The sequence below is a fragment of the Leptonychotes weddellii genome, chromosome 5 (genome assembly GCF_054177405.1).
Source record: "Leptonychotes weddellii isolate Sample4059 chromosome 5, ASM5417740v2, whole genome shotgun sequence".
Classification (NCBI taxonomy): Eukaryota; Metazoa; Chordata; class Mammalia; order Carnivora; family Phocidae; genus Leptonychotes; species Leptonychotes weddellii.
In genome coordinates, this window is record NC_138373.1 from 66530411 (window position 1) to 66600683 (window position 70273).

Genomic DNA, 70273 nt, shown 5'->3' on the forward strand with positions numbered 1-70273 from the left:
TCATTTACTAATTTAAAAATTGAAAATAGAATTCATCATATAAATAAGTGACACTGAAATACAGCCTTAATATGTTGGACAGTATCAGTTAAGATTTAGTTTAGCAGCCAGGGATGAAAACCCAAAATGAAAGTGTCTTTTTTTTTCCTTCAAGACTTCATTTATTTATTTGTCAGAGAGAGAGCACAAGCAGGGGGAGCAGCAGAGGGAGAAGCAGGCTCCCTGCAGAGCAAGGAGCCTGATTCGGGACTCGATCCCAGGACCCTGGGATCATGACCTGAGCCAAAGGCAGACGCTTAACCGACTGCCACCCAGGCATCCCAGCCCCTGAAAGTGTCTTAAACAAGATAGAAGTTCCTTTCTCATGTAAGAGAAGAATGAGGTAGGCAGTCCAGGGCTTGTGTGAATGTCACACCTGTCAGGGACATAGGCTCCTCCTGTCTTCCTGCTGTGTGATCCTTAGCCCTTGACAGCATGGTCCCAAATGTCTGCCTAAGCTCTAGCCGCCAGACAGCAGCAAAGAGTGGGGGAAGGTCGAAAAGAGTACCTGCTCCCCAGTTATACACTTCCTAGAGGTTTAGCCCAGCACTTCTGATCTCATGGACTCTTTGGCTGTAGCTTACTCGCATGGCTGCACACCTAGCTGCAGTGGAGGCAAGGGAATACTTTTGTACACCCAGTTGCAGTATGGTGAGCTGAAAACTGGCACTGAGAAAAGGGGAGAAGGGCAACCGGTAATCTGCCACAGATTTAAAGCCAAATTTAAACTTAGGTTCGTGGAGTCTGACTGCCTGGGTTGTAATCCTAGCTCTACCACCTTGGGCAAGTTACTTAATCTCTGTATGCCTCAGTTTCCTCACTTGTAAATGAAAATGATGACAGCTCTCATGGGGTTATTCTGAGAGTTAAATGTGATATGCCACTCTAGTGTTCAACAAATGTTAGTCGATAACAGCAGGTCATAAAGATAGGTAATAGATGTAATTCTTACTAGAAGTAATTTCACTTTATCTGTCACCGACAGGGTGTTGGAGGGAAAGGTTGGTGTATAAGGTCCTGCTTAGAGCCAGAGAAAGGAGGCCTGAGCTGCTGAGCTCTCTTCTCTGGCAGGTTTGGCCACGGCACCTTTTTGCTGTGCCTGGAAACCATTTACCGGAAAGTGACAGGCAAAGAGCTGAGATACGAGGGCTTGATGGGCAAACCCAGCGTCCTCACTTATCAGTATGCAGAGGACCTGATCCGGCAGCAGGCGGAGAGGCGGGGCTGGGCGGCCCCCATCCAGAAACTCTATGCTATCGGGTAAGTGCTATTCCATCTCCTCACCACTTCCGGACTTCCCCTGCCCTTCCTCCCTACCTACTCACCCACCTGTTTCCCGGTATCTAATACACACTAGTCCCACAATTGTCCTCTGCTCTCTTTGCTTTGTAACACTGAACTGGGGTTTTCTGTTCTTTCCTTTTCTGGTATGGCTGCCCCTGCCAGTGATAACCCTATGTCTGATGTCTACGGTGCCAACCTGTTCCACAAGTACCTGCAGATGGCGAAGCATGATGGGGCAGAGGAGCGGGGGGCCGATGGCTTGTGGAAGCGGCGGCCCTCAGCAACCCAGAGCTGTGCCTCTATCCTGGTGTGCACTGGTGTGTACAATCCCAAGGGCCCAGAGCCCACTAGGCCCGCCCAGGATGCAGTGGAGGCTCCATTCCATGGGCACCGGGACTTCAGCTTCAGTCCAGGGCTCATGGAGGCGTCCCACATTGTGAATGATGTGAACGAGGCTGTACAGCTGGTTTTCCACAAGGAGGGTTGGGCTTTGTAGTGAGGGCTGTTCGTTGGAGACAAGGGAGGGAGGGACCCTGGAGCTAGAGGGGAGTCCTGTTGACTGGCTTCTGGCCCACATCACTGGGCATCAAGTCAGGGCCGCTTCCTGTGACACTTTCTGTGGCCCCATGGTGGATATTACTCGTCACTTAGAAGAAGACACTGGCTTTTTCTCCTGCTGGGCAGTAGCCACAGAATTGTACCCGGGGTAGAACAATCAGGATTTTCTGGGCTCAGTTCCTGTCTGCTTCTCCTGGCAGTCTGACCGCGGGCCAGTCCCTTTACCTCTGTGCCTCAGTTTCTTCTCTCATTTCAGTAGGGACTTCTGGAAAAAGGGGAAGTGGTGTGAAATAATGCAGAGCCTTGCCTGCAACTGAGGGCACCACTGCATGCCAGCAAGGTGCGTCACTAACACTATGATACTGCTTTTTATTGTATTTTAGCTTATTGCCCAGAGAGTTTTAGGCTTATTTTTTTAAATTAAAATAATCGTAATAAATATTCATTATGCTGTCAATTGTGAAGCGCTTCTGGAATGTACTAAAAAGTCCTGTGGGGGAAGGATAGTGGGTGAGCAATGTGGGTGACCCTGAAGCAAAGAGATTGGTGCCATTTTGCTCCCATAATGTATTGATGTCTCCTTTCCTACCTTTTTTCTCCTTCCCACCACCAACCCACCCCTGGCCTGCAAAGCCCGAGTCTGTCTGGGAATTAGTTATGCCCAGGCTTTGGCATGTACTTGACAACTCCTCTGATGTGGAAAAGAAAGGATCGTGTTTATGGTTTCTTCTGAAGGAAGGCACTTTTCCTATAGTGATCCTGGAAAGTGTGTGTTTCTTATATTCCTCCCTCTAGGAGTGACCCATTTCTATGGTCTGTGTCATCCACGACCCCATGTTTGCCAAATGCCCTGGTCCTTGCCCTCTTGTTACTCTAGCAGTCATTTGCATGTGACACAAGCTGGTGACTCCCTCCCCTCTTCTCAAAACACTCTTTACTTGACTCTATCTCACCGACTTCTTGACCCCTTTGTTTGGATGCATGCCTAGTAGTCATTCAGAGGGGAGGAAACATAGGAGATTGGGAAGGAGTGGCCACTGAAATAGGCGGGGAATCACGAGTGGGTGGGTGTCTGGTATGCTGAGTGAACATGTTTCACAAAGGAGGGAGTGATGAGCTGTGCTCACTCTCTAAGTATCAGAGCTTGACTGTGTCCAAAGCCAAACATAGCCCAACCCTACTGCTAGCACCTGGGTGGCTTGGGTCCTGCTGCTGCACACACACACTGCCTCCCCCCCCCCCCCCCACACCGACTGTAGACAGTAGCACTGAAGACACTGGACTCATCCTTGTCTTCTCTTTAATCTCCTACAGCCAGTCCATCTGCATATCCTGCAGCTTTGCCTTCAGAATATACCGAGTGTGAGCACTTTCCAGCCTTCAGTGCTGCCCTGCTCCAGGCTGCTGGCTTCTCTGGCCTGCATTGTTGTGGCAGCCTCCGGTCTGACCTCCCTGACACATCTCCTCCTCCCTCTCTGTGGCTCTCCCCTCAGTGCCCCAGGAAGCCACATCCTAAGTTTGACCTGTTCTCTGATCAAAACCCTCCCGTGACTTCTGGTCTTACCCAGAAGAAGAGCCCACATTCCTTACTGCAGCACAGATCCCTTTCCATCCTGTTCTCCCACTTCCCCTTCATGTCGTCCCAGCCCCGCCGGCTCCCTTGCCAGTCCACCGTACCCATTCCTGTCCCAGGACCTCTGCACTTGCAGTTCCCTCTATCCTACCTCCACTATCCACATGGCTCACTCCTTCCCTTTTTTTTTTTCCCCTTATCACTTCTTAAATAGCTGGTGGATATGTCATCTCAAAGAGACTCCCTCAACTTCTTATAACAAGTAGTACTCCATCCCTCTTACTGCTTAATTTTTTCCATAGTCCTTATCACCCCATGATCTATATTTACATCTTTATTCTGTGTCTTCTACTAAAATACAAGCTCTGTGGACTTCGTCCATATTGATTCACTCTTGTGTCCCCACACCCATATGCCTGGCACTTGGTAAGTTTGCAGACCCTGTGAAGTCCTCCTGTAGTGTCTTTGAGACAAACATGATTTTCTTTTCTTCTCCCTTGGGCATCATGGCAAAAGTGAAAAGACTGAGGGTCTTGGAGTCAGTCAGACCTGCAATCAAATCCTAGCTGTCACTCACTAGCTATATGGCCTTGGGCAATTTCCTTCACTTCGCCAGGCTTCCATTTTCTCATCTGTAAAATTGGCATTGGCAATGCGTATTTCATAAATGAACTATTTTAAGTACAGTACTGTATAATTTAGGATTTTGTTCAGCTGCTTGTTACAGAAATCTGACTACAGTGGCTTGAACAAATAGGTGGTTATTTTTCTAAGCAATAGGAAATTCAGGGTAGGCATTTCAGGCTGGGGAGGCAACTCAAGGGTGTGTCATCAAGGACTCAGGTGCTTGGCCTACCATCCTCAGCATGTGTGTTTGTCCACTTGCAAGATGGCACCATTCTACCCTTTGGCCTCTCATCCACATTCCAAGGAGGAAGGAGGAAAAGGTGAAGACAAAGCAAGTGGAGCTGGATTCCTTTATTTACTTATTTATTTACTTTCATTTATTTTTAAAAAAAGATTTATTTATTTGAGAGACAAAAAGAGCACGAGCAGGGTGCCCAGAGACTTTTAGGGGTGCAGGGGAGAGGGAGAAGCAGACTCCCTGCTGAGCAGGGAGCCTGATGCCGGGCTTGATCCCAGGATCCTGAGACCATGACCTGAGCCTAAGGCAGGCGTTTAACTAACAGAGCCACTCAGGCTCCCTGAGCTGGATTCCTTTAAAAGAACTTTTCCAGACTTTGGTTCTGTCTGGTTGACTACAGGTGGATCATACAGGCACCGGTAGCTACAAAGAGGCAGGGACAGGGTGCACTCTTGCTCAGAGAAAATAAGGGTCTGTTCTTAAGGAAGACTAGTAGAATGGATGATGGGTAGGCAAGTAAGTAGTACAACACCAGTGCCTGGGACCCAGAAGGCATTTAACTGTGAGTATTTCTTCCAAGTGCTCTGAGGAAATGGGTAAGCCCTGGCCTCCAAAGCATCTTGTCTAATAGTCATCTGAGCTGTTGCGTTGAGTAACAGTCTTGCTAGCTTACATTTGTGTATCACTTAACCTTTTCCGAAGCATTTTAAGTTAGACGTCATTCATCCTGTTTTGTTAGAGCTTCCCAAAGCCCCTAATGGGGAGAGAATTCTTATCTCAGTTTTATAAATGAAGGCACTACGGCGGAGACTATTCATCCTTTCATTTCTGAAACATCTATTGAAGATCTGCTTGGTGCCAGATACCATTCTAGGTGCCATAGCAATGACCAGTCATTGGCAACAATACCTGCCCTCAAGAAGTTCACCTTTCACTGATGATGTGTCAGTTAGCAAATGGAGGGGCTGGGTTTGCAGTTCAGTCTCCTGACTGAGCCCAGTGTTTTCCCTGAGACATGCACTAGACTCTCCCCACCCTTAGCCAGCCCACTGCCCTTCTCCTCCAAACATTGCTTTATATCCTGGAGCACCTGCTGTTGTGCGTACAGCCCGTGTGAGCTCTCCTTGGGCCAAATAGGTCAAGCTTACCAAATGGAATGACAGGTGAGTGCAGAAATGATTTGGAAAATAAAACCAAGTATGACTATGTGGAGAGGAATCTTGCCAGAGTCAAGATTCCTTCGCTCCACATTGAAATGACAGAATGGCAGCATCTATCTGCCTCTTGCTCTTCCCATTGGCTGCCTGTCATTCTGGCTCTGTGGCCTCTTGTTTGGGTTTCCTAAAGATACCAAAAGCCATTCCAGACTGGGTGCCTAAGAGCAAGTGTCTGCAGTGGTACTTATGCAAATCTATATTGGAGGGCAGGGCCAGCCACTCAGCTCCAGGGCCAGTCTTGTCCCTTAGGGGCTTGGTCTAAACTGTGGAACCAAAACTCACAACCAACTGCTTCATTTGTTCAGCCCCAAGCTAAATGAAAATGTTACCTTTTTGTGTTTTGATGGAGCCAAGTGAACACAGAATAAAAAAGACTTTGTAATTCAATCTGAACAGTAAGTAGGCCCATATTTTTAATAAAATTATTAACATGGAACAAAACTATACCATGGGGTGTTCACATTGAACCTTGGGTCTCTTCAGTCATGACCTTGGAACCAGAACTTAGGGGCATTTCCTTGGTGTTCCCCTTGGTGGCAGCAGCTCCCGGCCTCTTGAGGACACCTCTAGGCTGCCAGAGGCAGGTGCATCTAGCAAGTTGGTAATCAGGACTCCCAGCAGAGCTACGGTTGCCATAGCAACCGGATGCTGCCTTGAGGGTGGAATTTTAAAATATCTCAGCTATAATAGTGTTTTTTCCCCCTAGTCACTGTCACTTCCCCAGTGCTACATGGTGCTGCTGAGGCTGGGGCCATCTTGGGACGTCTGTTTCTCTGCCTGGGGCTTTTGGCAGCTTCGGGGGTTGGAGGTGGGAGGATTGTCTCAGGGTGTGAACTGCTGGGAAGCTGACAGCTTTAGCTTTTGCTTCCAGGCTCCTCTCGCTCTTGGTTCCAAAAGCCTTCTGTCATCTTCTATTTTTTGGGAGGTTTAGAAGAGGGGTCTAGCTTGAAACTCTCTCCACCTCCTCCCACTCTGATTCGAGCATTCTGGCTTACACTCCTACCAGATCAGCCTTAGCATTTCTGGGACCTCTCTTTGGAGAGGGGAGGGGCATGTCCCTTGTCTGCTTTCTCCTTTGGTCTTTCTCACTTCCTCTTTTGGCTTCATTTATTTACTTAAAAAATGATTGTTGAGCACCTACCTGCTAAGCCCAAGGATAAGAAGTGAGAAACTGCCTTGGTCTTGAAAGAGCTCACTGTCTTGACTTGGCCCCTATCCAATTCCAGACATTTTTATAAACTTATTAAGACAGTATTCTGTTGGCAGAGGGATACGAACCAATGGGACAGAATAGCATGCAGAAACACATATGTGATAAGTGTCTATCAATGGATGAATCGATAAATTGTCTCTATCTATACACACACATAATGTATACATTTACATATATACAATGGAATATTCAGCTATAAAAAGAAGGAAATCTTGCATTTACAGTAACATGGATGGGCCTTGAGGGCATTATGCTAAGTGAAGTAAGTTATAGAAAGATAAATACTGTCTGATCTCACTTGTATGTGGAATCTAAACAACCAAAAAAAAAAAAAAAAAAACCAAAAAACCAAACACCCAGGGCTCACAGTCTAGAGAAGAGATTGGTGGTTGTCAGAGGTGGGGGTTGGGAGTAGACAAAATGGGTGAAGGGGGCCAAAAGATACAAGCTTCCAGTTAGAAAATTAGTAAGTCATAGGATATAATGTACAACATAGTGACTGTATTTAATAATACTGTATTAAACGGGGACCTAGGTGGTGCAGTCTGTTGGGCAGCCAACTCTTGGTTTTGGCTTGGGTCATGATCTCAGGGTCGTGAGATCGAACCCCACATTGGGCTCTGTGCTCGCTCCCTCCTGCTCATGCTCTCTCTATCAAAATAAATAAATCTTTAAAAAAATAATACTGTATTACATATTTGAAAGTTGCTAAGAGTACTTAAAAATTCTTTGCAAGAAATAAAATTTTGTTAACTCTGGAGATGGATGTTAACTAGACTTACTGTTCTGATCATTTTTGCAATATATACAAATATCAAATAATTATGTTGTACACCTGAAGCTATATGTTATGTGTAAATTATACCTCAATTTAAAAAAAAGATGATTTATTTTTAAGTAATTTCTATACTCAATGTGAGGCTTGAACATACAACCCTGAGATCAAGAGTTGTATGCTCCACCAACTGAGCCAGCCAGGTGCCCCAGTTATACTTCAATTTTAAAAAATATATAATGTTATATGTAAATTATACCTCTATTTTTAATTTTTATTAATTTTTATTTTTTTAAAGATTTTATTTATTTATTTACAGAGAGAGGCACAGTGAGAGAGGGAACACAAGCAGGGGGAGTGGGAGAGGGAGAAGCAGGCTTCCTGCTGAGCAGGGAGCCCGACAGGCTCGATCCCAGGACCCTAGGATCATGACCTGAGCTGAAGGCAGACGCTTAATGACTGAGCCACCCAGGCACCCCATACCTCCATTTTTTTAAGAAGTGGGATAAATTAAAACTGTACTATGTCTCCTTGCTGTATGATCATACAGCATCACAAATTACTTGCTCAGATAACTCAATAATCTCATTCAAATTACTTATTTAATGTTTGCTTTTCCCCCTAGCCTGGAAACTCTATTAAAGGTTGCAGAAAGAACTATGGCTTTCAAGGTACTTAGAATATGGGAACTAACATTCAATTAAACAATTGTAATACAGCATGGTAAAGATACACAAGAAGCATGCATTGGATATTAAGAGCTGCAGAGGTCAAAGATATATTTTTAGTCAAGCTAGAACTCTGAACATAGTAAAATCAGATTGAAATCTATGGTTGGTCCATTAAATGAAAAAGTCAGTAATTGTGAAAAGTGTTACTCACATATCCTTAAAGATTTTATTTTAGGGGCGCCTGGGTGGCTCAGTTGTTAAGCGTCTGCCTTCGGTTCAGGTCATGATCCTAGGGTCCTGGAATCGATCCCCGCAGCGGGCTCCCTGCTCAGCGGGAAGCCTGCTTCTCCCTCTCCCACTCCCCCTGCTTGTGTTCCCTCTCTCGCTGTCTCTCTCTCTGTCAAATAAATAAATAAAATATTAAAAAAAAAAAAAAAGATTTTATTTTAACTTGAACACATAAATGCACATTTATTCACAAATCTTTATAGTTAATGCCATATATTTGATATGGGTCTTCTGAGTTTGGATCTTCTTTCTTGCATAAGCCATGCCTACAATGATCCATCATTTATGATTTCCACTTAGGGTTTCTAAAAAAAAGAAAAAATAAATACATGAAATATATGAAAATATATGATAATGTGGCTTAACTAAATAAATGTTGGGGTCCCTGGCTGGCTCAGTTGGTAGCATGTGACTCTTGAGCTCAGGGTTGTGAGTTCGAGCCTCATGTTGGGTGTAGAGATTACTTAAAAATAAACTCTTAAAAAAATTGTGTATTGCTCATTTCATAGTCTGATGTGGGCTAGGTGGCTATTCTTGGCCTTTCCCCTCCAAATAGTGACTCAGGGATCCTGGCACCTTCCATTTTTGTGATGCTGTCATCCTCAACACATGATTTCCAAGGTCTCTGTGGAGGAGGGAGAGAGAATGGATGACTGTGAAGGGATTTATGACCAGACCGGGGAGTGGTACACATCACTTCTGTCCACATCCATTGGCCAGGCACATGGTTCCAATGCAACTACAAGGAGGATGGGAAATGTCTTCCTTTGTGCCTAGAAAAAAGAAATGATCAGCATCTACCCTGTCTTTGTTGCCATATTACTATTTACTAGGCTAAAGAAATTGTTTTGCTAAATTTTTGTTTAATAAATGTTGGAAGTTGTTTATACTTACTGAGTATATGTATATATTATAAATGCTTTTATCCTTTAATCTGTTAATGTGATAAGTTACAGTATAGATTTTTTTTTCCATCTCTTCATCTTCCTTGCATCCTTGTGATAAAACCTAATTGGTTATGTTGCATATTGCTGGCTGCTACTAGCTAGCATTTGTTTAGGAGCTCTTTGTCTATGTTCATACATGAGATTGGCCTATATATTTTAATTATTTTCTGCTGTCTTTGTCTGGTTTTGATATCGATTATATTAGCCTCAGAAATGGTGATCCATTTTATCTTTTTCTATTTTCTGTAGCAGCTTGTTTAAAATAGGATTATCAGGGCGCCCGGGTGGCTCAGTCATTAAGCGTCTGCCTTTGGCTCAGGTCATGATCCCAGGACCCTGGGGTCGAGCCGCATTGGGCTCCCTGCTCTGTGGGAAGCCTGCTTCTCCCTCTCCCACTCCCCCTGCTTGTGTTCCCTCTCTCACTGTGTCTCTCAAATAAATAAATAAATAAAATTAAAAAAAAGAAAAAAAAATACTTGTCTCTTTAAAAAAAATAAATAAAATAGAATTGTCAGTTTCTTGAATGTTGGTGGAACACATAATTATCTGGACCTGGTAAATTTTGTGGGGGATGCTTTTAATTACTGATTCAGTTTCTTTAAGATTTAAATATATATTCAGATTTTGCTATATATGATAGTTTTTCTAGGGCATTTTTACCATTTTTCTCTAAATCTTCAAATACATTGGTATAACATTGTTCATAATATTATAAATCTCCATTGTTTCTATACTTAGATGTCCTTTTTCATTCCTTATATTGTTTTATTTATACTTTCTCCCTTTTTCCTTAATAAATTATGCCAGATATTTGTGTATGTAAATGTCAATTTTAATTATTTCTGTTCTTTAATATTTTCTTTATGTTTTCATTGCATTTACTCTGTTCTTTCTCCCACTTATTTGGATGCTTAACCTACTAATTTTTAGTCTTCCTGCTTTTGTAACAAACATTTAAGGCTATAAATTTTGCTCTAAATCTTGCTTTGGCTGTATCACATTAATTTTGACAGTATTTTCATAATCATTTAGCTCTAAATATTTTCCAATTTTTACATGAATTATTGGAAAGTATGTTTTAAAATATTCCAAATGGGGGTACCTGGGTGGCTCAGTGAAGTGTCTGCCTTCGGCTCAAGTCATGATCTGAGGGTCCTGGGATCAAGCCCCGTGTTGGGCTCCCTGCTCAGCAGGGAGTCTGCTTTTCTCCCTCTGCCTCTCCCCACCGTTTGTGCTCTCTCACGCTCTCTCAAATAAAATCTCTAACTCTAAAAACAAAACAAAAACTCCTAAATACCTGTTTAAAAAAATTATAAAATATTCCAAATGTATGGGGAGTGGTTGGTTATCTTTCTGTTACTGTGTTACTAATCTAATTGCTTTGAGGTCAAGGAATATAGTCTGTACACGGTAGGTTTTGTAATGTTGCACATGTATTTTTTTTTTTTTAAGATTTTATTTATTTATTTGACAGAGAGAGGGAACACAAGCAGGGAGAGTGGGAGAGGGAGAAGCATGCTTCCCACGGAGCAGGGAGCCCACTGCGGGGATCGATTCCAGGACCCTAGGATCATGACCAGAGCCGAAGGCAGACGCTCAGTGACTGAGCCACCCAGGAGCCCTTGCACATGTATTTGTAGACAATGTGTAGTAATCTAATTTGGGGGATACACAGTTCTATATTCAGCCATTATATCAAGCTTGTTAATGATGCAGTTAAAACTATATTTCTTTTTTTTTTTTTAAAGATTTTATTTATTTATTTCAGAGAGAATGAGAGAGAGCACATGAGAAGGGGGAGGGGCAGAGGGAGAAGCAGACTCCCTGCCGAGCAGGGAGCCCGATGCGGGACTGGATCCCGGGACTCCAGGATCATGACCTGAGCCGAAGGCAGCCGCTTAACCAACTGAGCCACCCAGGCGCCCAAAACTATATTTCTTTACCAGTGTTTCAACTATTTGATCTATCCATTACTAAGAGATGTGTTTATATCCCCCACTATAATAAAATATTTGCAGGGTGCCTGGGTGGCTCAGTCGTTGAGCATCTGCCTTCGGCTCAGGTCATGATCCCGGGGTCCTGGGATCGAGTCCTGCATTGGGCTCCCTGCTCGGTGTGAGGCCTTCTTCTCCCTCTCCTGCTCCCCTTGCTTATGTTCCCGCTTTCACTATCTCTGTCTGTCAAATAAATAAAATCTTAAAAAAAAAATATTTGCCAATGTCTCATAATTATCCATTTTTGCTTTATACGTTTGAGGCTATGTTATTTGGTACATACAAGTTCAGAATTACGTCTCTCTGGAACTTGGTCCTTTTGTACCAGCAAGTACTTATATAGCACTATGTTCCAAGGATTTTGTAAGTGCTTTCAATATATTATACATTAATTTTTCCCCCCTCATAACAACTCTGTGAAGTAAGTACTATTATTGTCCCCATTTTACAGATGAGAAAATTGATGACAGAGATTAAGTAATTTGCCAAAGGTCACCCAGATTCTAAGTGGTGGAATTAGGATTTGAATCTAGCTTTAGAGTGTGCCCATAATTACTGTGTTTTATTGTTTTTTTTTAATCATGATATGGTGAAATCCTTTACCCCTAATAATTGAGGGGCATACATTTTATTTTTAGTAATATAGCCAAAGCTTTTTTTTAGTTAATATTTGCCTGGTTTATTTACGTAAATGTACTAAAAGTACATTATATATATATTTCAGCCTTTTTTTTTTTAAAGACTTTATTTACTTGAGAGAGAACGAGTGGGGAGGAGGGGCAGAGGGAGAGGGAGAAGCAGAGTCCCTGCTGAGCAGGGAACCCAACATGGGGCTTGATCCCAGGACCTTGAGATCATGATCTGAGCCCAAGGCAGACACATAATCAACTGAGCCATCCAGGCACCCCTTCAGCCTTTTACTTTCAATCTTTGTCTTTATGTTTTAGGGCTATTTCTTATAAAAAGTGTATAGCTAGAAGTTAAAAAAAAATCTAATCTGATAATCTGTTATTTAATGGGACATTTATTGTGATTACAGATATATTTAGCTGTATTTTTTAAGGATTTATTTATTTTAGAGACAGCAAGCGAGCACGAGTGGGGGGAGGGGCAGTGGGAGAGAATCTCAAGCATACTTCCCACCAATTGCAGAGTTCGACCCCATGACCCAGAAATCATGACCTGAGCTGAAACCAAGGGTCGGACACCCAACCAACTGAGCCATCCAGATGCCTCTAGCTGTATTTTTTTAAAGATTTTTTTTTTTTTTTTTTTTATTTGAGAGAGAGAATGAGATAGAGAGAGCATGAGAGTGGGGAGGGTCAGGGGGAGAAGCAGACTCCCTGCTGAGCAGGGAGCCCGATGTGGGACTCGATCCTGGGACTCCAGGATCATGACCTGAGCCGAAGGCAGTTGCTTAACCAACTGAGCCACCCAGGCGCCCTAGCTGTATTTTTTTAAATCGTAGTTGCATTTTGACTTCTCTTATTTCTGATGAAAAGTCTGCTGTCAATCTAACTTGTTCCTTGTAAGTAAGTTGTTTTTACTGTCTGGTTTCTCTTAAGATCTTTTCCTTGTTTAGACATTTTGTAGTTTGACTTCAAAGCATCTAGGAGTATGTTTATTTTTATTCACCCTGTTTAGGACTCATTGCAATTTCTAAATCTCTAGATTGGAGAAGTTCTTTCACCAATTTTGGAAAATTTTCAGCTAAAATTTCTTTATTGTCTTTCTCCCATTGTTTCTGTTTTCTCCTTCTGGAACTTCTTTAGGCATATTTTGGAACTTCTTTAGGCATATTTTGGATCTTCCCAACTCATCCACCGTGTCTTTTGATCTCTCTTTTATATATTCCACTCTCTAGCTCTCTGTTCTGCATTCTAGAGAATCTCCTCAGATACATTATTAAAGTTACTAACTCTCTTCAGTTGTGTAATTTTCTGCTTAATTCATCTATTAAATTATTTTCAATGACTATATATTTGAAATCTGATATTCTAATTTTTAAAGAAATATTTTTTGTATTAAGTGATTTTTTTCTTGTATAATTAACTCCTTTAATTCCAAATTAAATTTTTAGTTATTTTCTTAGTGGTTGCTTTAGAGCTTATACCATCTTAGCTTATGAGAATCTACTTCAGATTTATACTAATTTAATTCCAGTGAGATACAGGAACTGTACTTTCTTTTTTTTAAGATTTTATTTATTTGACAGAGCGAGCACAAGCAGCAGGGAGGGAGAGAGGGAGAGGGAGAAACTGGCTCCCTGCTGAGCAGAGAGCTGGACATGGGGCTCGATCCCAGGACCCTGGTGAGCCGAAGGCAGACACTTAACCGACTGAGCCACCCAGGCACCCTAGAAACTATACTTCTGTGTCTTTTTATTCCCTTCCCTTTTTAGTCCTATTACTGATAAACATGCTCTATCTATATATGTTACAAACCCAACAATACTTTGTTATAATTATTACTTTATATAATTTTGTCTTTTATTGATTGAGAGCGAGCATGAGTGGGGAGAAGGGGGAGAGGGAGAGACTCTCAAGCAGGCTCCACACTCAGCATGTAACCTGACCCAGGGCTCAATCCCAGGACCTTGGGGTCGTGAGCTGAGCTGAAATCAAGAGTCTGATATTTAACCAGTTGAGTCACCCAGGCACCCCTAATTTTATGTCTTCTAAAGAAAGAGTAGTAGGGAGAGAAACTATATATTTATAAAGTTTGTCATTTCTGGTTCTCTTCATTTCTGAGAATTCAGGTTACCATCTATGTTTGATCCTTTAATACAGCTTTGCTCCCAACCACCTCCTTTGTGTTGTTGTTGTCAAATATATTGTATTTCTATGTGTTAAAGGCCCAACAATACAATTACAATTATATGCAGTTATGTGTGTGTGTGTTTTAAAGTAATCTCTATGCCCAACTTGGTGCTTGAACTCACAACCATGAGATCAAAAGTCACATGCTCTACCAGCTGAGCCAGCCAGGTGCCCCTGCAATTGGATTTTTAAAAAGACAATTTTAATAGTTTTAGGTTCTCAAAATTGAGAGAATAGTACAGAGATATTTCATATACTCTGTGTCCCCACAAATGCATAGCCTCCCCCCATTATCAACTTCACTTACTAGAGTGGCACATCTTTTTCATAAGGATAGGATGAACCTATATTGACACATCATAATCACCCAAAGTCCATGGTTTACCTTAAGGTTCATTCTTCGTGATACATATTCTGTAGGTTTGGACAAATGTATAATGACCTGTATCCATCATTATAATATCATGCAGAGTATTTTCACTGCCCTAAAAATCCCCCTTTGTTCACCTATTCCTCCCTTTCTCCTAATGCATGGCAAACACTGATCTTTTTATATTCTCCATAGTTCTGCCTTTCCAGAATGTCATATAGTTGGAATCATATAGTATTTGGGCTTTTGAGATTGGCTATTTTTTTTTTTAACTTAGTAATATTGCATTGGAGATTCCTCCATGTCTTTTTTTTTTTTTTTTTTAAGATTTTACTTATTTGAGAGAGAGAGGTAGAGCCTGCATACCTGAGCTGGGGGAGGGGCAAAGGGAGAGGGAGAGAAAGTCTTAAGCAGTCTCTGCACTGAGTGTCCAACCCCATGCAGGGCTCAATCTCTGAATCATGACCTGAGCCACCCAGTTGCCCCCTTCCATGTCTTTTCATGGCTTGATAGCTCATTTCTTTTTAGCACTGAATAATATTTCATTGTTTGTATAGTTTATTCACATATTGAAGGACATCTTGGTTCCACGTTTTGGTAATCAGGAATAAAACTGCTATAAATATCCATGTGCAGGTTTTTGTGTGGATATAAGTTTTAAACTCCTTGGATAAATACCAAGAAGTGCAATTGCTGGATCATATGGTAAGAGTATGTTTATTTTTATAGAAATGCCGAAGTGTGTTCCAAAGTGGCTGTATCATTTTGCATTTCTTGTATTTTTAATTTTTTAAAAGATATTATTTACTTATTAGAGAGAGAGAGACAGCGAGAGAGGGAACACAAGCAGGGGGAGTGGGAGAGGGAGAAGCAGGCTTCCTGCCCAGCAGGGAGCCCGATGTCGGGCTTGATCCCAGGACTACCTGAGCCGAAGGCAGATGCTTAAAACGCCTGAGCCACCCAGGCGCCCCCTCACTGTTGTTTTAATTTGCATTTCCCTGATATGTAATGTTTAGGATCTTTCCATGTGCTTATTTGCCCTCTGTTTATCTTCTTTAGTGAGATGTCTGTTAAGGTCTTTGGCCCATTTTTTAATTGGGTTGTCTCCTTATTGTTGAATTTTAAGAGTTCTGGGTATATTTTGGATAATATTCCTTTATCAAATATGTCTTTTGCAAATATTCTAGTCTGTGGTTTTTTTCATTCTCTCAACAGTGTCTTTTGCAGAGCAGAAATTTTTAATTTTAATGAAGTCTATCTTATCATTTCTTTCTTTCAGGGATCATGATTTTGGTGTTTGTATCTAAAAAGTCATTACCAAATCCAGGTCATCTAGAGTTTCTCCTATGTTATCTTCTAGGAGTTTTATGTGTTTTACATTTAGGTCTGTGATCCATTTTGAGTTAATTTTGTGAAGGGTGTAAGATTCTTTTTTTTCTTTTTTTTTTTGCATGTAGATGTTCACCAGTTGTTCCAGTACCATTTGATAAAAAGATATAATTTTTAAAGGAGTTGGAAGAAAGAAGAAATGTGCAATTGTATTATCTTTTATAATTACCTACATGAGAACCTTTACTGCAATTGCTTTATACATAATTTAGAAGAAAGGAGTAGAAGTACTCATTATTTTTTATAATTACCTACATAATTACCTTTACTGGCACTCTGTTTTTGTTGTGTGTGGATTTGAATTATTGTTTTCAGCCTGAAGAACGTCCTTCAGTATAACATTTTAAAAATAAGGTAGCCGTGCCAGCAATAGGTTTCTCAGATTTTGCTTGTCTAGAAATGTCTATTTCATCTTCATTTTTGAAAGATAGTTTTGCTGGATATAAGAATCTTGCTTGACTTTTTTTTTTTAAGATTTATTTATTTATTTGAGAGAGAGAGCATGTTAGTAAGGAGAGGGGCAGAGGGAGAGAGAAAGAATCCCAAGCAGACTCCCTGCTGAGTGTGGAGCCCAGTGCAGGGCTTGATCCCGTGAGATCAAGACCTGAGCCAAAACCAAGAGTCTGCTGCTTAATGGACTGGGCTACCCTGGCATCCCTTGTTTCACTTTTTTTTTCAGCACTTTGCATATGTCATCCCACTGCCACTGGCCTTTACTCACTTCCTTCCTTCTTTCCTTCCTCCCTCCCTCCCTCCCTCCTTCCTTCCTTCCGTCTTTCTCTTTCCCTTTCCCCTTTCCTTTCCTTTCCTCCCTCCCTCTCCCATTTCTTTCTTTCCCTCCTTCCTTCCTTCCACCTTTCTTCCTTCCTCCCTCCCTCCCTCTTTCCTTCCTTCCTTCTTTCCTTCCTTCCGTTTCCATGCCCAATGTGGGGCTTGAACTCAGGACCCTGAGATTAAGAGTTGCATGCTCCACTGATCAAGCCAGCCAGGCACCCCTGGCCTTTACTCTTTCTGATGAAAAGTTAACTGTTAATCTTATTGGGATTTCCTTGTATATGATGTTGTTCTTGCTGTTTTCAAGATTTCTTTCTTGTCTTTTGCTTTTAACATTTTGACTATGATTTGTCTGGATCTCTGCATTTATGCTACTTGGAGTTTGTTGAATTCTTGGATGTGTGGATTAATAGTTTTCATCAAATTTGGGAAGTTTTCAAGAAAATATTTCTTTGAATTTTTTTTTCTGCTTTTTTCTTTCTCTCTTTCAAGTACTCTCATTATGTGTATGTTGATATGATTAATGGTGTCCCATTATCTCTCTGAGGTTCTGTTCATTTTTTTCTTCATTCTTTTTTCTCCCTGTTCTTCAGAGTGTTTAATCTATATCAATGTATCTTTTAGTTTGCTGAATCTTTTTTCTGCCAGCTCAGATGTACTGTTGAGTCCCTCTAATGAATTTTTCATTTTAGTTATTGAACTTTTCAACTCTAAAGTTTCCATTTGGTATTATTATTATTGTTTCTGTCTCTTCATATTCTCTATTTGATGAGACATTGTCATCATACTTTCCTATAATTCTTTAAGTGTGGTTTCCTTTAGTTCTTTGAACATATTTATAGTAGCTGCTCTGAAGTATTTGTCTCCTAAATCCAGTGTCTGGGCCCCTCAATAACAGTTTCTGTTGTCTGGCTTTCTTTCCCTATGTATGAGTTACACTTTCCTCTTTTCTTTATATGTTTCATAATGTTTTAAAACTGGACATTTAAGATAATATCTTGTAACAATTCAGGAAACTGACCATGATCTCTCACCCCCACCTCAGGACTTTTTGTCATGGATATCATGGATGTCATGGATATCCATGGCTGGACAAATTCAGTGAAGTCTATTTTCCTTGTAGTGCGAAGCCTCTGATGTCTCTTCAATAGCCTTGGACATGCACCTAGTCTCCCTTCCCTCCTGGGATGGCTGCAGTTTTAGCTGGGTTCTCATTGACTGTTTTCCCCTGATCTCCCAGTTTTGTTTCTGGCTGGTCGACCTCTATTGGTATCACACCCATCTGTTAATCTTCACTAATTGATAGCTGATTATCCTGTTATTTTTGACAATGTCCTGGGGCATCAATTGCTCCACATCTGATCCAATAGAGTTGGACCCCTTTGCAGGGGTAGTTCTTGAGACCAGTTTTTGAGGCTTACTCTGTCCCCAGGTGGGTTCTTTTTAGCTCTTTCCCTAGTTCTCTCTGTTAAACTTTTAGCTAGTTTACTGTTTCACTTGTTCCATCATGGAACTATCAGCCTCCTCTAAATTACTCACCACCAAGAGCTCCGTTGTCTTCAACAGTGCCTTTAGACTTGAACTTCCCCACACTCTGTTCCAAATAAAGTCAGTCTCCTTAGGTTGAGCTACAGAGTTCTTTGTTTCTACATCTAAGGCAGCGCTGTTGTGCCACGGCTTGGCAACATACTTCTCTTGGAGTGAATCACCTTTTCTACGAATTGGAAGGGGATGAGAGAAGGCGGTAGGTAGTAGGCCCTTGTTTTCTCCGCTTACCTCTCCTTGCCTGGGACCGCTAGGCTACCAGTGAGCTGGGACAGGGTGATTTGGCCCAGTATTTTTGGCCTGCCACACCTAGGTTAGAACTTTTACTCTGCAAGAAGGGACTAGGTGGAAGTAGGGAACCTCAGACCTCTCAGCTGTGCTTTTTTGGCACAGAATTTCTACACAGGAAGCGGGGGTGGGGGGTGGGATTAGAAATCCCTTCCTAGGGAGAAACTATTATCCTAGACTGGGAGATAGGGAGCCCCTTCTTCTTGTCTGTACTCAACCGAAGTAGAGTTTCTATCACACTCAGTGGGGGGAGGGAAGGGAGCAGGTTGTGGCTTAAATGCCACAGACTCTTGTTATTCTTAAAGAGATTTAGTATGCTTTCTTGAATAAATATTTTTCCATTTGCTGGGTGCCCTAAGACGATTTTCAGAAATTTTAAATGGTTGTTTTTTTATAGCTTCCACCAGTTTTGGTTGTTTCACTGGAGAGAAAATTCACAGAGATCCACACACTGCCATTCTTGGATGTACTTCTCCCTGCCTTATTCTTTTCTTTTTCTATACTATTCTTTTTTTTATAGCATTGTATTCTTTTTTATGTTTTTAATCGTAGTAAACCTATTGGTGGTATAGCCTTCATCATTTGAAGTTCTTGGTGGTGGGGTGGGGAGGGTCTAATCTTGCTGTATGTTTAATCTGCTGGCTTTCATTCATGATGGGTTACTTCCTTATGTGTTTTGTAATTTGGGATTGTGAGCTCACTTTTACTGGTGTTTTATCTATGGGACTTCTTTAAGGCCTGGTTTGAAGGTGTGTCTCTTCAGAACTGTTTTATATTTGCTTTTGAGAGGCATCCATGGTTATTATCAGCCTACAACCAATATTTATGTTAATTTTTCAGCATGAGATCATTCAAATTTCAAATCTATACGTGGTATAAACCCATGGTAATGAATTTCCAGGAAAGGTTTTTATTTCACTTCCAGCCTAGGCCAATGCTCATTCGTCTCCATGTAGTCTCCCTGTTTGGGTGGTAGATTTGTTTTTCTAGTCCATCCTTTCATTGAGGGTTCTGGTTTTATGTAGGAAGGTCAGCTCTGCCTTCTTGCCTCATTTGGGTTGAATGCCAGGTTTCCTGTCTCTGTTTGGCTATTAAATCCAAGTTCCCATCTGCGTGGTCCAGTAGAACTTGCCACAGTAATAGAGTTTTATATCTGCTGTCCATATGGTAGCCACTAGTCACATGGGGCTTTTGAGCAGTTGAAATGTTGCTAGAGAGATGGAGGAATTGAATTTTAAGTTTCAATTCATTTCAATTAATGTTAGGTAAATTTAAATTTGATTGCTATTTATGGCTTGTCCTTACCATCTTAGACAACATTCCCTATTGAGACAGCCTACATATGTGAAGGCACTCACAGCATCATTCACTTCACTTACCATTCTGGCTTCCAGTTCGCTCTTTCTTTATGGCCCCAAGAATTTATCTTACTCTTTTAACTGGGCATTTAAAAGGACATTCAATTTCATCTTGTGTTTTTTTTTTTTTTTTAAAGATTTTATTTATTTATTTGAGAGAGAGAGAAAGAGCACAAGAGAGGGGAGTGGGAGAGGGAGAAGCAGACTCCCTGCCGAGCAGGGAGCCCAATGCGGGACTCGATCCCGGGACTCCAGGATCATGACCTGAGCCGAAGGCAGTCGCTTAACCAACTGAGCCACCCAGGCGCCCTATCTTGTGTTTTTTTGTGAGCTGGAGAGGTTTTATATTATTTAGTTCACAGTATTGCCAGAAGTGGAACATAGTCTCTGCTTTCATTTTCTCTTCCCTCCATTCCATCATCTTTACTGCAAAGCAACTTTTCCAAAATGCAGATCTGTTCTTGTTACATTTCTGCTTTCAAGAGTTCCCTATTCTCTCAGAATGCAGCCCAAGTTCAGTGTGGCATATGAGGTCCTATGTAACCTAACTCCTGCCTCTTCCCTCAGCCTTACCTTTTATTGCATCTTCTTGCATTTCATATGCAAGCAATGTCAAATACTTGTAATTCCTTAAACGTGTCCTGCTATTTCATACCATAGGTACTTTGTTCATCTTGCTCCTTCTACCTGGAATGCTCTCCCAACTCAACCCGCCCCCCCCATCTGCTAATCACCATCTGCCCACCTTTTACAACAGCTCGCACATCCCCTCCTCTCTGAAGGCTTTACTGACTCCTGTTTTCACCTCTTCTGCACCCTGTTTGGCATTCAGTCACTTCACTGTGTCTCCTTCCCAGGGTGAACACCTAGGAAAAGACTTGCTTTGTTTTAGTCTCTGGAACCCCAACACCTAGCCTGGGGACTGACACATGGAGGTGCTGATGCTGGGACTTCTTTATCCAAGAGGGTAGTGGCATCTCTGTGAGACATCCATGGGGCAGCTCAAGGCACAGCTTTGCTCCAGGTACTAGAGGATGAGTTGGGGCAGGGATAGTGTCTATCTTCAGAGAGCTCTAAAAGTCATTTTGAGGCTTCAAGTTCCTAATAAGCCCAAGCTTCACAGACTCATCCTACTTCAGTCCCAGTTCCCTGCCAGCTTCCCTTTCATTTTCTTTTTTTTTTTTTTAAGATTTTATTTATTTATTTGACAGAGAGAGACACAGCGAGAGAGGGAACACAAGCAGGGGGAGTGGGAGAGGGAGAAGCAGGCCTCCCGCGGAGCAGGGAGCCCGATGTGGGGCTTGATCCCAGGACCCCGGGATCATGACCCGAGCTGAAGGCAGACGCCTAACGACTGAGCCACCCAGGCGCCCCCCCTTTCATTTTCTCAGCGTCAGTATGGTGACTGTGTAGTTGAGAACCAGAGGGCCCTGCTTGTGTCTTCACCGAGCACCTGTGGGGCTCCACACGCCCCTCTGACGGTTCTCTTTGGACCTGTTCTTTATTCTTGCTGTGAAGGTGACAGAGGGCAGTGATAGTGAGCAGAGAATGGATCGGGAAAGAGTGGGGCCTTGGTTCAGTATGTGGAAGGGTTGGCCTTGCCTCACTGAGCTTTCCTATGCTGCTGAGCTGGCTGGGGGTAACATTCCCTTACTCCTAGTCCATCCACTGCTGCTCCAGGAAGGCAGTGAGCCCTTAGCCTTTCTGTTCCAGGAGGACAAGAATATTAGGTCTCCAAATGAACCTTACCCAGTGCCCAGTGTTTAGCAGGTTCTTAGGGAAATATTTTTTGGATTGAAATCTGCTTAGTTTGTCCCTGTCCCCCAGGATGCCCTGAGAGAAGTCTGGATCTAACCTTAACTAGCTGTGTGACTTGGAGTAAGTTGCTTAACCTCTCTGTGTCTCAGTTTCCAGGTATTGTGTGTAAGATATCTAGCTAGACCTTCAGTGCTTATGAGGTGCTTGGTGACTGTGTCTTCCCTTTTCTACATCCTTGTGGGATATTTGCTCTCACTTTATATATGAGAAAGTCTATTGTTTTCCTTCTTCTTGTCATGTCTTTGTCAAGCCCTTTCCAGCCTGAAGCAAAGGCTGTGTGTGTGTGTGAAGATTAGGAAAAACCCAGTGCAAAGAGGAGATCCCTCCAATACCCAGGCCACCAACTTATTCTTTTGTGTACTCTGATTTCTCATCCTTATTATATGTGGTCTTTTATTCAGGGCCTCAGATCTGAAAAAATTGGGGTAAAAGATCTCATACAGAAAGTTAATCTAACTGATGGACAGTACATTTCCCAGAAATACAAAAGATAACTTCAAAGGGCTGTTACAGTTCAAGTTACGGGGGAGGATCCCTGTCCTGGAGGCACGTGTGGGAGGAGGGGCTGGGCCTGCCAGGTGAGAGCAGGGAGTGGTGAGTGGGTCAGGGGAGCCGGCAGGTGTGGGGCGTGGAGACAGAGGTGTCAGTGTTCTTGCAGGAGCCCAGTTCCTTGCCTTCATCCGCTGCTTTTGCTCCTTCAACTGCTTCATTGATTTGAGCAGAAGTCTTGGGTCAGCTTTCAGGTTAGTTGTTGGCTGATGTTTTCCCTGGGGGAGAGCTGGGAGCCTGGCTATAATCACTCCCATTAGGAGTTGGCAGCTCCCCAATCTGCTTTTTAACCTGGACTGTCTCAGCCCTGACATCTGCCGGACCTGCTGTGACACTCACACATGAGGGCGGGCTGCACCCGCTCTTTATTCCCCACCTTGCCCCATGTGGCTTGGCACGCGCTGCCAGAGCCAAATCTCACATTGTGAAGTCTGTGGAGACCAGCTCCAAGAACCACTGTCCTAATGAGAGCAGCTTTGCTCCCTGGCACTTACTGAAGTGCAAAGCTGTGGGGGACAGAACTCTGAATGTGGCCTCAGGAAGGAATCCAGCCCAGAAAACATCATTAGTGACTTGTGCCGTGAGAAAATGTTCCCCGGGAGGTTAAGACAAGAGCTAAGTGGAATTATGATAACACCAGCTGCCTTTAGCTGAGTACATACTCTGTGCCAGGCACTAGGCTAAACCCTTGGAACTCATGACCTCTCTTAATAACAGCCTGTTAAGGTAGATATTGGTCCCTTTTTACAGTTGGATAATGTGAGGCTAGAGAGGGGAAATAACCAGTTCCAAATCACACAAGCTAAGTGGCAGAGCTGAGACCACCGACCCCAGAGCATTTTCACCATCTAATATCTCTGTCTGGCATGACTGGACATCGAACTTTTTAAAGGTTATATGTGCTAGAGGCAGGTGGAAATAGTGCAGGTTAGTGGTTCTAAATCCCATATCTACCATGGATTAGTTGTAGAGATGGACCTCCAAGAGACTGGAAAAAGCAGATTTGGCCCAAACTGACCCTTATTCACAAGGCAGATTTAGGGGCAAGGGCTGGGCAAGCAGCCACCTTGGTGCTCCCTCGTCCTCCTCCCTGGCACTGCGTGGTGTGAGCCCCAACAGCACAAGTTTTAACAGCAATGAAATCAAAGCAGGGAACTTGCAGCCTTAAGTATGTGGAGGAGGAGGAAGGGGCAGACAAGCTTCCTGCCTTGCTTTGATGTGGCTGGGATGTTCGCATTATACATGAGCCTCAGATTTTTTTTAGCCCCAAATGCTCTAGTCATTGTTTTCTCCCCTAAACCTCTAATGCCATAACTCTTACCTGCTGCCTTCCTGAGTTGCTGATGGGTATCCAGCCCCAGTCATGGAATAAATCCCAGGGAGTGGGTCAGAATGAGCTCTGAGCCTGCAGGGCCTGTCCAGAGTGGCAGGTTGTAATGTTCACCAGCACTCAATTTGAGCCTTTGTTTTTATCAAGGTACCCGTAGCTCTAAAGGTCCCTTTATTTTCCTCTCTGCTAGATACATCTTTATTATTTCTAATTCCCACTTTAAAGACCTCTGAGAATACCAAAAGCCCCACTTGGCTGGGGCCACATGAATAATTCTTTAACCTCCGTTCTCTCCCCAAGCAGTTACATTCAAAGAACTGCTCCATTCACTGGAAAGTGGGACATCCCTGAGGGTCTATCACTGAACCCAGTGCAGGGCACAGCAATATGTAGAAATTCATGTCTGGGCTGCTGTTCCTGGTCCTTTTAATCCGCATGGCCTGATTCCTCCGTTATTTTTCAAGTGCCTGAAGGAGAGGCAGGCTGCCCCAGGTAAAAGGGCGCTGGACTGGGGGTAGAGGCCAAAGCTGCCCCTGCTGCCTGCAAAAGAAGTTGTGCTGACCAGGAGCAGAGGCCGGAACCTGTCGTCTGTGCCTGGTGCTCAGAGGCATGATCTACACGGAGACCAAGGCCATCGGGTTACTAACGCTTCAGCAGTTCCGGCTGGTGGGATCGCTGAACGACTTCCCTAGGAATCCTCTGCTCGGTTTAGGTCCTCCCAGCGCCAACCGCGCCCACTCCCGCTTCCCCGTTTCTCCTCCTCCCCTCTCATCGTCTAGGCCCCCCCACAGAGCTCCCCACCCCAACTCTCGCGCCTCAGCAACCCCTCCCCCCTTTTGTTCCTGCGGATCCAGCGAGCCAGGCTTTCTCCTTCTCTGGTCTCTCCTCCTCCTCTCCCCCTTGAATCCAGTCCTGGTTTCCCCACCGCCAGCCTCCCTTTCCTCTCTGACTAGGCTAGCTCCCCGCCCCCGCCTCGCCCGTCGTCACCGCGGTGGGTTCAGCTCCTCGCCTACCCTACTTCCCGGGCACCCGGGGCTTGGCTCGCCCAGTCCGGTGGCTCCAGTCCGGATCTCGCTGCTGCCCGACCCGGGTACGAGTCCCAGCCGCTGGGGAGGAGGCGGCGGCTGGCCCCGGCTCCCCTCGGCCGCCTTGCCAGCCCGGGGTTGGCGGGGAGGGAGCAGCTGGGCAGCCCCCCGGAGCTCCTCGGAGGACAATGCACCCAGCGCTCGGCAACCCCCGCTCGGTCTCGTCCTCGTCCGGCTCCTTCCCACCGCCCCCCGCCGCTGCCCGGCTGCAGCCCCTCTTCCTCCGGGGGGGTTCCTCCCGCGGCCGGAGAGGCTCGGGCGACAGCAGCACCAGCACCAGCACCAGCCGGGGGGGAGGCGGCGGCAGACGCGGCGGGGGCGGCGGCGGCTCCCCCAGCAGCAGCACCGGCGCCGAGAGAGAGGACGACGACGAGAGCATCACCATCAGCAAGCCGCTAGTGCCAGCCGCCGCCGCCGGCCTCCCGGGACCCCCGGCTCAGGGGGGCGCCCCAGCCGCCGACCCCGCGCCCGCCGCCTTCTCCTCCTCGGCCGCCACCTCCTCTTCCACCTCCACGCCCACCTCCTCCTGCAGCATGACAGCCGCGGACTTCGGCGTGGGTGCCGCGGCTGGGGCCGTCGGGGGCCCCGGGGGCCGCTCGGCCGGGGGCGCGGGCGGGACCGGGACCGGCAGCGGCACCTCCTGCTGTTCGTGTTGCTGCTGCTGCGGCCGTCCGGCCCGCTCGGGCCGCAGGGGTCGGCGCCGAGGCTGCGCCCCCAGCCCGGGGTGCCGCTGGGGCTACCAGGCGCTGTCCGTGGTGCTGCTGCTGGCACAGGGCGGTCTGCTGGACCTGTACCTCATCGCCGTCACCGACCTGTACTGGTGCTCCTGGATCGCCACCGACCTGGTGGTGGTGGTGGGCTGGGCCATTTTCTTCGCCAAGAACAGCCGGGGCCGTCGGGGCGGCGCGGCGAGCGGCGCGCACAACCACCACCAGCACCACCACCACGCCGCGCCGCCTCTGCACCTGCCCGCCGCATCGGCCGCCTCCGCCGGGGCTGCGGCGGGGGCCAAGGCACGCGGCGGCCGCGGGGGCGCAGGTGGCCCGGGGGGCGGCCCGGGCGCTGCCGGGGCAGCGGGCGAGTTCGCCTTCGCCTATCTGGCCTGGCTCATCTACTCCATCGCCTTCACGCCCAAGGTGGTGCTTATCCTGGGCACGTCCATCCTGGACCTCATCGAGCTGCGCGCGCCCTTCGGCACCACGGGCTTCCGCCTCACCATGGCGCTGTCCGTGCCCCTGCTCTACAGCCTGGTGCGGGCCATCAGCGAGGCGGGCGCCCCCCCTGGCTCGGCGGGACCCCTGCTCCTGCAGCCCCAGCAGCACCGAGCCGCGGGCTGCTTCCTGGGCACGTGTCTGGACCTGCTCGACAGCTTCACCTTGGTGGAGCTGATGCTGGAAGGCCGCGTGCCGCTACCCGCGCACCTGCGCTACCTGCTCATCGCCGTCTACTTCCTCACCCTCGCCTCGCCGGTGCTCTGGCTCTATGAACTCAACGCCGCAGCGGCAGCTTCGTCCTGGGGCCAGGCTTCAGGGCCGGGCAGCTGTAGCCGCCTTCTGCGCCTGCTGGGCGGCTGCCTGGTGGACGTGCCCTTGCTGGCGCTGCGCTGCCTCCTGGTGGTGAGCTATCAGCAGCCGCTCTCCATCTTCATGCTCAAGAACCTCTTCTTCCTCGGCTGCCGCGGCCTGGAAGCCCTAGAGGGCTGTTGGGACCGGGGGAGTCGGGCCTCCCCCAGTCGGGGGAGAGGGGGCTACGGCCCTCCGCCCTCTGCCCCGCCACCGCCACCACCACCACCACCACCTCAGGGAGGCTCCCAGCTGGGCCACTGCATCTCGGAGAACGAGGGGGGTGCCCATGGCTATGTCAATACCCTGGCCGTGGCGTCCCAGAATTGAGGAGGGATAAGGGAGAGGGGCTTGCTTTGGGGTTGAGAGACCCCAGCCCCTTGTCCTTTGACCGTCTCTCACCCAGATTTCATCAGGCTGTATTTGGAAGACGGAACTGTTAATAGGGCTAAGGGCCAGTGTGTCCTTCTGCACCCCTTGGGTCAAGACTGCTTGGAGGGAGACCAGCAACTAATGGTGAAGGAGGAAGGTCCACTTACTACTACTATAGTCTGCCTTCTCCATGCCCTACCCTAACCTAGCCTCCAGGGGCTGGATACCTCTGCTGCTTGCTTTTCCCACCACCATCCTAATTCCTGTCCATTTTGGGGGAGAATGGTGAAAAGGGGGCTGCCCAGACAGGGGTGCTGGGCCTTAAGCCATCCCCCTCGCTTGGAAGTGCCAGCTTCTTATAGGCTGTGGTTAGTGGTCATTGTCCCACACCTTGAAACTGATCCAGAATCCACTGTTCCCCTGATGTGTCTATTGGATTTTTTTCCAGATGGTAGATGCAAAGACTGTGTTTGTGTGTGTGTGTAGTATAGTTTTCTTGTGTCTGCACTGTGGCCCCTTGCAATCAGTAGGAGATCTGGGGAGGCCCTGTCCTTCCCACCACACATACAACCACCCTCATTCCTACCTGAATTTGTGGCCATGAATTAATTCCCAGAAAGAGCTGGGCTCCTGGGAGCTGCCCAGTTGCTCTCCTCCAAGGGAGACGCTCACCCAGGATCTTCCTCAATTCTACTCCTCTCTTCTCAGCTTGGGGGAGGAGAGGGTCCATACTCTAAGGACCAAACCACACCCTTTCTTGGGTGAGTGAGCATTTCTACCTCCGTGCTTTCAACTTTTGTTGCATCATACACTGATGCTGCTTGCAAAAAATAAAGGCAAAATACTCAGAAGTTGCATTCAACATGGCCACTGGATCCGGCTGGGGTTTGGTGCCTGTCTTATTACAGGGTCTGTGGAGTATCAGCCATTGGCTTGCCCTCCCGCTCTCCCTCCCACTGCACCCAGAACTCTTACCCTTTCCGAGGTTTGTTGCTGACTGGGTCAGATCTTGGCTCAGCTTTGGTGGGGTTCCTGGATAGATGTGAAGTTGGGGCTCCCATTGGCTCCAGGAAATCCAATTCCCCATCTGTCCTTCCTCTAGGAAGCCTGGTGTGGATCAGAAAGGGTGGTGATGACCTTTGTCCTCTGCTCTGGTTAAGAGAATTTCTAAGGAGAAGGCAGGCTGCATGGAGAGGCTGGGTAGATCCTCCCCCTGCCCTGCCTTCCTCCCTGGCATTCTTTTGAGATTAATAACCAGGGACACCCAGGGGTTGCCCACCTATAGTCTGGATGTGGGACATCACTCTTGGAATCTTTGAGGGTAAGTTTTTAGGGGAGGTAAGAATGCAGGAGGACAGTTGGCAGCAAGGCCAGGAAATACTCACTTCCCTCCACCCCAGAATAGGATGGGGTGGGGGCAGAACTGTGAGAATTTCTGTTGCCCTTCCCCGCTTCGTATGCTTTGTGTGGTGTAACGAACCCCGGACAAAGGACCAGAAGGTCATGGATTGTAGTTTTGACTGTCACTCACGAGCTTTGATGGCACTCACTTTTGCTTTCTGGGCCTCAGTTTTTTACTTGAGACCCTTCTCTCCCAACTTCTTGGGGGTTTGTTGATAGAAGACTTCCATGTAGATAGAGACACAGAGGGGCTGATGTCTTGACCAGAGTCCTTCTGAAACTCCCCTACTGTCACAGTGGGGAACGATGGAGGAAACATGTTTATACTCAATGTATCATCTGTGCTCCCAGCCCCTCACCCTCCTAGGTCCAATATTAGCGGGTTGGATTTTGCAACTAGTCTTTTTTCTGTCTCAGCACTCCCCCCGCCCCCATATCCTTTCCCTTTGAATTCGGTGTGCTCAAAGTCCTGGGCCCAGACCGCTCCCCAGGTCTCCATCACTCTCCAGCTTCGCTCTGTTTCTCTGCTACCTAATCTCAGTGGCTGTGAATGGACTTGTGTCTGAGCCATGGCCAGCCCCTGACTGGCCCCTGCCCCACCCCCTTTCTCCTGTTTGGATGGTGGTCTCCCCTGCTGAGTGACTGACTATAAAATCTGAGTGCTGTTGAGTTTTCTGGTGGGAGGCTGTGATAGGTTCCAATGAGCTACCACGTCCCTAGGTACGTTGAGAGACTGTCGGCACCTGGGCCAGCCCTGGCAGAGGCTGGGCCTGCTCAGGCTCTGTCTGCGGGCCCCCCACTCACCCCTGGACGTTCTCTTTCAAACATCTGGTGCAAGCACTTTGCGCTCAGGGGCCAATCCCTTCTGGTGTTTTTTTCTTGAGTGTTTTACTCTTTCTTTGCCCCACTCAAAATGAGACATGACCCCTAAAGTTTCATTTTTCTTGCTTTCTAGGGGCATCTGTAGTGGGGGGTTCAAACTGGAGATGTTTCCCCATGGGGGGTCTCATAAACAGGAGGTGCACGGTTTCCTGAGGCTCATGCCAGCCTGAGGCTCATGATTCACAGGAAAGTAGCCCCGGTTCAGAATTCAGACTGCTGGCCTCTAACGTGTGTGCCAGTAAGGCATGCCCTTGATCTGAGCCTCTGACTCTCTGGGTTGTAAAAGGGGGTTGGATCGGCCCCCCTCTAAATGCTGTTCTGAGTCCATGTGTTTTCGGGGAAGAGAGCTGGCTGGAAGTTAGAGCCTGGGAGAAGGGAAGTGGCACCTCACTAGCATTGAGCACGTTTCCCCTGCCCCTTTTTCTTTTTAAAAATAAAATCAGCCTCTGTTCTGAAAATAAAAAACTTGAGACTTGTGACAAGCTTCCTGTGTGGTTTGTTTTAAGATCTTTCCTGTCCTGGTTTCCTTACTAAATTCTTAAGTGTCACTGTGACATTTGTCATCATTTTATAGGCTTGTGTTAACATTGTGGATACACTTGGCCATTTCCTTCTAGGTGGTTGGCACTATGCAGGGAGGCGGGGTGGCTTTGGCCTTGATCTGGGGGGTGTCTAGGCAGGCCTCCCATAGGCAGAGCTAACAGGTGGGCTCTTGGCCTGAGAGACATTTCCCCAGACACTTGGGGCTTTCACTCCCATTTCCTTCTAAGAATAACTTCCCAAAGGAAAGACTGAGGAATTTGTATTCAAATACTTTGCCCTCCTCTCTGACTTATGCCCCAGCCAGAGGCATGAATTACGTATGAATGAGAACGCCTTTTTTAAAACAACAACAACAACAACACAACACAAAGGGGACTGTGAAGTCTGACAGAACATTGAGTCTGCACAAAAATAATTGTTTTTGTTGTAGCACAGACACAGCCGGTACCATTCAAACCACTCTGTGCTGTTGCCCTGTGGCGCTTGTGGCCATTGCAAAGGCCACACGGCGGGCGGACCCAGATGGCAAAAGAGGCAAACTCAGAGCGTGGGAATGCCGGTCCTGGGCTTGCTCTGCCTCCTACCAGCGGCGGCCGTGGGCACTGACCTCCCCTCCTGGGGTGTCTTCCTCACTTATCACCCAGGAGCACTATTACCTCACAAGGCTATGGTAATAATTAAGTGAGGTGGCATATGCAAAAACGGTCCTTTTCCTCAAGACATTGATAATCACAACGGGGGACAACATTCACATGTAAAACAATGACAGAGAAACATAAGACCATGTCTTCCTTTCTTCCTAAATCGAGATATAAAATAAGATGATGAGTTTGACTAAGCATGTTATATTGACACGTTTCTGACAGGTAAGCAAGCTAGCTCCCACCGCTGTGGTCGGCGGGACCATACAACGAAAGCCCTCTGTGAAAGATAAAGAAATGGCATGTGAGCGGACGGTGTATTCAGAGTGGGCCACGCTGAGGCCTTGCCGAGGGCTTGAGTCTGACCCTGCAGTCCTGGCCCTCCGGAGGAGCCCGGAGACACATCCTGTGCTTGCCTGTGGCAGGCCCTTGATGCACAGCAGCTCATTTCCTCCTCACAGTCATCTGCAAGGGGGCTTTAGCTCCATTTTCCTGAGGTCCAGAAAGATAGAGTAGCTTGCTGAATACCACACTAGAGTCAGGAAGGGAATCTAGATTTGAACCCAGGTCTGTCTCCAAACTCTGCACGACCACAGGCAGCCTTCAGACCGAGCTGTTAATAGAGTTCCACTTCTCCTTATTAAAGCTGAATGGTCTGGCTAAAAAGCAGGGGCTGGTTTTCCTATTCTGTGTGAGTCCCAAGGAAGCGGCAGTGAGCAAAAGTCAGGGGCCAGCGAATCGTGCGTCATTCTTTTCTGCTCTCTCTCCTCTCAGGTCACTGTTGTATCTTCTTCCTCTCTGATCAGAAGGGAAGGATCCAGCAAACTAACAGCCTAGGGAACTCCTCCTCCTAGGAAGGGAATCCAGGAACTGGGGTCTGGGAAGGCATGTTGGACAAGACCTCTTGTTATCCTTGAAATCATGAGAGAGGGGACTCCATTTTCCTCTAACGGACAAAGGCTGGTTCTCCAGGGCACTTCACCTGCCTCAACCAACCCAAACGGACAGGATGCGAATGTGCACCCAGCGCCAAGATCTGGGAGAGGCGGCAGGGCATGGAGGGCTGGGGTGAGGCCAAAAGCAAGAAGATGGACCGTGAAGCCATTTAGGAGTGATGTGGGAGGCTGTGAGTGGGCACCCCAACTTCACAGCCTGTACCCATGGGCTGGGGGCTGTTGCTTTATTTTATATTCTCCCATAATATAGACTATTGGATTGTATATTGCTTTTGTAATCTGAAAAAACAAACACTAGAATAAGAAAGCCCGAACAGCAGGAAGAAGGCTAAACTGCCCCACATTCCTCAACTGCTCTGACCGAGAACCCGGTCAGAGTGCTCCTTACTGAGAGGCAATGAGACCCAAGGGAGCCTCTGGACTCCTCCCAAGGGCAGCAGTGTGTATGGGTGGCAACACCTGGACGGAACAAGGGCCACCGTGTGCTGAGTGCTCCCGTCTGTGGGACACCACTCAAGCACCTCACATGGATGTTCCATCCACTCCTCATGAGACCTCTATGAGGGAGAAGCCTCTGCTGCACCTCCAGCAACCTGAGACCTCAGGAAGATCCCCTGATCAATCACAGGGCTGGCAAGCAGCAGAGCCAGGGCCCCAGCCTTGGGTTAACTGTTGCCAGCCTCTTTTTAAAGAACCTCTCTCTGGGTGCCTGGGTGGCTCAATTGGTTAAGCGTCTGTCTTCGGCTCAGGTCATGATCCCGGGGTCCTGGGATTGAGTCCCGCATCGGGCTCCTTGTTTGGTGGGGAGCCTGTTTCTCCCTCTGCCTGCAGTTCCCCCTGCTTGTGCTTGCTCTCTCAAATGAATAAATACAATCCTAAAATTAAAAAAATAAAGAAACTCTCTCTCCAGCCCCTGACCAGAGACCCAAGGCCAGGGCTGGAATACCAGCTCAAGCATACTTGGGCCCTTACTTTATTGCATAGCCTGGAGCAGCCGCGGTCTCGTGGCCCTGAACTGGCAGGTCTTTTCTGGAAGCGTTGGAGCAGAAGTGGGCCTGGCACTGCCCTTATTTATTTGGGAAGGGAGGACATCAACTGCAGAGTCTAAAGGCCATCGGATTAAAACTTCCCATTGCATTTTAAGTACATCTTCCACTCCTTTATGTCTTATTTAATCTTCAAAGACAAGCAGAGATGAAGTAAAATCCATCATACCCTGGCATTTGGAGATTCCAACTCAAAGTGCTGGATGTTCAAGTGACTGACCAACCCCCTCAGAGCCTGAACACCTCTGAGGCCCTTCCTAAGCAGAAAAGAGAAACTGGGGTAGAAGTGAAGTTGGAAAGCATGTCTACACCACCATCTAATCATTCCCGCCCCCCTCCTCCCTTCTTGACTAAGATCCAGACAGCAGGCAGGGATGCATGCAAATCCACTCAGGAGTCGGAAACTGGATGCCGGGCACGGGTCATTGCTCCACTCTAGGTTTGGGTCGCATGTTGACTGCGGGTCCTTCCATCCCCTTGAGCCACTTCGGCTGTACTCTGTTTAGGAGAGGGGCTTGAGTGGTAGGAAAACCACAGCTTGGAGGACATCTATTCTTGGAATGGCGTTTCTGGGTGAAGCAGGATTTTATTAGCCATGTTTCAGAATAATACAAAAAGCAAGGCAAGGCTTTATTTACACATGCTCTTGACGCTCTTGACATTGAGCTGACAGCAGACACCATAGGCTGACAGAACTTCCAGCATTTGTGGTGAGCAAAGGCCAGTCTGAGACTGGGGGCTCCCTGGAAGCGGAAGGAACATGGGAGGAACCAGGGAATGACATTCAAGAAAGGGTCCAGAAGCCCTGGAGAACTTTACGATTCCATTTATATATGTTATGTCCACAACAGGCAAATCCACAGAGGGATGGGGGGGTAGTTTAGGGACGTTGGGGTAAGGATTAAAGGGTGCTGGATTTCGGGGCACCTGGGTGGCTCAGTTGGTTAAGCATCTGCCTTTGGCTCAGGTCATGATCCCAGGGTCCTGGGATCGAGCCCCACATCGGGCTCCCTGCTCAGCGGGAAGCCTGCTTCTCCCTCTGCCCCTCACCCTGCTTGTGCACTCTCTCTCTCAAATAAACGAATAAAATCTTTAAAAAAAAAAAAAAAGGTGCCGGATTTCTTTTTGGGGTAAGAACAATTTCTAAAATTGAGTATGCTGATGGTTGCTGAGCTCTGAACTCTTAAAAGCCATTGAACTGCATCATAGGGTCAGCTGTGAATGACACGGTATGTGCACTGTATCTCAATAAAGTTGTCAGGAAAACAGGCAGCAGCCCCGAGAGAAGGGGAACACAGCGAGCAATACTGAGGACATGTGGCCTCAAAGGCCAGCAGAACTAGAATTCAAGGCTTGTGGGGAACACAATCCAAATGGAAAGTATGCTTCTGGGCGCCAGGGCTACACTGGCTGGGGCCATGCTGCTGGCGCGTCGAGCCTGGCCCCAGCCAGGAAGAGTCCACCATGGTGTTCCACACTCTGGACATTGAGTAAGTGCTTCCTGGAAGCTGGGTCACAGAAAGCTTGGTGGGCATCTGGCCCCGGGGACGCCCACTGCCAGCCAACTGGAGGGGAGACGGAGCCTGAGAGGCTGGTGGCCGGGAGGGCGCAGCTCCCTTTCTTGCTGTCCCCGCCTGGGAGGGCTGAGGGCACAGACCACCCCAGACCGGGCGGCTTATACACACACTGCTCACAGCTCCAGCGGCCGGCAAGTCCAAGACTAGGGAGCTGGCGGACTGGGTGTGTGCTGGGAGCTTGCGGCCCGGCTCACAGATGACCATCTCGCCGCACCTCACGAGGCAGGGGGTGCACGGAGCTCTCTGGGGCTGCTTCCTCACGACCTGATCACCTGTACCTCCGCTACTGCCACACTGAGGATGAGGTGTCAAGTATTTGCGGGGGGGAGACACAGACACCCCGTGTGCGGCTCTGTCTCCCCGGTCCTTCGCTGCTGTGGGGCTGTGTCCGGGCCTTCGACCCGTTGCCCCTGCGGCTGCTCGGGGAAATCGCACGACTGAAAGGACTCACAGCCAGGCACTCGACCTGTAGCAACACGTGACTCAACAGAACTACCGGGCGTTCTTACCAGAGTGGACAAATCTTTTCTTTTATTGACCATCTCCCTTCTGTGCACATGACGCATGTGTGTGTCACACACACAACCACACACACACACAAAACCTGTGACGGTTTCCCATTACCTGCCTGAGTCCTCACCCCTTCACTGGAGCTCGGCGCCAGCTGAGGGCTCGAGTCCAGGCAATGAGCTCACCCGAGTCCAGGGGCAGACGGCATCCCAGTGCGCTCGCCGGGACCCCGGACAGCCAGAAGCCTTCAGTTCCTCCCAAGAAGGCACTTCAGGCACAATGTCTTCGGGCCCTGAACCTAAGCATCTCTCCTCGAATACTGTCTTTGAACCTCAGACTTTTAGGTACAGAGTGGCCCGTTTTCCCCTCCCCCCCAGAGAGGCCTGCTGGGCCCTGCGTGCCTCCCACTTCCGCCCTGCGCCCCTCTGCCTACCCTGCCGGGCGCCCTCCGTATCTCACACTCAGGCTTGGGCCCCCAGCTCCAGGGCCTCCTGAGCTCGGCGGGGTGCTGCTGCCCAGGGGCCTGGCCATGCGGCCCCAGAAGACTCCTCTGCGGTGGCTCTCCCACTGACTGAGGGCCAAAATGGGAGCTCAGGACTCCAGGCTTTTCTCCCTGCTGAATGCTCTTAAGGTTCTCATCACACATTTCTATCCTGTCTCTTTCCAAAGACGGTCTGAGGTGGCTTTCGGGTATGTTTGGTCCTCAGGCCCCTCCTCTGCAGGGCAGCAGCTCACCCTATCAAAGGAATGCCAGGGCACCGGGCTGATGTCCCAACCCCCCAGCCTGGCCCACAAGCCCTTCTGCAGCCTGGGCTCTGGTTGCCCCCTCACCCCACACGCTGCCCCCGCCCCGGGGACTGCTGCCCTCTCCAACCACGGTCTCTGGGCCCAGCTGCTCCTTCTGTGTACTTTCACAGCCCTGGGCAGACCTCTACTAAGCCTGTCCATCGCACAGGACCATCCTGTTTGCTAATCTGTTGCTCCCACCAGATGTTAAGCCCCTTGGTGGCCAGGGTCCCTGTGCAATTTTCTTTGCATCTCAGATGCTTGGCACATGAGAGGGGCAAAATAAATGCTGGATGACCAAATGACTGCATGATGGAGGCTCAAGGACGTTCTGTCGCTGGCTCCTAGGGATGGGCTGCGGATTCTTGCTGAGACAGAACATGACCACAGGGTCAGAGAAAGAAAATTCAGGGTGATGTGCAGGGCTCAAGAGGTCTACATTTAGAGGCAAACCCTTCACACAGGAACATATGCATATATACAGACACGTGTACGCTCGTGTACGCACACCTTCCTTCCCTAACACCCTGGGGCCAGGGAGGCCCTAGGGCTCCTCCGGCTCCACACCGTCCCAGCCGGAGTTCTTCTGAAGCTCTTGGAAGAAGAGCCATCTCTGGAGGCTTCTCAGGCTCTCTAGGTCCTCAGGAGAGAGCTGCTTGGCCGATGTCCCCAGGTCCTGCTCTTCTTCCTCTTCCTCCATTTCCATAAGTCCTTCAGGGGGCTGCGGGGAGCTCCTGGAGATATAGCCCTGGTCGGACTGCACGGACTGCCGCTGCTCCCCCTCGTAGGGCGTGCAGAGGTCTTTGAGGGCCACTGCTGCTCTGTCCCAGCCCTCCTGGGCCCGGCAGCTCAGACTCTGCTGGAAGAGTGAGAACATCAAGCCTTTGAGCTGCTCCCTTACGTCTTCCGGGACATAGCTGGGGGATGCCATAGGGGTGCTGCAGAGAGGCGGGGCCTCTGAGTCCACGGGGAGGCAGAGGACACTGTTCCGCCGCGGGCCGAAGCCCTCCAACAGCGGGCAGGCCTCGTCTCTCCCCACCACGGCCAGCCGGCCCGCTGTGCTGCTCTCAATGGCCGGAGGGACGGGTTCCACGGCCTGAGCCGAAGGGACCTCGTCCACTGGGAGCACTGCGGTTTGGAGGGCCTGGGCCGCCAGCTCTCCTTGGGGCTGGAGTTGAGGTTCCAGCCTTGAGAGTCCTCTTCCTTCCTCACCGACAAGCAGATCTCCCACCAGGCAGCCCTCAGAGATGGGTTCGTGCACCAGGGGTTTCTGCTTGATGATCCCTCTTCCTGGCGGCAGCAGGGGCTCTTCAAACACCTCTTCGTCCAGGGACAGGAGGTCCTGGTCATCCGCTGAGCAAAGGTTCTCGCGCTCAAACCAGTCTGGGCACTGGACTTGCCACTCCCGGAACCTCTCCACAGCCTCCTTGAGCTGCCAGCCGCTCGGGTTCTGCAGGTAGTTCTCACCTGTGAGCTCCCCAACGCGGTGCATCCGGCCAGGTTCAAACATCTCCAGGTCCTGGATCCGGAAGTAAACTTCCTCAAACCTGTCCATGAGTGGGTACCTGGAAGTGATGTTGAAGAGGTCGGGGATATCACTCTCACTGCTGATGTCACGGAAGTAGCAGACGATGTAGGTGCCGAAGCAGGCTGGCTTCTTGAAGTCTGGTAGGATCATGTTCATGGCTGCGGTGAAAAGGTCGCCCGCGGGCTTCCAGCGGTCACACCGGAGCTGGACAGCCGGCTCCTCCCAGCCGAGGATGGCCTGCCACTTGGCCCGGGTGCCTCGGGAGCACAGGACGATGATCTTGGAGTTGGTCTCCACCATCTCCTGCTTCTGGCGGCCCACCCAGGTCATGACCCCCACCTCTGAGATGACCTGCTCCTCCAGCAGGTCGAGGGCCACTTCGGTGCCACAGACAGTGAGCAGGAACTGGGCGAACTTCAGCACCACGTCCACGTAGAGAGGATGGTCGGCAGAGTAGACAATCCAGACCTTCCTGGGCTTCAGCGGTGGAGGGGTCAGGCTGGTCTCAGGCAGGACATCTGAGGGAAACAAGGAAAGCCAGGCCCCCAGGTTTGGGTGTGCGCCTGGGCTGATCCTCAGACAGCCCAGGGGGCGTCTGGACCAGGCAGACACCGGTTCCCTAGTCTAAGTAATGCAGCCGAGGCCTTGGAATAAGCCAGATGTTGCTCTTTCACCCGTTCTGGCTGCCTGAAAAGAATCACCATGTGGTGCCTTCTGGGAGAGTGCATTTCTTTCTCAAGATTCCTATCTGGCCTTGAGCCTGTACTTTAATTATTGTAATTAAAAAGCAAAAAAGGCACAAAGGCCTCCCTACGGAATACAAATATCTGTTATAGGTAGGACCTCTTTTCATCAAAGATGGTACCCTTCCCTTCCTTTCCTTGTCCAAGTGATTTCAAAAATGGTAACCCAGCCTTGCCATTTGTGGTCCCCTCTGTGTAGGGGTCCTGGAAGGTGGGTCCTCCAAGCTGAGGTCTCCTGAAGGAAGTCAGGAGTTAAACTGCAGAAGGCAACCCACCCGTGTCTCAAGAGAACCTTCCATCACGCCTTTGACAGCAACACTCACCGAACCCAGCCCACCCACACCAGGAAATACTGACCTGTGTATTTGGTGTCATTGCCATATTTTTCACGATGAGACCCTGAAAGAAAAAAAGGAAAACACTGGAGCAGCTCTTTTGGAAGAGAAATAGGGACCAATTCCCAGGGGCATCTGAAGGAGTGCCGTCCCACCCCTGACCCAGGACAGACGGTCAGGGAGGGCAGTCGGAAGAAGCAGTTGCCAGATGCTTCAGGACCTTCACAGGACACCAGGCTGTGAGGAGCCGCTCAGTGTGACTCTGAGATCTGCCATCAACAGCTGTGAGATCTGGGAAAGTTACTAAGGTCTCCGAAACTCAGTTTCTTCCTCTGTAAAAGGGGTCTGGGCAGCAGGGATTAAATGAGATTGTATCTGTGAAGTGTCTGGTAAATTGTACGTAGTCAGCTGGGGTCACGAATATTCTGCAGCACTGACCAAGCCAGGACCCCCAGCATGGTGACCCCATGTCCCTCGTTCTAGCAATGGTTCCTTTCCTCCCCCCAGTCTGGCCACTCCTGAGGAAATGCCCCACGGCAGGGAAAGCTCTTCCCCAGACGCGTCCTTGCAAGAGGCTTACAACACATCTCCAGAAGCAGCCCCCACCAGGCCCGTTTACAACATTTCCTCCTGTTATTTCTGAGGTGAGAAAGGGAAACAACATTCTTAAGCAACTGGTCCCCCAGAGATATAAAGAAGGGAACTGTGGTGCAGGAGTCAGCTCCTTGGTGACATGGCAGGACGCACGGAACCCATGCGTGGCCAAGGAAGACTTTTTTTTTTTAAAGATTTTATTTATTTATTTGAGAGAGAGAGAATGAGAGAGAGAGCATGAGAGGGGGGAGGGTCAGAGGGAGAAGCAGACTCCCTGCTGAGCAGGGAGCCTGATGCGGGACTCGATCCAGGGACTCCAGGATCATGACCTGAGCCGAAGGCAGACGTTTATCCGACTAAGCCACCCAGGTGCCCCAAGGAAGACTTTTTGAACCAGAATTTCAATTCCCACCTCTTGGGCCTTTTCCCAGAACTACCAAATACAGTCGAACAAGTGTCCTTTCCTTCACCCCATGGTGTGGGGCACACTTCAATAGAAGGTCAGAAATGCAATAACAGAAATGAAGCAAAAAGCCTCCCTGGCATCTATGGAGAGCTTTACAGTTTATAAAGCACTCACGGGGGCGCCTGGGTGGCTCAGTCGGTTAAGTGTCTGACTCTTGGTTTCGGCTCAGGTCATGAGATGGAGCCCCATGTGGGGCTTGGCGCTCAGCGGGGAGTCCGCTTGAGATTCTTTCTCTTTCTCTTCCCTTTCCTTCTGTGCCGCCCCCCCACCCCTCCCAATCAATCTTTAAAGCACTCACGGAGATGTTAACTTATCTGACCCTGAAACAATCCTGTGGAGAAGTGCCCTCACGGTGGGTCTTCCAGGGCCTGCTGTGGTGGTCTCCCCATCACACAAGAATTAATAATGATTAATACTTAATCCTGATGAGCCTTTTAAGTGTGGAAACAGCTCTCAGACCACTGAAGAAAGGGCGTGGGGCCGCAGAGGGGCAGGGGAAGGCTGAGCCCCTCACCTGGAGGCCCATGTGCTCTCCTGCTCAGAACCTGGCCAGAGAGGGCTACAGGGAGAGGAGCTGCTATCTCCCAGCACCCGCTGGCTAGTGCCTTCCATGGCTAGCCCATTCAATCCGCACCACAACCTTGGGAGGGAGGGGTCATTATCCCAGTTCACAGAAGACAAAACCAAATCTAGGGTTTGTTCAGCAAGCTGCCTACGCCTGCAAAGCAGGGAGGCGGAGCTGGGAGCTGCATCCGTGTGTTCTGGGCCCATCCAGAGCCTTCTCTATCACATCGTGCTGTCCCTTGCTGTTCTCCCCGACAGATGTACGCGTCTGGGGGCTGCAGGATGGGCTCATTCAGGTTCTCCCACCTGTCTGGCTGATGTCTGAGGCAGGGAAACCCTACCTTAGCTCCTTCCAACCAGTTTGTTTTATTAATTTTGGTAGCAATAAACATAATTGTGGCTAACATATGTTGAGCAAATATGCACCAGGCTCAAGGCTAAGAAGTCATATACGTTTTCATGTAATCTTTATATTCATTTTATGATATGGGTATCTTTATAATTTCCTTTTTATAAAAGAGGAACCCGAGGCTCAGAGAATGAAGTAATGTGCCCAGGGAGTAAGCAGTGGAGCTGGGGGTCCGAGCCCAGTTCAGCCTTCCCGCAGGCTGAGTTCCTGACGAGGGAGCCTGCCGTGGCCAAAGAGAGACGATGTCAGTACTTCACCTGGGATGGGGGGCCTGGGACTGGAGGGTGCCCTCTGAGTGCAGCCTTGCAGAGACTGGAGTGGGAAGAGGAAGGCATGGGAAGAAAGAGAGGAACAGAGGGGCAAACCCCATGACGCCCCTTACCGGGTAGCCTCCAGGTCATGCAGACGATCAGCAGGATGACAGAACCCACCAGCAGGATGGAGATGCCCGTGATGAACCCGTACACCCACAGGGGTATGTAGTCTGTGGGAAGTGGAACAGCATGAGTGATGTGGCGGAGGAGGCCCACTCTGCCAGCCCCGAGCTCCTCCAGCCCCGCTGCCCAGCCCCTGGGCTGTCGTCTCTGGCCTGTGCCATGACATGCTGGTGACCTCCACCCCCGGGCTGGCCTCCCAGTTCAGCCTTGTCTGCCTGGCTCCAGGCGAGGCTCAGTCAGGGACTTCTCATGTGGCTCCTGAGGAAGGGCCCCTAGGAACTCCTGCAGCACGACAGGAAGGACTGCTGGCCTTACCTGCAACCGAGACTGCAATGAGAACAAAGGGAAAATAGTATTCATTATTAGCAGTAATCACAAAACCCAACGCTGACACCCATGGGGGCCTGCTGGTGACGTCGGCCCTACCCTGAGCGCTCCAGACACCCGCTCAACTTAATGACGTCTACAGGAGACACCCGAGCTGCCGGCCTGCTAAGAGATGCCCCAACTCCCACCTGGGAGGCCAGATCCTCCTCCAGGCCCATGTAAAGGCTGTGGCTCAGGCTGCGGCGGCTTCTTTGTGGGTGGTGGGCCGCGGAGCGGGGAGTGGGCAGGGACGGGCAGCTCTGCCGCTTCCCTGGTGTGTGATCTTGGACAAATTACTGAGCATCTCTGTGCCTCTATTTCCTCATCTACAAACTGCGGGAGGGACACTCTACTTCATGGCACCAGGAGTCACAATCCGTGGGGATTAAAAGCGGACATGGTAAAGCACTTCGTGGTCCATACTGAAACTCTCGGACAAGGACGATCCCCAGTTCTTCAGTCACAGAAGTTCAGGATCAGAAAGGTTATGTATTTTGCCCATGGCTACACAGCTAATGAAAGGCAGTCAGGAGTCCAACCCAGGAGTGTCTCTACGGCCCCACATTGCAGGCCTGAATAACTCCAAGTAAAATTAAAGCCCGCCCCCACCCTCAGCACCAGGTCAGGGCTCAGCTCAAGGTGCTGGCCTTCCTTCACTCTCATCCCCGAAAACACCCCAGAGCAGCCATACGCCCCCTACCTGGAGCCTCTGGAATTTCTGGACAGGGGAGGCTTATGGAGTGTCTGAGACAGTCGTTGAGACAGCTACTGAAGAAGGGCTGGATCTGGGGGCACAGAGAAAGCGGGGGACAGCGGGCCGCTGAGACACTGGGTGGGGAGGCTCGGGCCCTCCGCGAGTGCGCTCTTGCCAGCAGAGGCTCCCGGAGGGAGCAGAGCCTGGCCGGCAACTCCGGGACGCCCACGGGCCTGCCAGGCAGCTCGCCCAGCGGCTCCCGGGCGCCAAGAAGCCCTGCCAGGGGAGGCTGGGAGTACGGGGCTGGGGAAGGCAGAGAGAAGGCCTCCCCAGGCAGGGAGCCCCAGGGGGTCAGGGTGCCAGGTCCTCGGAGAGAGCACGAGTCCTTGAGCTGCCGGCCTCCCCTACCTGGCCCCTCTAGGCGGAGGGCCCGTCTGTGCACGTGCTCCCACACCTGGCGGTGCCACCCGCACCCACCTGCACTCGGTGGCGGCAGCACCAGTTCTGGTCTGACAGGGTGAGCGTGACGTTGGCCCGCCGGTGGACGTCCTCAAGTGCGGGCTGCAGGGAGGTGGGAGGGGGGTCAGGCTGGACGGGCACGAGCTTGCCGCCGCGCTAAGGCGGCTGCCGGGAACACGGCCATTGCTGTCCAGCACGCCCGAGGAAGGCTTTCCGGGTTTCCGGAAAAGTTCCCTATGGCAACTGGCTCATTGTTGATTCAGGAGCACATCTAGTGACTGGTTTTTCTCTCTTTGCTTCGGCTGCTGGGGATCGTGGGGACACATCTGTGTTCACAGCCAATGGCATGACACACATTTTCCGTAGTAACCCCACCCTGGCTTTATCTTGTTTCCTCATCTTTATTTCCCCTTTGTCTTAATACCACATTTTAAAACTCTTCAGGTCCTTTTTGGAACAGGTGGGATAAAAAAAACAAAGCAAAGAGAACCAGGGGTACTGTGTGGAAGGAGGATCTGAGAGGATGGGGGAGGTGAGCAGGGCAGAGATCAACTACACAATGGAGCCAAAGGAAAGATCCACCACAGACGCGACTACACCGACCACATATCATAAGGAAAGACAAAGAGCCGAGCAGCACAGAACTGGGATCAACCAAGCACAGTACTGGGTGGCTTGAAGCCTGGCGAGAGGGCGTACAGCTACACGAGAGGGCTCGGGACAGTGACGGCCTTACCTCGGGCACCATGAGGACATGATGGAAGCAGCTCTGGTTCTCCGTGTGTGGAAAACTGGTCAGCAGGATCTGGTAAGGGGTAGACTCGTTCCACAGGGTGAAGCTCACCCGCAGCTGCTGGGCTTCCAGGGTCTCTGCCATGATGTTGGGGTCCCACAGGCTGCCTGCCCAGGGCACAGACACGGGTTGGGAGCAAGGGGAGGGTGTGCACGCATGCATGTGTGTGCACCCGAGTAAAGCTCCCCCAGCAAGGCCGCTGGCTGTGGTTACCTGAGCTCACACACGGCGTGGTCATCCTCATCCTGGGGTCCTCGCAGCCTGCCAACCCAGAAAAAGGGGAAACCACTAAGCCTCTGTCTTAGAAAGTTTGCTCTTCCAGACTCCTGACACCAGGGACAACCACCTCTTTCCTTTTGGGGAGTCTGTTCAAAGATGGCCCCGTCAAAGCAAGTTCCACGAGTGAACTGCTACCAAGGGCCAGAGGTCCCACAGAACTGAGGGTTGACCTGCTTGTGTCCTCCCTCGTCTCTCACAGAACCTTCCAGACTCAACTCCCAAGCTTGCTGAGAGTCTCGGCCTACCCTAGTTCCTCCCCCCACCCTCTCGCCCGCCCCCAGCCTTCTCTGCAGGTTGCCTCTGACTCGTGACAGGGGCAGAAGTACTTTGTTCCTTCACAGCAGTGTTTCTCGAACTTTCCTGTGCATCACCCTGGGTAGTTTCTGGACGCAGTCGGTCTGGGGAGGGTCCATGAAAACCTGCATTTCTAACAAGCTCCCAGGTAATTCAAGGATGCCACTGGCTTAGGGACTGCCCTGAGGACCACTGCTCCATAGACATCTTCCTGACTTCCCTTCCCCAATGGCCTTGCCTGTAACATTTTCACTTTTAAGAAGATATGTGACAGGTGTGAACCGCTGTGACAGGGACTGAGTTAGTCTACTGTAGGAACAAGGGAAGGGCCTGGGGAGACTGTTCACTCATTTGACAAGCACTTATGAACATCCGACCTGTTTCAGGCACTGGTTTAGGCAACTAGAGATATAGTGGTGAATAAGGGAGAGTCCCTGCCCTCTGGAGAGCACATTCCAGTAGAAGAGACCAAAGAAAACAAACAGTATAATGTAACGTCACAAAAATATCATGATAATGTGTAAGAGAGTGATGGGTAATGTGAAGAAAAATAAAAGCAGGGTAAGCAGATTGTGTGTGTGTGCATCTGTGTGTGTGTGTGTGTGTGAAGGCTGTCATCACCCTTAACAAGCATTCTTCTGAACTGCCTACTACAGGCAAGGCAATGGGAGGCTCAGGAGCTTGCATGGATGGGTGTAAGCCCCAGACCCTGTCCTCAAGGGGGCTGGGGCTCCAGACATAGTCGGCTTTGAACAATGAGAAATGTAGGTTGTGGCTGAGATGCTGGGAGGACAGAGAACTAGAAGGTGCACAGACATCAAACGACATTTTAGAAGATAAGCCCAGAGGTCTTTCCTAGGCAGGACGGACCCGAGGGGGAAGAGGAGATGGTGTCGCACATGGGATGGTGGCAGATAAATGCAGGTAGGATATGTGGTAAAAAGTGAAGAACCAGGCAGGGCAGGTGGGGAATGAAAAAAGACATTTGGTGCAGAGCAAGGTGATGAGGGCTGGGATGAGGCTCGAAGCGGGGGTTAAAACTCTCATGGAGCGGCTTGTCTTCCCGACGTTTCCTGGGCAGGAGGTCCCCAGTCGTGGCATCTGTTCATTCTGTAGGTACCACGTGCTGACAATGGCAGCCATGGATGGCCCAGCTGAGCGAGAGGCTGATGTCTGAGCCACCTGCTGGTTTCTTCTCGAACAGGAAGAGCCGAGTGGTGAAAGGAATGGCTTGGGAGGGCGCTCTTACCAGGCACGGGGAAGTTCTTGGACTGGTGATTTGGGTCCCCGTCAGGGATGGGTTTGGGCAGGTGGTGAACGGTCACCTCATACTCCTGGCCGGGTTCTACCACAAAGTGGCTGAAGGTAAAATGCCACTGAAGAGAGGGAGGAAGGGGAGGATGGACAGGTCACACACTCCTCTCACCCAGCGGTGTGTGCCAGAGAACTCCACCCCCACCCACCCCCGAAAGGTCCGAGAAACAGGGGAGGAAAACCACCACAGCAAGATCCAAAATCAGAGGGAGGTGGGTCTCTGCTCTTGGTTTCCTCTGGTCTTCGCTCTGCCTAAAAAACCTAGATCTGGCGTCATCAGTAGACAGTAGTGTCATATGCCAGAGAATCTGGGGAAAGCCGAAACAGTCCTCCTCCCTGGTGGGCGCTCTCAGACTCCAGAATGAGGGGGTGAGGGAGCCGGCCGGGGGGCTGCGGGCTAGTGAGCGAGCTAGCGCACAAGAGGCTGCTAAAAACCGTTTGTTAAGTGACTCTTCCTCCTTAAATGGGAAAGTCGGGATCTCTTGAGAATGTTCTGGAGCACAAAAGTGCAGAGGGAGGGCTACAGATCCCCACCCAGCGTGCGCCTGCAGTCACCTCTGTTGCAGAGATTCCAGAAAGTGTGAGGATATTTTCTGGATGGTGCAGATGACACATACTGATTCCAACTTCCATTCTAATTAGTGTGGGGGTGGATGAGGGTGTGCGGTCCTTTGCTTCTAAGTTGATCTAGGCACCTGGGCCTCACCATCCAGCCAGCAGTCAAGTTTGGGGGTCCTCATTAAATACAGGGGAAGGGAACTGTCTTGGCTGCTTGCGTTTGCGGGAGATCTGCAAACAGGCACTTTTGCAGATTTCAACTGGCAAGTGTTCAGACTGGAGCTTGCCCCAGAATCACCTGGTAGGCTGGTTCAACACCGACTGCTGGGCCCCAGCCTCAGCATTTCTGATTCTGGAAGTCAGGGGTGGGGCCCTAACTTCTGCATTTCGAACCGGTTCGCAGGGCATGCCCATGCTGCCGGCCCTGGGACCACACTCTGTGAACCAATGCTTTAAACACACTAAACGAGAATCAACCTTTTACCATCGGGCAGCGAGCAGCAAAATAAATGGAAACTGCTGCAGAACTCCCCCGCTTGTGCCCCAGCCACTGCAGTTCCCGGGTCTGGGCAAAGCTGCTCCTTCCTGGAGGCAGGCCCCACATTAGCCGCGGTCACACAGGAAGAGAACAGGAGTGGGGCTGTGCAAGGCCTTCCACTCAAATTTCTTTACGCTGAACAACTAGGGAAAGTTGGGAGCAAAAGCAGGGGTGGGCACGTCTGGGAAGTCTTCAAAAACACTTTCTGCTCCTCGCTATCAGTAGAGAACGCAATGCGCTCTGGAGCCGGCTGCTTACCCGCCTGCGATGATGCTGCAGTTTGGACAGAAACTCAAACTTGACGCACAAGCGTTCGTTGGTGCTCAGCTGCAGGACAGATAACTCTGCACCCTCCAGGAAGAGGATGCTGGCTGCAGGTCAGAGGGAGAAGAGATGAACAGAGGCAGGTCAACAAAGACAAACCGCTGGGCGTGGAACTTTCCTGTCTGTTATGCTTACTCACTCTTAAAAGAAAATCTGTTCACTGTACCTAACCCTCCACTTCCTGCTCCCTGCAGCTCACTCTTGGGCCTGGTGGAGCCGACGGCCTTGCAGAGGTTACTTCCCAGCTGGGCAAGGACAAGTGAAACTTTACACTGGGCCAGAGGCAAAGGCTGTGCAGATTTGTGGCCAGGATGTTGACAACATGGCCTGGGTGTCAAACCTGGCCGTCCCCATCCTTGGATAGGCTCAGGTAGGCACCAGGGGCTGGAGACTTATAAGGAGGACGACCTCCCCTGGGCCCTGGTCACAAATGTGGGGCTGGTTCTTGTTAACCCCAATCTTCCTGATTCTGTCATACAACTCTCTATCCCTGAAGAGGTTTTGGCGGGGGGAGTGTTGTCTTAAAAAATGCTAGCCCCTAGGGACACTTGGCTGGCTCAGTAGGTGGAGCACGTGACTCTTGATCTTGGGGTCATGAGTCTGAGCCCCACGTTAGGTGTGGAGATTACTTAAAAAAAAAAAAAATGCCTGCCCCTAAATTAAGGGAAAAAGCACACTGGCCAATGTGTTACCATTTTCCAATAAATATTTGGTACCACAGTCAGAGAATGAACCACTTGACTTTCTTCTCTGGGGTGATAAGGATTTTAGGCTGAAGGAGGGATGGTGGGTTGAGAAGACACCATCATGGGTTAATATCTAAAACACTAAAAAAGTATTCATTTACTGCATGAAATGATGGAGGCTTTCAGCATGAAATCTGGGCCCTCGTGTCTGAGGACGGGACCAGGAGCCCCATTCTGAGTCTGGTGGGAGAGCCGGTGGTCTGTTGTGTGGACTCACTGGGAGGAGGGTAGAACCTCCCAGGCCCCGCCCCCCCCCACGCCCACTCACCGTCTGTCTGCAGGGTCCACCCAATGCGAGCTATAGGCAGTAGGTCTCCATGCTGGGTCTGGGCAAAGTCCAGGTGGACCTGGACATCTTTGGGGGATGAAGGGGTCAGATTTCGAGGGTGGATCCAGCTGTCATCCAGGCAGGTACCTGGAGCCAGAAAATGCAGGAATCAGAGACCCCCCACGCTCTGTAAGAACCTGAAGAAGCTGCAGAAGAATGAGGCATGCAAGCAAGATGCCCCAGCAGGGGCTCCAGAGAGCTCGATCGTACACACACAGGGGCCTGTGACCCTTGGCTGGCTCTGCCACCCTGCCCCTTTCTTCTCCAGCTTGTCTGAGTCCCTGCAAATCTCTGAAGTCTAAAGGGCATTTTAGGACAGGAGACAAAGCATGAAACTTGGTTTTGTGATAAAGCAGTGAAATGGGGCACAGGAAGGATGGGGTAGTGATAAAAGTTGATTTATATTATATGCCAGGGCTCATCCCTAATTAGCACAGACACTTGAAGTATGTGCCTCCTTCTTGAATTAAAACACAAAACAGGATCAACATCACAGATGTCTCTCACTTTCCAGTGACAAGCTCTGGCAAATCAAATCGTATTGTAGACCCACCAGGGCAGCACCCCAGACAATGTTTTCAAAACCTAAATGACAATTCTGTGTCTCACTTCCTGACTTTCGCATAATGGATATTCTTGATAGGAAACGCAGGTGCACACAGCCTGGATTCTCAAGGATCCCTCCTGCTGAAGGCTGTCACCCCCATCTGGAGCCTAGGTGGAGGGGCAGCGCTCCTGTCAGACAGCGGCACAAGGTTAGCACTTTATTAACAAGGCAACAACAGGATGAACAAAAACAGACCACTTACTATTCTTCACTGCACAGTTTAGCCCCTGCGGAAGAAAGGAAGGAGGTAATTACAGCTGTGAAGGAAGGGTAATTCACAAGCCAGGCTCCCCATGCTTCCCTTGGCTCATTCTCAAGAATAAAATGTACACAGCACCACCCTCACTTTTGGGGGCCGCTCGTGGGGCAGGGAATCATAGTCTCCTCACACTTCACCCAACCTGCCCATCCAAGGAGAAACAGGATGGCAAGTGGGTCCAGTGGATGACAAAATGGAAAGGGCATTTTCTGAGTAACTGTTAACAGCTGGGAACTTCCCCATTTTAAAAGATACTGAGAAGGTTCTCTTTTGGGGCACCCCGCTGAAAAGCCCTCTAAATACCCTGGGGCTTCCCACCTCCGGTCTGGACAACAGCGTGGCCAGAGAAGCGAACAAAACCACAGCTCCTGTGACAGGGTCAGCTATGGAAAATTCACCAACTCCCTACAAGCTCCCATAGGTGCCAGCCCCTGATCTGGCTGACCAGACATATTATTTCACTAATCCTCACACACACTTAGGACTAAGTGTTACCCTCAGCCCCGTTTTATAGATCAGAAAACTGAAGCACAATTGTCACCTTATGCTGCCTCCCACTTTGGTAATATGTGTGAACTCTCTAACCCAGAGGAGCTCTGGAGAGCCAGATTTAGAAGCCCTAATTACAAACAGTAGGAAATGCAATCACTGGCTTCAGTTTGGCCAGCTGACTCTACTTTGGAAGACACATACACACATCCTTGGAGCTGAGTCACCTTACCACCACTTCCCAGCTAAGTGACTTTAGGCCAGATACCAAACATTGCGAGGCCTTGATTTCTTCAACTGTAAAATCAGAATTACCAATACTACCTTCCTAGCATTGGTGGGAATTAAATGATACACATATAAAGAACCTGGGGCAGGGAGTGGGCTGGTAGTGATGGCGGTGTGGAAGGGAGCCCTGCACTTTCTGCTTCTAATATATCTGTATTACAAAAAGTTTCAAACAGCAGAAATGTATTTGTGTATTAATTATACAATTAAATAAAATAATACAGTGCCCCTGGACTGTTAAACGGGCAGCTGTTAAACAGCCCTAAGAAAATCATGATGAGGAGTTTTGTTGGCTGCAGTGCCTGGGGAACTATGTCATTGCCTGCTCAATGACATGATATTTGCCCAGTGTCTGGGGCATAATGGCTGCTCTTAAATTATTGGCTGCCCTTCCTTAGAGCTTGGCATTTAGTAAGCACTCAATAAATGGAAGCTTTTGTTAAAAGGGGTGACCTCCACATACTCAGATTTGGCTTTGATTTTGGAGCAAGGAAGAACTCAGGCTTAGGTATTTCTAGTTACCCAGTTTGGCAAAATGGACCGATCATGTGGAGTAGAAAGTCAGATGTTGAAGCAGACCAGGAATACAATTTTCAGGACAACAGAGGGATTTGGTAAATGCATGTAAATCCGGTGTTGGGGTCAGCACCTGCCTTTCTCTCAAGAGGGAGCAGAGAGACAGGGTTAAAGATGGGAGAAGATGCTTGGCCACCAGGGTTCATTCACAAAGCGGATACAGGACTGTATTCTAAGCATGCCATTTCATCCATACCCTACCTTTTGGGATGCCAGTTCATGAGCCCTTAGGGTCCTGTCCAGCTCCTGGCGCTGAATTCTCACTCACCCAGGGCCATCGAAACCCTGTGCGGCGCTCCTCACGCGTTCAACAAGACCCACCAGCTGCCTCTGCTTACTCTAGGGTCACTCTGTTTCCTGGCCGGTGAGGAGATTAACTTCCATGCACATGCTCATTTCTCCTCCCACCAGAAACTCCTAGGACTGGGGCACAGAGGACAAGAAACTGCTACCTACTAGGGAATATTATGTAAAGATTAAAGAGAATTAGTTATGTAGGTATCTATTGACCTGGAGTGATGCTTAAGATGTGTTGATGAGTGAGAAACATAAGCAAAGAACTTCTTATCGTATGATCCAATTTTCTATGGAAATAAGTGATGAAAAAACCCTCCCCATATATTTATATATGATGAATATAATTGTATGAACATATAAAAATATTTGGACAGATATATAGCAGGTCATTAACACACGGGTTACTGGGGGTAAAGGGATGGAACCAGAAGAGATGGAGAGAGGGAAGATGAGGGGGAAAAGATTTAAACAGAAGAGAAAAATATGCATATCAGTGAAATATCGAATAACACATTCCATTAGAGGTCATGGCATGTTGATCATATACATACATTATCTTCTCCCCCTCCCCAAACCATAGGAAACTTCTAGGAAAGAGAACATTTTTAGAAATTTTCATGGACAAGGGCGCCTGGGTGGCTCAGTTGGTTGGGCGACTGCCTTCGGCTCAGGTCATGATCCTGGAGTCCCGGGATCGAGTCCCGCATCGGGCTCCCTGCTTGGCGGGGAGTCTGCTTCTCCCTCTGATCCTCCCCCTCTCATGCTCTCTGTCTCCCAATCTCTCTCAGATAAATAAATAAAAAATCTAAAAAAAAAAAGAAATTTTCATGGACAAAGAAGAAACATCAATGGACAAAAGATGTGAACAAATTAAAAAAACATTTTTTTTTTAGATTTTATTTATCTATTTGAGTGAGTGAGAGAGAGAGAGAGAGAGAGCATAAGCAGAGGGCACCACAGGCAGAGGGAGAAGCAGGCTCCCCGCTGAGCAAGGAGCTCAATCATGACCTGAGCCGAAGGCAGCCGCTTAACCAACTGAGCCACCCAGGCGCCCCGATAACGAAGTTTTATTTTTATTTTATTTTTTAAAAAGATTTTATTTATTTATTTGACAGAGAGAGAGAGAGCACAAGCAGGGGGAGCTGCAGGCAGAGGGAAAAGCAGACTCCCCGCTGAGCAGGGAGCCCGATGCGGGACTCGATCCCAGGACCGTGGGATCATGACCTGAGCTGAAGGCAGACGCCCAACTGCTGAACCATCCAGGTGCCCAGAGAACAAATTTTTAAAAGCCAAAGTGGAAGGAGGAGTAGGCAAATGGCTCAGGTCAAGTGGGAAAAGAATAAGAAAGAAGCCAACAGAACCTTTTAAAGCATCAGGTCTTATACTTAACTAATGAATCACTGAACACTGCATCAAGGATGTACTATATTATGTACTATATAGTGGCTAACTGAACATAAAAAAAAAAAAAGCATCAGGTCTTAAGGGTATCACGTGTCTGGGGAGGTAGTATAAACAAAGGAGCTGAAGGGGGTGCGGTTCAGTGAAGGTCTACATAGGGAATGTTGGAACCTTCGCCTCTTTCCCTGCTCTGATCTCAGAACGCTGGCAGCCAAGCCCTGGAAAAGACCTCCTGATTCTGACATTTGAGAGTCCACTGATAGGGCACGTTCACCATTAGCTTGACCCCCTATAGTAAAGTCAGTAAGTCCTACCTACACAGAGTATTTAATCAGCTTTTTAGGACCTTATTCTTCTAAAAAATTTTTTATTAAGTTTTTCATTTTAATTTCAGTATAGTTAACATACAGTGTTAAATTAGTTTTAGGTGTACACTATCGTGATTCAACACTCCATACATTACTCAGTGCTCATCATGATTAGGACCTCATTCTTCCTTTCTTTTTTTTTTTTTTTAAGATTTTATTTATTTATTTGACAGAGAGAGACACAGTGAGAGAGGGAACACAAGCAGGGGGAGTGGGAGAGGGAGAAGCAGGCTTCCTGCCTAGCAGGGAGCCCGACATGGGGCTCGATCCCAGAACCTTGGGTTCATGACCTGAGCTGAAGGCAGACGCTTAACAAATAAGTCACGGTGCCCCAGGACCTCATTCTTAAAATATTCTCAGACAGGGGCGCCTGGGTGGCTCAGTTGGTTAAGTGTCTACTTTGGGCTTGGGTCATGATCCCAGCATCCTGGGATCAAGCCCTGCATCTGGCTCCTTGCTCAGCGGGGAGCCTGCTTCTCCCTCTGCCCTGCTGCTCCCCCTGCTTGTGCTCTCTCTTTTTCTCTCTCTCTTAAATAAATAAATAAAATCTTTATAAAAAAATATTCTCAGACAGCCAAAGAGTACCAGATACTTAAGAAGGGTTTCCTGTATGAAACATAGATCAAAACATAAAAATTTAAAAAAATGCTCTTGGAGGAAATAAGACAATGCTGGGAACAGAATAAAATTAAAACAAAACAAACAAAGTTATAATAGTTTCAAAGAGATAAGAGAGGACACTGACAAGGACAGGATATATGGTAAAATGAGCAAGCAGAGAATAAAAATGAACCTTGGAAATAAAATACCCCATAGAAGAGCTAGGCTGTAATTCAGGAAATTTCTCTGAAAGTAGAATGAACAGACACAGAAATAGGAGAGAAAATATATGACTATTTAGAGAATCAGTCAGGAAATCAAGGTATGATTAACTGGATTTCCAGAAGAAGACTATATAGAAAACAGAGGGGAAGAAATTAAAAAGCAAAGAAGAACACTCCAGAACTAAAGGATACATACTTCCAAATTAAAAAGTTTCCCTGAACGGCCTGGAAAAAAGGCCCAGAACAAGGTCCAACATCATGAAACTTCTGGAATACCAGGAATAAGAAGATCTAAATATTTCCAGAAGAGGGAAGGTAGGGTGCCACACACAGAGAGTCAGGAAGGCATTGGCCTCCTCAGCATCTGTACTGTTTGCTAGAAGGCAACAGAACAATGCCTCCATAATTCTGAGGGTAAACTATCTTTAACCAGTGATTTTTATGCCCAGCCAAATTAATAAAAAGTGTGAAGGTATATATGTGTATATATTTCCCTCACATCCTTATCCATTTTCTTAGGAAACTGCAGAAGGATATGTTCCAGCAGAATGAGGGAGGCAGGCTCTGGGAAGACAGACAAAGGATCCAGGACGGATACTGAGCACAACAGTTGTGCCACAGGCCTAGACAGGGATCTGTCCAGGCTGGAGCTGGAGAACGCGGGGTTTCAGGAGGGAGTTCTCTGGGGGGAGAGGGAATGGAATCGATGGAATATCTGATGTTTGGGGAAAACAACATCTGACAAATCTGACAGAAAAAACTGACTAGTTACATGGAAAATTATGGAAGAATTAAAGCAGTTATCATCTCGGAAGGAGAAAAGGAATTACACCAGAAAAGGAATATAATCAAAGTACACCTATTGGCCTCAGCAGTGATTACTTACTTGTTACAAACACGAACGATGGATTTCACTAAAATTGTGATGTGGGAGAAATGTAAAAAATTTAAATTTTTATCTATTATGAGTCAATAGGCAATATCGAACATTGATAAGTCAAGAACAACAATATAAGTACATTTAGAAATGTGGAGGCAAATGCCAGGGGGAAAAAAACCTAAAATATATGTGAGTGATCATCTTTGGGAAACAGTTTTAGGGAGTGGCGAGGGCTGGGACAGGGATCTGTCGGTTTGGGTTTTATTTTTATTTTTTTTTTAAAGATCTTATTTATTTGAGAGAGTGCATGCAGGTGCACACAGTGGGTGGGACAGAGGAAGAGGGACAAGCAGACTCCATGCTAAATGCAGAGCCCGAAGTGCGGCTCGATCTCAGACCCTGAGATCATGACCTGAGCTGAAATCAAGAGTCCGAGGCTTAACCGACTGAGCCACTAGGCGCCTCCTCCCCCATTATCCCATTTTTACTGATGAAAAAACTGAGACACAGAGAGGTCAGTTAAGTGGCCCAAGGTCCCACAGAGCTGACACTCAAACCCATGCAGTTCTGCTCCAGAATTCATGCTCTGAATCACTGCTATACTGTCTAAATGGAAAAAAAAAAAAAAAAAGGACACCTGCAGCAGGTAGGCCAATATTCTCTGTCTGTACTGGTGAAGATTAAAAGGAAGACATTTATTTCACTGTGTCTAACTCTGTGCACTCAACGAACAAGACCAAGTGCCTGGTAAGGAAAGGTGGGCTCTGAAGTCACGTACCGCTTGGATTCTCAGCCCAGCACTCAGTAGCCAATTACCCAGCCTCTCTAGAAGGGGTCAATGGTGTGGCCTGGCAGGTTGTTGTGAGTGTGGAGGGAAGCTGTGCAGGTGAACCCCCTGTATGGTGCCTGGCACAGAGCTACAGGTGAATGTTATGCCCTGGCACCTTCCGAAGCTACAACGCACGTAGTCTGGTGCTTTACCTCCATAGAATCTGCTCTCCCCGTAACGCTGGCAGGTGAGGATCTTTTGTACGGGAGAACACTGGCTCCTCACAGTGGAGTGACTGACCCAGGTCTGCACAGCGGGTGAGCGGGGAAGCCCAGCGCAGAGCCCAGGGCTTCTGACCCGGCATGGCCTCTCCCCTACACAGCCCTGCTGGGTGCTGCTGGCTGCTATCTGATATCACAGTCTCTAGATGGAAGGCCTGTTGGGAGCGGGCAGGGTGCGAGGTATGATGGCCAAGGGACGTGTTAATTGCAGCGAGCCCAGCCCTGACTGCCAGGATGCCTCTACCATGTAAAAGCATCCCAGAACACCTTTTACACAAGGAGAGTGGAATGGTAACCGGAAGGTAAGGGTTAAATCTAACCCTTGTTCTGCCCCAAGTCTAAACCCCAAAGTGCTCAGGAAAGAAAAAAAGAATTTGTAAGACAACATACATCCTGTCCATAAAACGGTGTGTTAACACTCAAACTGACCAAATCCAAGTCATTGTCTTCCCTTGAGGGCTCTCCTCTGGGCTAGCACTCGTGGGTGACGTGTGAGAAAGCCCGGGCCGGGGGAAGGGCCAATGGTTGGGGGTGGGGAGACTGCTCAGGTCAGGGAAATGAAATTACTTATGGCTTCTCCAGTATCGATTTCTGTGGGGAACTCAAGAGTAATCTGGGTTTTGAGGTGTTAAACCCAGGAAGCCAGGAACAGTGCTATGCCTGGTCTCAGGTAATCACTGCATTTCAAGCAGAGCCGACCACTCATTCGTTCATTCACTCACTCACTCATTCCTTTGACTTTCATTCCACAAATACTTATCAAGCTCCCACATCCTGTGCTTGCAGCACTGGGCTAGTAGCAGAACAGAACAGGTCTGCAGAAGGCTCCTGTCTGTCTTGGGAGAGTCACTGAGTGCTCAATCCAACCGGGCTTTGGATAGGCATTTATATATTCTGGAAAGTGGTTCGGACACTTTGCAATGGCTCATCAGCTCTTTCTTGTGGAAGTGAGGAAACCCAGGCGAAGGAGCAGGTAGCCTAAGCTGCTCAAGCTTGCAGTGATTCTAGGTGGTGAAGTCAGGATGCAAATGCAGGTGCTCTGAGGCTAAGTTTGTGGCCTTCCCTCCCCTCATTATATTATGCTGCATCCACTGAAATACCAATGGAGGCAGAGAAATCTGAAGAGTTTGTTTCTTTCTTTTTAAAGGGACTAATCCATGAAGCAGGGAACCTGCCTGTCCATGGAGATGAGCGGGTTGTGAGCCAGGTGTGTAGGTAGAGGCAAGGTGGGGGAAAGAACGTGGGAGATCGCAGACAACTCTGGCCAATAAGTATCCCTCTCCAGCCCTGCCCCTGCTCCTGACTTTCAGGAGTGCTTCCCACTGAGCAATTAAAGTCAAACACTCAGCCTAGCTCTCACACCAGGCTCCCATGGAGTCCCTACCTCCCTTTCTAGCTTCTTCTCTCACTTCCTGCCACACACACCCTCCACTGCAGCCACACACCTTTTCCTGCCCACCCAAGGACCTTGGCCCAGCCCCTTTCCGCCACCTGGACTGCTCCACCACTGGTGTTTTGGAGGCCCCACCACCCCTCAGGGGTGCCTAAATGCCTTATCTGCCATGAAGAACATCCCAGCTGGAAATAATTTTTCTTTTCCTTGGAATTCTGTACACTCTCTGGTTCCACAAAGAGCACTTGCTACAGGCTGTCTTGCACCACAGTTAGCACCGTCAAGCCTTTTCCCCTCCTAGATGATTGAAGTTGCTGGACATTAGGGTCCCAGGGCTGTTTCCTGATAGTTTCAGTTCAGAGCAACAGTAGTGCCTTGTATTTTGCAGGCACTTGGCAAATGGCCATCAAAAAATGAACACCGAATTCTCTGAGTAGAATAGTTCTATACCGAGTTGTGGGATCTGCTAAGCATATATCCCCTGCTTTGCCTAAAGTGGGAGTTACAAGACCATTTCCCAACATCTTTCACATTAAAAAAAAAAAAAAAATCCTGCTAAATAGTCACTCATCCTCTGCCCTCTTTTGGCAAATCCTCCACAAAATTAGATAAGGAGAAATATCTCCTTGGTTGTTTCACATCCTCTGACTCAGTTACTGGGTCAGAAGTGGTGGAGGGGAGAGGGCTGAGGAAACCAGAGAGAAAGTGGAGGAGAGAGGGCAGCTTTGAGCGGAGAAGTTGTGGAGGTGGGCACAGTGTTTTGCTGTTTGTTTTTTTCCCCGTAAGATGGTCCTCCACAAAAGGGCACTACCGAAGGGGTGGGTGTGTCACTTCCTGTGAGCACAGCGGGGGTACTACTTGACAGGCACAAACTGGACCCTAGGGGTGGTTGTGGTGGTGGTGGGCGCTGGAAAGGCGGTGTCTTAATCCTCTGCCCAGTCCTCAGGGCTTCGTCCCTCTGGAGAGGTGTCGCCCGGAGTCGGCCGGCTGCCCTCGGCACAACTGTCCCCGTCTCACCTCTCCGAGCCCTTAGCCCCCACAGGCCATCCGGGCTCGCGCGCAAGGCTCTAGGACCGCGGGGTCCCTCCCGGGGAGTGGGGCCGAGGTCCGACGGGGCCCCAGACTTCCGCACAGTCGCCCCCGATCCGAATGCCGGGGGCTGGCGGGACTCCTTTGAGGGGAAGCTCTCGAGGTCCGGATGGGTCTCCCGGGCCCGCCCCGGCACCACCGGGATTTGCGGGGCGCACGGCGTGGAGGCCGCTCCGGGCCAGTCCTGGCTCCTCCGAAGGGCCCTCCCCACCTCCCTTTCTAACCGACCCTGCCCCGCCTCTCTGGCCGGCCCCGCGCCTCCTTCCTCGAACCGCGGGCCCCCGGGCGGCGCTCCCGCCTCCTGCCCAGGACGCCGGGTCGGGTCTTTTCCCCCGAAAACTCGCTCTGTTCTCCGGCCCACCCCGCAACTCCCACCGCTCCGAGGGTCCTCCCGAGCGTGCCCACTCTTTGTGGCCGAGCCGCGGACCCACTGAGACCCCCCCAGCGCAGACTTCCCGGCCCGGGGCACCTCGCCCGCCCCCGCAGCATCCTCGGGGCGCGTTGGGGTCTCTCTCACCTCCCGGGAGCAGACTGGCGCCGGGTGGTCCAGGAGCCGCGGGGAGGCGCGAGCCGGGGCCAGCCCGCTCAGGAGCAGGGGCAGCAGCAGCCGCCCCAGCGGGGGCCCCGGGTGGACGGGTGGCCCGCGGCGCGGAGTCCCCATGGCCCCGCACTGTCGCGGAGCGCTCGCAGCCCGAGGCTGGGGCACTGCAGGGGACCGGCCCTGGGCTTCCCCTTCCGCCAAGAAGCTCGGAGTTGACTCTTCTTCGCCGGCTTCCGGCTTACAGCCTCCCAGGGGGCGGGCCGCCGAGGGGCAGGGCTTTGGCCCGGGACCCGGCGCCGCGCTGGGCCCTCCTCCGGCCGTGCGTCCAGGTGCGCGCTCCTCCCCGCGCTCCTCGGCCGGGCCTCGGGGCCCCTCCCGTTCTTAAGTTTCATCCTGGCTCTTACCCGCGAGCCTTGGCGCCCGACTTTAGTCCCTTTCCGCTTTGCCCTCGTCCCTGATCACCCTTCTCTGGGCTTTCTTCTTGGTCCCTGGACGTCAGGCCCCAGCTCGAGACTCCAAGGAAGTCCGTTTTCGTAGTCCCTGTCCCGCTATTCCCATCCCCTGGCCACTCCGGGGTCTGGCTCTGCTTTCCCTGGCTTTCCTTTCGTTTCTCAAGCACCGGCGGCTGCCGGCTCCGACGCATTTTCTCGGTTGGGTCCCGGGGGAGGAAATGGGAGCAGTCATTCCTCACACAGCTGGCGCCCACTCTGCGAGACTGGATTGCCGGGGGGCAGGCCTCCGGTTTGGGACTATTCTGCGTGCCCACAGCGCCCCAGACCGCCGCATTTCCCGAGACTTACTCCACGTCCGCTGGCGGACGGCCCCCGTGATCCCAGCTCCTAGTCTCGCGTCCTGACGACCGATGATCCTCTGGAGCGAGAGCTGACTGCATGCTCTCGCGTCCGGACCCCCAGACCTGTTTCACTCTGCACTTGGAGCATAAAACCTGCTGTAGACAATATGTAAACTAAAGAGTGTGGCTGTGTTCCAGCAAAACTTTATTTATGGACACTTGCATTTGAATTCCATCTAATTTTTACATGTCCCCCAATATTATTCCTCTTTTGATATTCCCCCTCCCCATCCCAAGTCGGACGCGCGTCTCCCCTCTCCTGGCTCCCTCCAGGCCCCAGCCCGGGCTTGCGGCTTCGAGCCTCGGCCTCCCGGGTTTCACCCTGCCCGCTCCTGGCACATGCGCCTTTCGCAAACTGCTTCGTATCCCCTTCCTCAGTTTCCCTACACCCACCGTCGCCCGCATTTTCTTCCCGTTCAGGTCTAATCGCCTCGCCTGACCTTTGACACCCACGGAATCTAGACGTGCTTGGCTTTTTCCTGCGTTTCGCACTCACCCGGACTGGATGGAGGGGCCAGGTCTGGGGCGGTGGCTTTTCTCACTGTCCCAAGCAGCCACCGCCCCTTCCCCAATGCCCAAGGCCCGCTGGCGACCCTCTGCTAGACCCCGCCACCTGACAGGCCCCGACTCGATTAGGCCTCAAGCTCCGTGGTCTCCGAACATCTTTACTTGTTTATTTCTAAAAGAAGTCTGGAAAACTCTGCATCCTCTCACCCATTTTTAAGATGACACCTAAAACTTTTCGTCCTGTACTTAAACAGATGTAGAGGATATAAATGTTCTTAAAATTTGACATTTGTAGTGGGCAGCGTCTGAGATGGCTCCTGTGATCCCCCGTCCTGGTAGTCACATCCTTTTGTATCTCCCTCCCCTTGAGTGTGGCCTGAGCCTCTTGCCTTGATTCCAGCAATAGAATACGACAAACGTGATGTGAGAGGATGTCACTTACAGGATTAGGCTAAAAAGACCATGGCTTCTGTTGTTCAGCCTCTTTCTGGGTTGCGGTGAGCTGCCCTGCGAGAGGCCCAAAGTCAAGGAATCGAAAAAGGCCTCAACAGTCAGTTAGAAATCGAGGTCCTGATTTCATAATTATAAGCATAATTGATCAAAATAATGTAAGCATGATGCAAGTTTTGATAAGTAGCTATTAAACATAGTAACAAACTGTTATTTGAAATTCACTTCTTACGAAAGGAAAGGTTTTTTTCGTCATGTATCAGTGGACCAATACTGCTTATTCATAGAATGGGACTGCATTCAGCATTTAAAATATTTTACATGTAAGCCTTGAAAACTTTGTTTACATAAATAATTATGACACTAGTTTTGTCATAACCATGTTACTCAATTCTTTGAACCCCTTCTGAGTTACGTGCCAAACATCACATAGCCATCTGCCACCAAATAGTTTCAATGGTTTGGCAGCTGACAACTTGACTGGGTCCTCCTTTGGTTTTGGTAATGCAATATTTGGAACCCTCCTGACTTGAAAACAAGATGTCATTAGAATCCCATTAGACACGAGTATTTGGGGGAGATTCTTTGGTTTAGTGCCTAGGAGGTTTTTACACCCCTAGGGCTGGTGAGGGGTCTTCTTTTGGAAGTGGGAGAAGGGCAAGTGTGAAGAAGAGGTGAGAAAGGAGAAGATACCACTCATACCTGACCCCTTGAAGCTGGCACCTTCTCAGGCAGCTGAGTTCTTGGAAGAGGACACAGAGATGTTGAGGTTCTAGAAATCCATTCCCTTCAAGCTAGGGTCAGTCAACCTTTTCTGTAAAGGGCCAGATAGTGAGTATTTTAGACTTTGCCATGTGGCCTCTGTCCCAGCTGTTTCACTCTGCACTTGGAGCATAAAACCTGCTGTAGACAATATGTAAACTAAAGAGTGTGGCTGTGTTCCAGCAAAACTTTATTTATGGACACTTGCATTTGAATTCCATCTAATTTTTACATGTCCCCCAATATTATTCCTCTTTTGATATTCCCCCTCCCCATTATTTAAAAATGTAAAATCCATCTCAGCTCCTGGGGTGGTAAAAAGCAGGCCAGATTTGGGCTGCAGGCTCTAGTTTGCTAACTCTTGCCCCAAAGCATCCATGGAGGCATGCCCCTTGAGAATGTGTATATATTCTAGTTTGAACTTTGCCATCCTGGTTTTCAACGCTGGCTACATATGAGAATCACACGAGATGCTTTATTTGTTTATTTATTTTAAAATTTAAATTCAAGTTAGTTAACATGGAGTGTATTATTAGTTTCAGGGGTAGAATTTAGTGATTCGTCAGTTGCATACAACATCATGTGCCCTCCTTAATGTCCATCACTCAGTGACCCCATCCCCCCACCCACCTCCCCTCCAGCAACCCTCAGTTTGTTTCCTATGATTAAGAGTCCCTTATGATTTGGCTCCCTCTCTATTTTCTTTTCTTTTCTTTTTTTTTTTTAAGATTTTATTTATTTATTTGACAGAGAGAGACACAGCGAGAGAGGGAACACAAGCAGGGGTGGGGGGGTGGGGGGAGGAGTGGGAGAGGGAGAAGCAGGCTTCCCAGCGAGCAGGGACCCCGCCGATGCCGGGAGCCCGATGCAGGACTCGATCCCAGGACCTTGGGATCATGCTCTGAGCCTAAGGCAGACGCTTAACGACTGAGCCACCCAAGCGCCCCTATTTTTAACTTTTTGAGGAACCTCCATACTGTTTTCCAGAGTGGCTGTACCAGCTTGCATTCCCACCAACAGTGTAAGAGGGTTCCCCTTTCTCCACATCCTCACCAACATCCGACGTTTCCTGAGTTGTTCATTTAGCCATTCTGACTGATGTAAGGTGGTATCTCAGTGTGGTTTTGATTTTAATTTGTTTTGATTTGTATTTCTGTGATGATGAGTGATGTAGAGCATTTTTTCATGCATCTGTTGGCATTTGTATGTCTTCTTTGGAGAAATGTCTTGTTCATATTTTCTCCACATTTCTTGACTGGATTTTTAATTTTTTGGGTGTAGAATTTGATAAGTTCTTTATAGATTTTGGATACTAGCCCTTTATCTGATATGTCATTTGCAAATATCTTCTCCCATTCTGTAGGCTGCCTTTAGTTTTCTTGATTGTTTCCTTTGCTGTGCAGAAGTTTTTTTATCTTGATGAAGTCCCAATAGTTCATTTTTTCCTTTTGTCTCCCTTGCTACCTGAGGTGCTTTAAAAACTATCAATGCCCAGCCCCACCCTCCCCATACTGATTTAATTGGTCTGGGGTGGAGTCCAGGCATAGCTTTTTTTTTTTTTTAAGAGTTTCCCAGGCAATTCTGATGTTGCATTCTGACTTGGATCCCTATTTTGATTGCCATAGGCTCTGACACAGCTCTCAGGGCATGATGCTGCGCTGTGCTCTGGTTACTGCATTTCATCCAGGGGAAGGCACTTTTAGACATTTATAGAGAATAGCCGTTTGCCGTGGCAGCCGGATATAGCAGGGACGTTTGACAAAGCGGGTGAGGTCCCTTTTGGGCTGGATGTCCTGTCTGATGCCAGAATTCTTGCGCCTTTTCTCAAACAGGACACTGACCACCTTCTTGGCCTCCTGCTTCTTCACGACAGGGGTCCCCTACTTCCCCTCGCCTTCTTTCCTTTTGGCATCTTGGATGGCTGGAGGATAGAGAGAACACCACTGCTTCTATTCCTGGATGATGAGAGAGGGGACAGAGTGGTTTTTGCCATGAGGAAGATGAGAGAGAGTCAGAAGTTAGGGAAATAATCTCTGATTGACTGGTATTTGTATCTCTATTATCTCCCTGTATTTGCTGCTAGTGTATAAGCTCAATGAAGGAAGGTCTGGGAGTCATTTTCCACCTGTGTCTAGAAAGCACCTATCTCAGAGCAGACGATCAATAAATATATCTTGAATAAACTATTGAATAATTGTGTTCACTGAGGTTTACTGAAGCCTGAGAGAGGTTTTTGTGTGTAGAAAAATTATTTATAATATTGGTGTTTTAAAGATTTTTTTTTTAAGATTTTATTTATTTGACAGAGAGGGAGAGACAGTGAGAGAGGGAACACAAGCAGGGGGAGGGGGAGAGGGAGAAGCAGGCTTCCAGCTGAGCAGGGAGCCTGACTCCTGAGCTGAAGGCAGATGCTTAACGACTGAGCCACCCAGGCACCCTATAATATTGGTGTTTTAATTATTACGCACTTACACTGAGTTATGAAATTTAAGTCCCAGTTTTTCCTCAAGCTTTTAAATTAAACTTACAAATCTTGCTAGTACATTTATTAACTAGTAATATTCAATAAGAACAATCACTTTCACTTGTTCTTTGATTCATGTGCAGTTAACTCATAAATTTAAGATTAAATTATCTGTAAACATTTAACACTACTCAAAACTTGATTAATTACATTTTCTTAGACATTTCAAGCTATATCACAAATTTTATGTGTCTGCTTCTCTCAAACATTTCTAATGCTAACCAAGTAGACTTAAAAATTTAACAAACAAAGCATTTCTAAGCATTTAAGCAACACTTGCAAATCTAATTGTTAACAAACTCTAGGAGGTTATTGCAGTAATTGTTCATATCCTGATTTCTTCATACCTTCTTGAGTAATCCTCTCTCACACTTACTCAGAGCATAGTCATTGGAATTGCTTTGACCAACGGGACAATAGCATATGTAACACACTGCGGTTTGCTCTCTCTTACTGTATTTGGAATCTTAGACTCCCACGTAGGGAAGCCTGGGCTAATCTAGTGGAGGATGAGAGACCATCTGGTGCAGAGACTAACAGACCGATCAACCTTCCAACCACCTGACCTTGACCATTCAGCCTGACCATCAGCACCAGCTGGAACCAGACCAGACCAGAAGAGCTGTTCAATTGACCCACAGAATGAAGAGAAATAATAAGAGAGAACTTAAGTCACTAAGTTTGGGTGTTTCTTAATGCAGCAAAAGCAAGCTGATATTTAAACTGAAATCCTTCTTATTCGTAATAGGCCTTTTCAGGCCAGAGTTTTTCCCCTGAAACCTGGACTGTCCGTCCACTTTATGACAGAATCTCTTTCCTAGCTTCTGTGCTCCTGATTTGAGTTGATGAGGTAATGAACCCTGCATCCAGATTGTAACTACTCTACTGCTTGATTGGATTCCACACCCTTCTAATATTTCTCTTTCTTTTATCAACTCTCATTTTAAAGTCATTTGTAGATATCTCCCCAATGATCAGTGGGGTCAGTTACCCTTCTAACTGTAAAGTTTGATCTTTTTTATTTATTTTATTTTATTAAGTTAAAAAAAATTTTAAGTTTTCTCTACACCCAATGTGGGGCTCAAACTCACAACTCTGAGGTCAAGAGTCTTGTGCTCCACCGACTGAGCCAGCCAGGAGCCCCAAGTTTGATCTTTTTAAACAAATAAATGCATTTAATAATTTCTTGACATAATAAAAAATGCCAGCGCAATATAATTAATATTAATAGCAAAGTGATAAGAAAGAGATAACACAATCATCATTAATGTATCTTACATAATCATCCTTTTCATGAGTTGAAATTTTCTCCTAGGGCACTTTATGTTTTTCCCCTTCTGGAGTATCATTATAGGCTCATGATTTTTCTCAGATTTGTTCTAGTGAAATATAATGATTATTTCCTTTTTATTCAAACTGTAATATCTCAGCCAGTGAAAGATCCTTTAAGCTTGCTCTTGTCTCCTCAGTTCCACCCCAAATGGTCTGAAGCATCTTACTGCCTGGGAATAAGGTATTTTAGGCAACCAAGATGGAATTAGCTACTTTTCACCAAGCTTTGGTTATTTCAGGGGTGTATTAGAGACCTCATTCAGGGCTCTAAGGATACATTCAAATTGTTCCATGTAAATCTGAAATGGGTGATTTTGCTGTGGACCGTTTTCATGCTAGAAAAGTTAGACAGTTGTCCCCCCTTATCTGCAGTTTTGTTTTCCATGGTTTCAGTTACCCATGGTCAACTGTGGTTTGGATACAGATAATCCTTCTTCTGAAGTATGGTCAGAAGGTCAATAGTAGCCTGACATTTTTTTTAAAGATTTTATTTATTTGAGATAGAGAGCTCGAGTGCATGAGCAGGAGGAGGGAGGGCAGAGGGAGAGGGAGAAGCAGACTCCCCACTGAGAAGGGAGCATGATGCGTGACCTGGGGCTCCATCCCAGGATCATGACCTGAGCTGAAGGCAGATGCTTAACTGACTGAGCCACCAGGTGCCCCAATAGTAGCCTGACATTTTATCTCGATGCCTATGTCATTTCCCTCACTTCATCTCATCAACTAGGCATTTTACCATCTCACATCAACACAAGGAGAAGGGTGAGTACAATAAATATTTTGAGGGAGACTACATTTGCAAAACTTTTATTACAGCATATTGTTGTAATTGTTCTATTTTTAATTAGCTATTGATGTTAATCTTTTACTGTAACTAATTTATAAATTAAAATTGATCCTAAGTATGTATGTATAGGAAAAAAATAGTATACATAGAGTTTGGTACTATCCGTGGTTTCAGAAATCCTTTGGGGATCTTGGAATGTATCCCTGTGGATAAGCGGGGGGACTATTATACTTTTAAAAGTAGGAATTCATAATGATGTTCTCAGTATAATTTCCACTTTACCCAATCCTTAATTGTTCTGATAAAAATATTTTATTTACAACTTATCTTTTTAAATTCAATACAGCATTTCCAACTAAATTTAGCAGAAGTAAGAGCTCTAAGTTGCTGAGCATAATGGTCACATTTTATGGCACAGATTGAAAGATAGAGGAATATTACTTAAGTGGAGAGTTCCATCAAATTCTATAAATGATTAGCTTTGTCTTCTGGGAGGCAGAAACAGATGTATTGGGCTTTCTTGCCTTTACCACTTACCTTCTAGGCACAGGAACTTCCCAGAATCCCGATCACCAGAACGTACCTGCAGGATGTCCGCACCATTCTTCTTAGAAGCATGTTCTTAGCAAGGATGGAAATTGCTGCTTTTCTATTTCTATTTCTTTCTTTTTTTTTTTAAGATGTTATTTATTTATATGACAGAGAGAGACACAGCGAGAGAGGGAACACAAGCAGGGGGAGTGGGAGAGGAAGCAGGCTTCCACTGAGCAGGGAGCCCGATGCGGGGCTCGATCCCAGGACCCTGGGATCATGACCTGAGCCAAAGGCAGACGTTTAACGGCTGAGCCACCCAGGCACCCTTAAATTACATCAGATTCTTAAAGGAGTTTTAGTATTAACAAAACAAAAATAAAACCATCACCAGCACCACAACTAAACCACAACACTGATTTAGTCTAATCTTTTCCCTTAGCAGTAAGTAAACTGATCAAGTAAATCACTTGCCTGAAATCATAGTTTGTGGCAGAACCTAGGACAGAGGGAGCCAGGTGGTAAGCTTCATAAAGAAGTTAGAAGTTCTGAACTCCTCGATGAGTGCTCTTTCTCTTACGTGAAGTCAGAGCAGGGAATCATTACATCCAAGAACAATTGTTAAATTTATATTTTAAAAAGGGAACATTGAAATTTGAAGAAAGAGAGGGAAGGGATGTAAATGATGGAACAGAAATAATATTGGGAGAAATTGCACAAGATGAGTCAAAAGAATCCTAAGCTTAGAAGTGATTCTCATTTATGAGAGACAGAGAGAAAGATGTGATGAGAGGTATAGAATTTTGTGTAAGTGCTTGTCAATAACATGGGTAGAGAATAGTGGTCATTGTAAAGGAAGTAAAATATAAAAACATTTGCAGAATATTTCTCAGTCCAAATCCCAGTAGGCTTCTTCCTAGGAATTGACAGGCTGATTCTAAAATTTACATGGAAACTCCAAGGACCAAGAATATCCAAAGCAATCTTGGGAAAGAATAAACTTGGGGACTTACACTATTGGACTTCAAGACGTTTTCCAAAGCTACAGTAATCAAAACTGTTGGTTGGTACTGGCATAAGGACTAAGAAATAAGTCAATGGGACACATAGAGATTCCAGAAACCATGCACACTTATATAGCCATTTGATTTTTGACAAGGTGTCAAAGCAATTCAATGGGAAAAGGAAAGTCTTTTAAAGAAATAATACTGAAACAACAGGGGATCTCTACAGAAAAAGTGTACCCCTACCCCTACCTCACACCATACACAAAAATTAATTCAGGAGGGATTGTAGATCTAAACATAAAAGCAAAAACTGTAATGTCTCTAGAAAAAAACAGAGGAGAATGTCTTTGTGACTTGGGAATAGATAAAGGTTTCTTAGACAGGATGCAAAAAGTAATAACCACAAAAAATATATGATAAATGAAATGTCATGAAAATTAAAAACTTCTGTTCATTAAACACTGTTAAGGAAATGAGAAGATAAGACACGAACAGGGAAAGATATTTTGCAAGACATACATCTGACAAAGAATTGATATTCTGAACATATAAAGAATTTCTTTTTTTTTTTTAAAGGTTTTTTTTTTTTTTTAAAGATTTTATTTATTTATTTTTTAGAGAGCGAGCGAGAGAGAAACAGCATGAGAGGGGAGAGGGTCAGAGGGAGAAGCAGGCTCCCCGCTGAGCCGGGAGCCCGATGCGGGACTCGATCCCAGGACCGTGGGATCATGACCTGAGCCGAAGGCAGACGCTTAACCATCTGAGCCACCCAGGCGCCCTGAAGAATTTCTTAATAGTAAAAAGGACTCAATTTTTATAAATAGGCAAAACGTTTCAATACACTTCACAAATTAATGTATATATGAATAGCAAATAAGTACATGAAAAGGTGCTTACCATCATTATTCATTAGGGAAATACAAATTAAAACCACAATGAAAAACCACTCTATACCTACCAGAATGGCTAAAGTTGAGAATACTGATAATATCAAATATTGGCAAAGATTTGGAACAGACAGAACTTTCATACATTGCTGGTGGGAACGTAAAAGTATATGGCTACTTTGGAAAAAGTTTCTTAGGAAACTAAACATACAACAATTTTTTGCCCAGCTATTCCATTCTTAGGTGTTTTTCCAAGAGAAATAAAAAACATATGTCCCATAAAGACTTGTATAAAAATGTTCATAGAAGTTTTATTTATAATGGCCCCAAACTAGAAACAGTCCAGGTATACATCAATAGGAGAATGGATAAACAGTGGAGTATTTATAGAATTGTACAGACTATTGTTGGACACAATAGCATGAATGAATCTCAAAAATGCTATGTTGGTGAAGGAAGTCTGCACAAAAGAGCGCATACTTTGTAATTCTAATTTACAAAGTTGGATAGGTGAATAGCAGGTAAAACTAATTATGGTGGCTAAAAAAAAGAAAAAATCAGACCAATGGTTGCACCACGGGGTAGGGAACCAGGACTGACTGGGAAGGGGTGCGAGTAGAATTGCTACATGAACTACAGGATGCCCAGTTATATTTGAATGTCAGATAAACAATGAATACTTTTTTAGGATAAGTATTTCCCATGTAGTAGCTGGGACATACTTACACTAAAAAATTATCCATTTTTTATCTGAAATTCAAATTTAACTAAGCACACTATTATTTTTTCTTCTAAATCCGGCAACCCTAGGCATGAGGGAAATTCTAGAGTGATGGTAATGTTTTATATCTTATTGGGGTTTAGGTTACACAGGTATATATGTTTGCGAAAACTCATCTAATGGCACATTCAAAATCTGTGTATTTAACTGTAAACTTTTTCTAAAAACACTATGAACAAATACTGAACTCTAGTTAATCTGTGCATGCTGAAATGCTGAGTGTATTGATGTCTGCAACTTACTTGGAGATGCATAAGATGGATTGACAGATGGATAGAAGAACGGGTGACAGGACAGATACGTGATAAAGCAAATATCATAGAATGTTAATTGTAGAACCTAGGTGATGTACAGTTTTTCAACTTTTCTGTATGTTTGAAATTTTTCATAACAAAACATTGGGAAAAATTCAAGGGGAAAGATTCACTATAGTGTGATACTACTTTTGTGAAATGTGTATAAAAACCCCCAAACCTTGAAGAATCCCATTAGATAGCAAAGGGATACATGATATTTTTTCAAATCAGGCAGCTGGAAGTTGTCTAAGAAGTTACCTTTAAAAGGTGAAGCACCGGGGCACCTGGGTGGCTCAGTCGTTAAGCATCTGCCTTCCGCTCAGGTCATGATCTCAGGGTCCTGGGATCGAGTCCTGCATCCGGCTCCTCCTCCCAAGGGGAGCCTGCTTCTCCCTCTCCCTCTGTCCCCCTCTCCCCACCTTTTGCACTTAATCTCTTTCTCTCTCTCTCAAATAAGTAAATCTTAAAAAAATAAAATGTGAGGCACTGATTTACAAGGAAAAGTGTGGTCTTAAGGTGTTCCGTTACTGTAAGACTCTAAGAAAAGCCTCACCTTGTTTCCATGGAGCTTAGGGAGGATTGCCTCTGAAGTAGACCCCGCTGTTTCGTCATAATTCAGAATCTCTGACTATCACTGGAATCTGTAACCCATCTCAGCACCCAGCTTTGGACTGAGTAGTCCCAGGCAAACAAAAATGGTGATTCTCATCTCTTTAATGTGGTAAAGTATACATACACTGCTCTGAAGGTATGGAAATAAGCAGAGATTTAAAAAAAAGTACAGCAAATTCATGATATTATTACTTCGTGTTAGGTTTAAAAATATTTTGGTAATCATTGTAGTAATTTGTACGTATTGTTTCTTTTTTCTTAAGGAATTTGAAATATGTAGGAGAATGTCATGTTAGAGAGTCTGACATAATATACTTTTGATAGTAATTGAAAACATTTAAGAGAATTTGATATCAAACTTGTGAGTTATTTTGAAATATATAAAAAGTTGAATGATAGTAGATTTGGATAATTTGAAATGTGTTTAAGAATCTGATTGCTTTTGGGGCGCCTGGGTGGCTCAGTTGGTTAAGCGACTGCCTTCGGCTCAGGTCATGATCCTGGAGTCCCTGGATCGAGTCCGGCATCGGGCTCCCTGCTCGGCGGGAAGTCTGCTTCTCCCTCTGACCCTCCCCACTCTCATGTGCTCTCTCTCATTCTCTCGCTCTCAAATAAACAAAATCTTTAAAAAAAAAAAAGAATCTGATTGCTTTTGGGGGTGCCTGGGTGGCTCAGTTGGTTAAGCATCTGCCTCTTGGTTTTGGCTCAGGTCATGATCTCAGGGTTGTAAGATTGAGCCCCAGGTCAGGCTCTGCACTCAGCAGGGAGTCTGCTTGAGATTCTCTCTCTCCCTCTCCCTCTGCCCCTCCTCCTTATTTGAAATCTTTCTCTCTCTTAAATAAATAAATCTTTAAAAAAAGAATCTGATTACTTTTGTAATGTGTTCAGATTTTAGACAATTTGACTTATGGAATCTTTAAGACTTACCAAGGTCTAGGAAAGGAATTTAAGTGCTTTGGATAGTTCTGTTGGAAAGAAATGTAAGTCTGTCTTTTTAGGAGTTTGATGAGCGTGGGTACTGCTTTCATGGCTGGAGTTCAAAATGCCTAGAACACCCAGGTAACCAAACTTGTGAACATATTTTCATAAGACATAGAAATTACCTACCTTTTGAAGAATTCTGTCCTTAGCTGCTGGAGTAAAATTTTAAGAAAATATACCATTACACAATCGAAGTGATTTCCAGATTGGGGAATGGGGAAAGATCCCCATCCCCATCTGTTTGTTGGAATCTGAAAGATTTTATGATGAAATGGCTTTTGAAAAGGGCTTTGAGAAGTGAGAGAGTGGGCAGGAGAAAAGGGCATTTTAGAACAGGAAACACTGGAAGGAAAGGCATAGAGTTTTTCCAGGGAATGCAAGTAGTCAAATGTGACTGGATCATCTAGGTGTTACAGCAGGAGAGTCAGGCTGCTTCAGTCATTGGGTGCAAGAAGCCATTGGGGTGTGCTGTGCAGGGAGCGCCTCTGTCAGAACTTTGCCTCAGCCAACTCATCTGGCAGTGCCGTAGAAGGTGGACTAGAGGAGTGGGGCCTGAGTGCTAGAAGACCTGCTCAGTCCTTCATCTGTTTTTTTGTTCACCCACCATCCATCCATGCATCCATGCATCCATGCATCCATGCATCCATCCATGCATCCATCCATCCATCCATCCGTCCATGCAACCATCCATCCACCATCCATCCAATCTTTCATTTAGTTGAGATTTCTTGATCACTCACACTGTGCCAGGCTCTGTGTTCTGGGGACCCACAGATGAAGGGATGTGGTCTCTGCCCTCTAGGAACTCCCTGGTATGTAGGGAAGACAGACAATGACTAGATGGCAAGGAGGGTGGTGCATGCTTTAGCAGCCCTGTGCTCAGAAGGCTGCAGTCTGCCCGTTCATGCAGGTGTGGATGGCTCGCTGTTCAGAGAGATGAGGCAAAGTGCCCCAGAGAAGGTGGCTCCATGTTTATGTCACCTCAGTCCACCTACGAGGTACTGAACCATCTAGCATGGTGGCAGGGAACAAGGAAAGGAAAAAAATGAAATAAATCGCTCTGTTCTGCATTTTATTACAAAATTTCAAACATGAGAAAAAGTTGCA

General features: G+C 47.7%; 3 protein-coding genes and 1 long non-coding RNA gene across 8 annotated transcripts in view; 3 read left to right on the forward strand and 1 right to left on the reverse strand.

Annotated features, from left to right (window-relative positions):
- Positions 1 to 2338, forward strand: part of HDHD5 (haloacid dehalogenase like hydrolase domain containing 5) — a 20538-nt gene extending 18200 nt beyond the window's left edge. The window contains exons 7-8 of the mRNA XM_006748533.3: positions 1111 to 1299; positions 1486 to 2338. Of these exons, the coding sequence (XP_006748596.1) occupies positions 1111 to 1299; positions 1486 to 1819 (523 nt within the window). The 3' untranslated portion in view covers positions 1820 to 2338. The remainder of the gene's footprint in view (positions 1 to 1110; positions 1300 to 1485) is intronic.
- A 9813-nt stretch (positions 2339 to 12151) lies between these two features.
- Positions 12152 to 29448, forward strand: LOC145721701 (uncharacterized). Its single transcript, XR_014145546.1, has 2 exons — positions 12152 to 12873; positions 28969 to 29448. It is a non-coding gene; the product is annotated as an uncharacterized LOC145721701 (long non-coding RNA).
- Positions 24732 to 29448, forward strand: TMEM121B (transmembrane protein 121B). The gene has a single exon (XM_081820934.1). It carries the CDS (start codon positions 24878 to 24880, stop codon positions 26639 to 26641), a length of 1764 nt encoding a protein of 587 aa, XP_081677060.1. The 5' UTR covers positions 24732 to 24877; the 3' UTR covers positions 26642 to 29448.
- Positions 29449 to 34231: 4783 nt separating this feature from the next.
- IL17RA (interleukin 17 receptor A) lies at positions 34232 to 57086 on the reverse strand. Of its 5 annotated transcripts, XM_081820933.1 has the most exons (14): positions 56833 to 56931; positions 47604 to 47628; positions 47404 to 47529; positions 46735 to 46881; positions 45655 to 45767; positions 44236 to 44362; positions 42627 to 42674; positions 42357 to 42520; positions 41639 to 41722; positions 41168 to 41252; positions 40417 to 40428; positions 40047 to 40148; positions 37654 to 37695; positions 34232 to 37071 (listed from the first exon to the last, which is right to left on the reverse strand). In XM_081820933.1, the coding sequence occupies exons 3-14, from the start codon at positions 47417 to 47419 to the stop codon at positions 35570 to 35572; spliced, it is 2442 nt and encodes an 813-aa protein (XP_081677059.1). In that variant the 5' UTR covers positions 47420 to 47529; positions 47604 to 47628; positions 56833 to 56931; the 3' UTR covers positions 34232 to 35569. The 5 variants fall into 5 exon arrangements, with proteins under 5 accessions (XP_081677059.1, XP_030875421.1, XP_030875422.1 ...); XM_031019561.2 differs by lacking the exon at positions 47404 to 47529 and having other exon boundaries at positions 56833 to 57086; XM_031019562.2 differs by lacking the exons at positions 41639 to 41722; positions 47404 to 47529 and having other exon boundaries at positions 56833 to 57086.
- Positions 57087 to 70273: the final 13187 nt, after the last annotated feature.

Coding starts and splice junctions, on each gene's coding strand:
- IL17RA (XM_031019561.2), bottom strand. CDS start 56,976: ATGGGGACTCCGCGCCGCGGGCCACCCGTCCACCCGGGGCCCCCGCTG. Junction 46,882..47,603: donor AAACTGTGCAGTGAAGAATA/GTAAGTGGTCTG, acceptor TTCTGGCTCCAG/GTACCTGCCTGGATGACAGC. Junction 41,723..42,356: donor ATGTCCTCATGGTGCCCGAG/GTAAGGCCGTCA, acceptor ACCTCCCTGCAG/CCCGCACTTGAGGACGTCCA.
- TMEM121B (XM_081820934.1), top strand. CDS start 24,878: ATGCACCCAGCGCTCGGCAACCCCCGCTCGGTCTCGTCCTCGTCCGGC.